General features: G+C 44.6%; 2 protein-coding genes across 2 annotated transcripts; one reads left to right on the plus strand and one right to left on the minus strand.

The window, feature by feature from the left end:
* The first annotated feature begins 26,708 nt into the window (after nucleotides 1–26,708).
* On the plus strand, nucleotides 26,709–31,997 carry LOC132474436 (F-box only protein 40). Its single transcript, XM_060075141.1, has 3 exons — nucleotides 26,709–27,100; nucleotides 27,379–29,289; nucleotides 31,269–31,997. Exons 1-3 carry the CDS (start codon nucleotides 27,065–27,067, stop codon nucleotides 31,458–31,460), a joined length of 2,139 nt encoding a protein of 712 aa, XP_059931124.1. The 5' UTR covers nucleotides 26,709–27,064; the 3' UTR covers nucleotides 31,461–31,997.
* A 926-nt stretch (nucleotides 31,998–32,923) lies between these two features.
* Nucleotides 32,924–34,729, minus strand: ttc36 (tetratricopeptide repeat domain 36). The gene is made up of 3 exons (XM_060075142.1): nucleotides 34,489–34,729; nucleotides 34,048–34,236; nucleotides 32,924–33,394 (listed from the first exon to the last, which is right to left on the minus strand). The coding sequence occupies exons 1-3, from the start codon at nucleotides 34,595–34,597 to the stop codon at nucleotides 33,129–33,131; spliced, it is 564 nt and encodes a 187-aa protein (XP_059931125.1). The 5' UTR covers nucleotides 34,598–34,729; the 3' UTR covers nucleotides 32,924–33,128.
* Between the last annotated feature and the right edge of the window lie 37,360 nt (nucleotides 34,730–72,089).

Here is a 72,089-nt window from a genome sequence, read left to right on the forward strand (position 1 = left end):
GAGACTAGCATGGAGTACCGCTAACAGCCTTTAGGGGGCTTGCAGTGGTTAGATGCAGAAGGAACAGTCATCATTCTAAGTCAGCGGTGACAAATGTAATTTAATTCTCGTAACAAAAAGCTAATACATTTTTTTCAGCGTTCAGTTAGGATCTCCGTCGCTAGTCCATCTTCTCATATCATGCATTTTCCAAGCTCCCCATGGTTGACAGTTACATTTAATTAAAAAGATATTAAGGGTTGAATATTAATGACTTTTGGCCATAGAGCGATGCGGGGGCGAGCATTCAAGTCCTGTCCTCAATGTGACAAATATGGATCAGTCCCGCAGCTGGTGGCAAAGATCCCCAAAAATGGGCACACTCCATAGAAGTCAAATCCAGAACCTCAACACTGTCACTTGTTAGCCAATGGTTGATGTCACAGATGCTACGTCCATCGTTTTTCACAGTTTGCGGTCACCAGCCAACACATTTTGTGGGCTTGTGTTTTGCGTTAGGTACCAGTTTGAGTTATTCCCTTTGTTCTGTCCTTTCCCTGGTTAGCCTGACGTTTGTTTCTGTCTCTGAGGATTAATCGGAAGATTTGTTATCGGATGTGTGTGTGTGTGTGTGTGTGTGTGTGTGTGTGTGTGTGTGTGTGTGTGTGTGTGTGTGTGTGTGTGTGTGTGTGTGTGTGTGTTTGCTGAATGCGTCGGCAGCTGGGGTATATCAAGGGGTGGTGAGAGTGGACCAGTTGGCACAGTGGCCGCCACGCCCATCTCAGCACACAAGACGCCGGTCTTGGTTTACTGCTGGGATTTGAGGTAGTTGGGTTTAATGTTAGTAAATTGATGATCCTTTCTACGCATTTTCCTTGGGGATTAAAGCACTTGACAGCTGAGGAGGTGGAAATGGACAATTTTTGTGTTGTGCATTTTTGCACCCCAAGGCAGTCCGGGGGGGGGGGTGGGGGCTGTAGTTAGCTCTCAGTAACCATCGCCCTGGTATAAATGACAGCTTCATTCTGATCATCAAGGTTTTCCTATCTCTAACATGTTTATGAATTTAAACAGCATTCCATTGATGGAAGTCAAAAAAACATTCAAATAAGATTATAAAACATGCTGATTGCCGTTTTGTCCAGGTTGGCTCCCCCCCCCCCCCCCCCCCCACTTCCCCCACGCACAACCCGTCTTCCGCGGCGCTCTGCGGCCCATCCGCGGCGTTAACACCTCCGCCGCCGCGCAGACGGGCATGTTCGAGGGTCTCAGAGGGAATTACTCAGCGCCTCCTCGGGGGTCGCTGACAAGGTCGCGGCGGCCGGCGCCCGGCGCCCGGGCCCCTCGCCGTCTGCCCTGAACAGTAATTGATTGGGTTAAGCAGCAAACGAGAGGGAAGGTCGCGCCCGCGGCGGGAGATTTCGAGCGCGCGGGCTGCAGACACATGCCCTCCGTCACCTAGGAGCTAGGAGACGCCGTGCGCGGGATGAGCTAGGAGGCAGGAGGCGGCGTGAGCGAGGAGGTAGGAGACAGCGTCAGCCTGGGAGACACGATGAGCAAGGTGAGAGGAGATGAGTGTGAGCTACGAGGCAGGATGCACTGCACTTAGGAGGCTTTGTGCTAGGATAGGTCAACAACCATTGATCTATATATATATATATATATATATATATATATATATATATATATATATATATATCTATATATATATATATATATATATCTATATATATCTATATCTATATCTATATATATATATATATATATATATATATATATATTAGTGCTGTCAAGCGATTAAAATATTTAATTGTGATTAATCGCATTAATGTCATAGTAAACTCGCATTTTCTTCTATTCTAAATATCCCTTGATTTCGTGCTGCTAGCCTTTTAGTGAGATCAGAGAGTGTTGAGAAGGACAGTAATAAAATGTATTTGGTAAGATGGATATTAGAAGAGACCCGCAGTGAATTCAACCCGGTCCACTTGACACCGGGTAGGTGCATGACAGTGGTAGGTCTACCTTAAAACTTCAATAGCCCAGGCTTTTATTTGTTTCAATCACTGAACTTTCGAACAAAACTCTTGCTCAGCAAAGATGGGAAATACTATAACATTTATTAGTATGAATATTCCTACCGTACGTAGGCCTATACACATTACCAGGCTATCGAATAACGCCCACACACACACACACACACACACACACACACACACACACACACACACACACACACACACGGTGGTGGAGTGGTAATCGGGAGAGTCGGGAGAATTCCCGGTGGGCCGTTAACGTTTCGGGGCTGTCGGGCTGATTACTGCGGGATAACAATATTGCGTTTTGAAAAGTTCATTGCAGCGCCGTCCGGCAGCCTGAGCTGTGCGCCCGCAACCTCTCAATCACTCAACAGACGCAACACTCACAAACTGTCTACGTCGCAACCAAGTCGATTTTGTCTAGAGGGGAGTAACTGAGCGGCCCCTCCCGAGGTGGTACAGCCCAGGTGGGCCTTGAACTGCGATTGGTCAGAAAGACGTAACAGCTAATGACAACATTGAACTCTCGTGCAGGCTCGAACAGAGTGACACACAAACTAATGGTGGATTCAATGATTCGTTTCCGTGACCCAGTTCGCGTGATACAGTTCGCCACAAGGAGTCGTTCGCAAATCGTTTGTTTGTTTGTTCGTTCAGTCGAGTTTCCGGTAGCACTAACTCCACTGAGTCTGACTGACTCAGCTGAGAACCGTGCAATGGGTTCCATTCCATGATGCGATTTACCGCTACCGGAAACCAGGCTGAACGAACATACGATTCGTGAACGACTCCTCCCAGTTCAGTCGAGTTTCCTGTGAATCGATTCACCGGAAACTCGACTGAACGTGGAGGAGTCGTTCGCGATTCAGCCTAGTTTCCGGTAACGGAGAATCGCATCTTGGAATGCACTCCATTGCACGGTTCTCAGTTGAGTCAGACAGACTCAGTGGAGTTAGTGCTACCGGAAACTCGTTCGTTCGTTCAGTCGAGTTTCCGGTGAATCGAATGGTGAACGAGACGACCGACCGAACGAGAGAGACGAACCGGTTCAGTTCGTTCGTCCTAAAGACTCGGTCATTCGAACCGGTTCGCGAACGAACGAGCCAACACTAACACAAACACAAACACGCTTTTAAGGAGTTTTTCACACGCTCCATATCCTTGCTTGCCCCAACAAGTTTGTGCGGTGTGCTTGTTGTTTTGTTTCCGGTGTTGCTAGATCCGGTTTGGTGTTGTCGTTTTTCTAATGTGACTTGTGGTTGCTAGACAGCAGGTGAAAAAACTACAAAGTTTGCCAAGCCAAAAAAGGCAAAATCGCACGATAAAAAAATTAACGCTGTTAAAATTTGTTTGCCTTAACGCCGTTAATAACGCGTTAAACTGAAAGCCCTAAATATATTTAAGCAATAGATCACGCCAGGCTGTGGTATGTGCTCATTATACCACTGTTAAGGGGCGTTGTCCGGCCCCGACGCGCAGCGGAGGGCCGGCGACCCCCTTCACTAATCACACACACACACACACACACACACACACACACACACACACACACACACACACACACACACACACACACACACACACACACACACACACACACACACACACACACACACACACACACACACACACCAATATATGGAATATTAAAAAAATTAATTAAAATGTGTTAATGAAGTAATAACCATTATTATTTTGCGTTTTTTAAAGGGATCTGGGAATTAAATAACGTATAAGTTAATACATTTGTTTGCATGAACAACATTACATTAAACATCATTGCAATTGTCAGCACCGTAAGTTATTAATAATAATAATAGTTCTAAATCAAACATGGAAAAACTGCATTCTTACATTTTGGTTAAAGAAGGTGAAATGGCCAATAACAATAGCTTGGATTTTACCCACATCTTTCTAATTGCCATGGCCCTTGGTAGACAAATAGTTAACAAAGAGATGACATTATTCGAGCGCTGTGGAGGCGTTCTTATAGGAGCGCTAACATACTAACACGTTCCCATGTTTCTGCATGGGCTCCCAGTGGGAGCCAGCCTGCAGACAGCAGATTAACTCACAAAGGAACCCTCAACACACGCTTTAACAAGCGTTCCACAGCGCTCCCGTACTGTAGGAGGGGAAATGGTTCAGCGCTCAACGTGTGTGAAAACCGGCTTCATTACAGAGGCTGGCTAAATTGTACATGACACACACACACACACACACACACACACACACACACACACACACACACACACACACACACACACACACACACACACACACACACACACACACACACACACACACACACACACACCAAAAGGAGAGTATGCATGCTGAGAGACAACGTGTGTGTGCGTGTGTGTGTGTGTGTGTATTTCTATGCGTGGCTGTTAAATAAAAAAAATAGAGTTAGCTTACCCTTTATATTACATGATGTAATCCAATGGGAATACATCTCACCGACAGACACACAAGCACAAACACACACACACACACACATACAAAAATATCAGCTGATAGAGCTGCACACTGCGTCCTGCTAGACAATGGGGGTGTTGCTGCCTGGGGTTTCGTTGGAGAAAGCCAGCCAACAAACGTAACAAGGTATTTCTTCTTCAGACATAGTGACGCACTCGCCGTGAAATAACACTTGCATTGTGAGTCTATGCATGTGAATAAAACCTCAGACATATATTCAATGTATATCATGTGTAGTCATCTAAATCCCTGGCTTTTATTTATTGTGAAGAACGAGACTGATGCCGGAGTTGACAGCCTGAGGTTCTGCAGTTCGAATACAATCAACCCATTTTTAACTCACTCTGACTGATTCTTCATGGGAGACCAGTGACAAGTGATCAGTGATTAGTAAATTGACACCTGCTGCAAACTCAGCTGCCTTCTAATCATGTCCCAAGAGCCACGTACCCTCCTTGCTCTTACTTCACAGACAAAGAGCTGTCTGGAAGTTGAAAGTATATTTTAAAGTATTTCCATCTAGTGTATTTCAAGCTAGTTCTCAAGATATGTCGCCCTTGGTTAGGCTAGGTTAAGTGTACCGATTGGGCTAATATTAGGGGTTATTCAGTATATACATCACATAGTAGACTTCTTAGGGCCCAGGGCTAAGACTAGCAGAACGCAGATGGGACCAGAAACCGCTCACTTGCTTGGAAGGTCAAGTCAATTCAAGTAATAATAAGTGTTTGTGACACCTGCTAACCCGAAGCCCTCTGAAGGGCACAGAAAAGTACTCACCAAAAACAAGAGGTAAGAAACCTTAAGGGAGAAACCCAGAAGAGGAATTCCTACTTACAGGCATGATAAGGAGTGAAATATGTGTTGAAGGCACTTCTAAGGCTTTAGGAAATAGGAGAGTGGGGGGTCTGAGTAGCTCACATGGGTAAACAGATTCTGGTAGTTAGGTGTGGGATTTAAGCAAGGTAGGTTGGTAGGTAAGGAAGGAAGGAAGGAAGGACGGATAGTGTAAAGAGAGAGAATCATCATCCATAGCATTCATTCACATTCCACACTCGTCTCTCGGAGGAGAAGTCAGAAAGATTAGCCATAGTGCATTTCCTTTGATAGCATTGTAATGTGAAAAAATGCTCCAGTCTCTGAAAGTCTTACTGTGTTAATATTGCTCCATGCACAACCGTGCTACAGACAGATGCAATGTTGTTCAGACAATTTTGAGAACATGAATTGTAGTTTTAACCAGACGCTTGTTTGCTTGTTAAAATGTTTGTTGCTTAATAGCATCTAAACACCCCCCCCCCCCCCTCCCATTGAAGGAACCAGGAGGTGGAAGCATTGCAGCTCCGCTATTCACTCCACTGCCAGCCTGGTGATTGCATTCTTGTGTGTGAATACACCTCGTTTTATATTCGACTTCATTTCCAACCGGATGATTGTGACTGAGCATGGAGGCCCGTGCTGTTCCACCAGAGGGACATTCAGATGAAGAGTGGGGGTCCACGTCGTCTCTATCACTCTGGTATAGCAGCAGAGACATGAGAGGCGCCTCTAAACCAAAATCACTCACTCCTATCCCCCCCCCCTTTGAATAAATTGGTGCCGGCTTTCTGCGGTGCTGGCAGGGGAGGAAGAAGCCAGGATTATCTTGCTGGTCGATGAGCACTGATAGAGCTGTTGGAGAGGAGACAGAACTTTCTGGAGGGTTACCCTGAGAGTCTGAAGGTCAGGAGACCCATGGCCCACCGATGGGGTCTTTAACAGGGGGAGGAGGGCATTGGTTGAGCGCTCCCATTCCAGCCCTGATCGATAACTCGCTTTAGGGCAATTCCACCTCAAGTACCCAGGAGCCGCCGGGGGACTACAGGCATGTATAAGATGTTACGCCACTTTTACAGCCTTGTGGTCACAATGAGGAATCGACTTTCAGTTCGAAACGAAGGAAAGAGTCTTACCCTTAAATAGGGAAGTCAAATTGTTTTAGTGACACTAAAATCAGTGCTAACTTCTTGGACACTGATTGGCGCCATAGAGCAAAGATTTGAATATTCGTAAACATGTCATCTCAGATCTCTCTGATTTCTCGTAACCAGAGTGAAAGAATAACGCAATATGTTTTTTTTTTTAATGAATGCATCAAGCAGTTAAAGCAGTATGCCTTTGGAGGAGGTTATTAGAATTTGACAGAATAACAAATCCTTTCAGAGAAATCAGCTCGCACTGTAGTGATAAAGTTGAGCAATTATATTATTGGCCACCTACAGTGTGTCTGTTGCTAATTAGCATCAAACTATTGTAGGAAGAGCCAAAACCACGCAGGTATAAGCTAATTGTCACTTCGGTTTTATGAATAATGGAGTAGCTGGTACTTATTTCAAGGACTCGATCGGCTTGTAATAAAGAAATCTGTGTGGGAAAAATGTCAACGTGTTCTTTGGAAGCGGCATTGTTCTGTTCCCCGCAGCTTCGGGCTACCCTTTCAAAATAAAAGCCAAGGCGATCGCACGATCCAATCACGTCAATCAACCTTTTTTGCTGTGCGAGCAGAAAAACACAAAAAAAATCCAGCCTTCACATTATGACAATGGTAACCATGCTAATGCGAAGTGGCCGCCATTGTGAAGCCATGTCAGCAGTTATCATCCTGGGACACCTTTTGGAGAGCACTGCGGAGGTTATTGATATCCTGTCGTGGCATGTCTCGGGCTGCGACAGCCCGCGTGCCGCGTGACTTGGTTTCGGGAGGGGCGCTGTTGTCTCGAGCCGGGGCATCCTAGCTTGTTACTCAGATGTGCGGAGCGTGTAAGGATAGCTACCCACAGAGTAAACCCATCTCTCTCTACCTACCTCTCTCTCTCTGGGGGAGGCGGCTGGACGCGCAGGGAAGGAGTGATGATAGATGAGTGCACAGAAGAGACAGCAGGCCATGAATCAATATCTCCTTCCTTCCCTTCCTACTTCTATAATGCCGGATGTGTTCGTACACACACGCCTCCCCTGTTCCCCGGCGTTACTTCAGACATGAACGAGGACCGGCCCCGCACACCCACACACCCTCACCCTGTGGGCCGGATGTTTGCTTTTCCGTCGTCTCTAAGTAGGACCCACTGTAAAAAAAATAATTAAGCTCTCCAAGAATGGCTACTAAACAAGCGAGGCGAAAGCCGCAGGGGGTCCACAGACAGAGTGCTCTCCCGCTAAATGCATCGGTCGGTCTGCATGAATGATTTATCAAATGGCGGGGAGTTGATTTCACAAGCACTTGCTCCGTCTCTCGTGGCCAGGACTTGAAAGCAGCAGACCAATCCCTCCTCCACTGTACTCCATTACGTGACAGAAGGATGAGTAAAGCGTCTGCACTGCAGTCTGACGCTGCCTTCCTGCGGCCTGCTCAACGCTATCTCGAGTCCTCTTGATTGTGTACACACGCACACACAGACGGGTGCAGCTGGCCTGACTCTCTTTATGAAGTGACACATTTATTTCTGCTTATTATACGTTGTGGTTTGAGATCCATGGATGTGGTTGAGCATATTGTGGTACGATAATGGCCAGTAGTAACCATCCAGAATTGTAATGAACAAATTTACAGCCAACCAGGTGAGTCCTCAAGACCTGGGTTATACCAGGTTAGTTCTAACCAGGTGAGTTCAAACTGGGGTTTGAGGTTTACATGGTGACTGGTCTGAGGTGGGGAATGTCAGGTGAGCTCAACCAGGTGACATTGACCAGGTGAGTTCTAAAAGGTAAGGTCTAAGAAGTGACAGATGTGATTTGAGACCAAGATGGGTTTTACCAGGTGAGTTAGGGATTTCTACAGGTGAGGTTTAATTGGTGACTGGTGGTGAGTTGGGGAACGTCAGCTGAGTTCAACCAGTGAGCTCCACCAGGTGAGTTATAACGTTGAGTTCAATTGTATTTGTATAGCCCTTAATCATAGGCGCAGTCTCAATGGGCCTAACAGGCCAAATATTGATGACACCCCCCTAGCCCTAGAAAAAACTCCCTTTATTAGCAAGGAAGAAATATTGAGAAGGAACGCAGAGTGGGGGACCCCTTCTTCCAGGGATGGTTAGGAGGCCGATGGATGCCACAATTGACATACATACAAGCAAAACATAGTTCTACAGGTAAGTTATATTACCTGTTCAGTTCTACCAACTGGTGAGTTCTACCAACAGGTGAGTTCTACCAACAGGTGAGTTCTACCAACAGGTGATTTAAACAGACGGGTGAGTTCTACCAACAGGTGAGCACCACTACCAGGTGAGTCCAAAAGACGAGTTCTACAGGTTAGATCCAACAGAAGCAGAGGGGTCTGGCGGAGAACGCTACACCTGTCTCAAATCATCTGTGACTTCCCATCTCCTTGAAAGCATCTATATGCTAACATTTGGTTTGAGATTGGCCATATGTCAAAGAGAGCCCCATGCAACAAACTCACGTCTCAGCTGGGAGCAGAATGTTGAGTCATTACATCAGAGTTTAGGTTGTCACTTAAAAAGGTGTGTTGTGTGACTTCACGGTAATAGGGCTGATTATGTTGTTTTGCCAACCCAGCTCGCACGCAATTCAAGCACCTAGGATACGACGGATAGGGGTGGCTATCTCAGAGGTAGTATATACACTGTTTACCTTAGTACATTTTTTGTGATTGAAACAAAACATGACATTGAAATGAAAAAGGATTACTTAACAACAAATGTATTGATTTGCACTATGTTGAACCACTTACGTATTAATGTTCTTCTCAGTCGCTTTGGGACATTTCTCGTATCATCCTCAACATTTGCAAAACAGTAAATGCATTTCTCAAAACAATTCTTACAAATAGCAAAACAACATGGATTACCGGCAACAGCCAGTCTCTTGCTCAAAATCCTTAGTTCATCTCTCAAAGTAAATATCTGTGACAATGAACATGTCAGTGCCATCAGAATGACAAGTCCTTGTGTTATTGTGTACGTATAAGACAGTCAAATTGCTATTCTGGAGGGATGTTCTGATGTAAACTATGGCTAAAGTTTGGAAGACAATTATGGTAAATTGTAAGTTACACCTTAGTGTATGTGGGAGATTGATTGCAAGAGACTGGACAATATTCACATTTACACTTTGACTGTTTGTACTGTAATTTGTTGACAGACCATTTCATTGCAATACAGAAAAGAAAAGACAGACCTGCATAGCACAAAGAAAAAGAAAAAATATGAACGTAGGACAATCTCCTTAGGCTAAACTGTACATGCAGTGCTGTAGGAGTTACAGTGCAGTCTTCCTACACCTCCTGACGTTCTTGTCGGTTGGGCGACAAATTGTCATCCACATTACACAAATATCTTCATGAGATGCACCTTTGAGCTAATTCATACTGGTTGATCGTTGGTTGATCTAACGCTATAGAGAAAGTCAAGATTCACCTAGGAGCAATTTACCAATTCATGACAGAATTGGAAACAATAGTCTAATGGAAATGTATAGAAATATGCTTGACTTATTATGACAAGCAATTGATAATGAAGGAAGGAGAAATGTATATAATCATTTGCATGAATGTACCAATGCATTTGCAACTTGCTCAAAGAAATGAGAAACTGCTTTTTTGATGTGAACAAGTGACCCAATGATGTGAAGATTGAACAGGTAGTTTAGAGAATTTCAATTCTGATCTGAGAAATATACCAAAGCGACTGAGAAAAACTGTAATAGAGGAACTTTATTTTCAGCTTCTAATGATAATTAACAAGTGGGTAGAAGTTGTTCGACATAATAATTGCTTGGTTCAGAAGGGAATGGGTCACGAAAGGATCAGACTGAAACTATTAACATAAATCTGCACAGAAGGTTTTTCTCAGAGCAGAGTATCATTTTGCTTTACCTCCAACCAGATTCGGCATGAGTACATGAGTACAAAAATAATGCATTACCATATCAAACTAGCAATGAACACACTGACAAGGGAGCTAAACACATCACATGGTTGATGGCAAAGGAAGGGACACACAGCTCATCGCCATGACAATCATTTCTCTACTCTGACAGAGAATGTCTCTTTATTTTTCACTTGTTGCTCTCAGCCCGGCTCTGCTTGAATATTTATGCCAAAATCACACTTTAAGAGGAGGATGGGAGAGATATAAAGAGAGCTACGAACTGAGTTAGGGAAGAGGAGAGAGAATTAGTGAGACAAAGGGAAGTGCAAGACGGAAAGACAGGGAAGGAAAAGGAGTAGGAGACAAAGGGAAAGTAGATGAGCGAAGAAGAGTGCAATAGAGGCAAAGAGTGAGAAGGAGAGAAAGGGGAAGTAGACGAGAGAGCGAAGAAGAGAGTGCCATAGAGGGGAAGAGAGAGCAGGGGAGGAAGGTAAGACAACCCAGCGGGAGAGATACTTGTGGTGCACAGCGATCGATAAATGTATCTGTACGTTGCCTCCTACTGCGGGGGGCTTCAAAGCCAGGGGCCCGCGGGGGGCCAGAGGAGCCCTGCCATGCAGATCTCACCGCGCATGAGAGCCCGGGCTGGAGAAGTGCATGAGTACCAGGGCCAAATCAAATCCCCATTATTCTAGAGATGGTATCATGTGTGCAGATGAGTGGGATGCGTGTCTGTGGTCGGGAGGGAATGTATGAGTGGTAGATGAACAGAGGGAGATAGAGAGAACACTGTTAATCCATGTGTTTCAATTCTTTTGTATTTTAGTCGAGTTTATGTCTTCTTCCCTCGCTGTGATTCGTAAGGTGTGATAATGTGGTGGGTGTTTGGCATAAATGAGATAGCGGGCCTGCTCGCTTTTAGCCACGAGGCTAATGAATCATGTTTGAAATTATGTGTTTTTTTAGCTTTGGCTCGTCTCTGATGGATCCTATAGGGCAGTGTGACGACGCTACAATTTCAGAACACATTAATGAGGCGTCCCTGTGTGGCTGAGTCAATATAACACACGGCAAAACCAACAGAGCAAAACCAACACAACTAAAAAGGAGCGTGTTTAATTATACAATAAATAAACAGCTCTAATTGAATGGACACCACAACTGAAGAGAGCTCTTATTGAACGCACAACAGAACCAAACCAAAACCTTTGTTTGAAACCCAACAGAACTACACCAAGCTCTTATTATCATAATAACCAAACTCAAATTGAATGCTGAACTGAACCAAAAATAAGTTCTTAATTGTGTTTGCATAAGAATCGGCTCTGTATTACATTGGCAAACAGCATTGAAGCACTCGCTTTCAGTCCACTGAACCAGAAAATGGAGTGTTAGCTTCTGTTGGCAGGGAGAGATAAAATGAGGAGCATCACACCACAAATGGACTGCAAATGTGACCACGCAAGGATCTTATCGTTATACTGAGTATATAACTCATATCCTAAGTATGTGAGTCATATAAGACCAAGTACCACCACTAGAATATAGTATCCTAACAGGTACAGTGTACGAATAGATATCGAGTATATTGGATAAAATACAACCACTTATCATACGACTTATCATGTTTACCACAAGCATATCATATGAAATACTACCTCTAGATTGATTCATTACTGTAAACTCAAGCCTTAAACGAGTAATTTATAAAAAATAATAAAAATAAACTTGTTTTAATGAAGGGGGGTATGATTTATTTAAGTTTCATCTCATAACCAAATAATGCTAATATTAAAGTTTAAATAAGAAAAGATCAAAGGATCCCATTTGTGGTGTAAACCCCTCTACAAACAGAAAGCGCAGCCATAAGCAATGACACGTGACCAGTCATTAAAGCCTACATGAAGAAAGAGCAGATTGGGGATCTGCCCTGCTGGTGGTGAGCGCTCTCGAACACAGCATCATTCCATGTTACAGCTTGACTTTAATGGACGTGCCTGTGTCTGTGTTGCGTTTGATTCATGGTGCAGTAAGGTCCCTGCGTACACCTTCTATTGTGTGAGGACCCCCTTATTGAAAAGAATAAATCTTTACTGTCCTCAGCCATCACACTGTAGCCATTAATAGAAGCGATGTATAAAGGGCCCGGGCGTTGCCGTCGACAGCCGATTCCGCTAATCCGTTCTACACCGTGCTCCAGAGCTTAGCACTGAGCCCCTTCGCTCCGTATCTCTTCCCTACAGCGAGCCAAGAATCGTATCTCCATCAAATTGAATGTAGTGCGATTGGGCGACTGTGTTTTAAGTTTTAAAATTTAAATGTAATTCCACGTGCCGCACGGATACGTTTTGCTTTACAAATAAGTGGTGATGAAATTTAAGTGTAAATATAATCGGGTAGGGTTGACTCCATTCTGATCGGATGAATCCTTCAATTAAGATAACCACCTCAGTCTAAAAAGCATTGATGTTAACACAAATGTGTATATGTATATCTTAATGTCAGCCATTGTTCTTGAGGATGAGGACGTAACGATGATGAATTGATTGGTTAATTGGTTGATTGATTTAATGGCTGGATGATATGGTCATTAGGGTTAGTTTCAACCCTATGGTCATTTATTGATTTATTAACGCTAAATAATCAATAAAGTGAGCAATGTTGCCTAGCTGTTACCCGAGTAAACATTCCTTACTTTAGTCCAGACGGTGGTCACCCGTTGGTCTAAAACCAAGGCCGAGCAGGTTTGCTGCTCAGTCTTCCTTCATGCTGCAGCATCACCATGGAAACACTCGGTGGCAAAAGGGTGCCCCATCTTAAAACTTGGCCCGTCGATGGACAGGTCCATCAGGCCACCGAGGCTGTGCAGAGAGAAGTCATTAAAAAAACGTCCTCCCCACCAAAACAGAGTGGCACAGGGTTTCCACGCATGGCTTTGTCATCGTCCTCGCCTAGCCTTTGTTCCCAGGCGTGCCGCTGGGAAAAAGGGGGCTGAATGTCTGTCTGAAGGAGTGTCGGCAGAAGAATGGACTTCATAATGACTCCACCTGGTCCCCCTTACCCCAGGCCCTGCCAGCTAAAATACCAATTAAACTCCCATGGATCCTGAGGACAACCTGTCGCGATACCCAGCCAATCTCCGACCATCTCTCCCTCCCTCCCTCCCATCCCTCCCTCAGACAGGCTGCTGATGCCCTTTTTCCTCCTCGCCCCTCCCGCTGACTGGGCGTCGCCCCGCTGCCTGTTGGTGGGGGAGGGGGGGGGGGTCCCAAGCGAGAGAAGTCTCGGGATCCATGAAGGGAGGGTCTGTTATTTCCACAGCGCATCCCAGGGTTCCATAGTCTTGCAAAGTATTCCTTTGCCTCCTCAAACAAGCCCCGGAACAGGGCTATACATGGCTGAGCTAATTGCGGCCGGCTTGTTGAAAACCACCAAGAGAAGTAAAAAAGGGACGAATCCGGGGGAAAGGCGAAAACCAAGGCTAATACAAATTGGTGTCACTGCAACTGGACCAACAGAACAAGGATCAGTTAAAAACAAAACTCTCCCTGTTTATGCCTCTGATAAAAATGCACCAAAACCGTATCATCGCCACGGACCGCTAGAACCGATCGACAAAACAAAATCCACTTGAAGACAATATACAGAGAGGGAATGTGCTGTTATCAGAAGGTGCACATATCAGATCCTGTATCGTGTTTGTTTGTATGTGTGTGTGTCAGTGTGTGTGTGTGTGTGTGTGTGTGTGTGCGTGTGTATGCGTGTTACTTTTGTCTGGCTGTGATATACAACTTTTTGCTGTAGACATGTTTTAAAGCCAATGTCATTGAGACAGTTCTCTGCTTATCTATTCAATCCAGCATACACACAGAGTGTGTTGAATGCTTTCTTAGCTGTTTTGCTGGAAGAAATGATTCAAAGCTGCTATTTACAGATACATTTCATGGAAGAGAAAATACATCCAGGTGGCTACCAAAAAAATAAGCCGTCTTTTTGTGATCAGGTTTCAAACACAAGTGGACATTCCAAGCAGGTCGATGGCCTATTTCAGAAACCCTTTCAAAGCCATTTGGACTCGTTACTTGTATTATAAATGCATGCTTTTTTTCAATAACAAATGCTGGTAAAAAATACTGTTTACTGTGTAGAGAAGCCGTTGAGCATCTGGGACGGGTAACACAGGTGGACCGTGTATTCACTCCTCCCTCACCTCAAGAGCGTCAGTCACAGGAACTCAATTTGTTCAAACAAATAGAAAATAAATTGAATACTCAGGGTGCTGTAGCAGCTGTATCGTTTAAGCTCCTCTCCAAACACGGCGTTTCCTCGACAAACTGTTTAAAATACATGTCCTACCTGTACATCTTTACTCTGGCTGAACACGCCAGGCTGTACTGTAACTATACAAACATCAGACAACCTGCCCCAACAGCACACGTTGGGATCATTTGCATGCATTTGCATGCATTTACATACTGGCTCATGATAGGCTTGATGTATTTGTGGTGTCGCAAATCATCATCAAGCTCCATCATGCACATGGCCATCTTCTCATGGAGGCAAACATAGAGTGTCTGTCAAGAATGTGGCAGCATTCTGTTTTTAAGTCGGCAATATGGAGAGTCCTGGTTCCAGATTCATTGCCGTTTTAACACAGCTCCTTGTTTGTTCATCGTGAAATTAGGGTTGCATTGCTTAATTTATGAAGGCTGGATAGGATAGAAAAATGTTTTCCGCAAATGGACCCATCTTTTTTTCCGTATTTATCTTCATTGCAATCCGGTAAAGTCCTTACCAAGCATTGCAGTTGTTTATATAACTATATAATATAACAGGAAAAGCAGTAGTTGTGGTAGGGGTTTGTAAGTACAGTAACATTAGTAATATATTGTAATATTGTGTAATATAAGTATGACAGCTTTGTGGGAGCTTTCACCAGCAGCACTGCTAAAGTGAACCCCTCAAAAGATAACTCCAGCAGCTGCTGAGGTCTCCGAGAGCTCATTCATTGTGCTTGGGTATGTTCCCATCAGTCTTTTACAGAGCATTTATGTATTCTCAACCCATTTGTACCACATAGCTTTATCATTCTCTCCTACAGATATTGATAAGCCAACTGATGACGTCTCCACATTGATATTCCATCTTTCTTTTATGATCCTAGCTGGCGCAATGAAGGCCAATTCTGACACCAACTTTAAAGGCAGCATATTTAATTGTTCACACTGAGCCATTTGATTGGCTCAGTGTGAACAAGATTGAGGTCTTGGAAGTTTGTCCTTGGCAGAGACCTCTGAATGGGTCAAAGACGTGGGAGCATGCATGTTAGAGCATATGCCACGAACAGCGTGTATAATGGCCGCCATCATAGCTATCAATAACTGTAATAGCCACGTTGACGTTTATGCCTCACTTCCTGGCATGAGGAACGAGCCGCCAGAAAAAGTGGACAACCTTTTTACACACAAACACACACACTTTTTTTCCCCTGGCATGTACGACCACAGACACACACACACACACACACCTATTTTTTCAGACATACACGACCACACACACACTCTTTCAACACCAAATCTATAGTTTTGTTTGAGTGTGTGTTTTTCTGTGAGTCGTCTCTGTTGAAGTTCTCACCACATGATTCAGTAATGCATTTCAATGTTTAATTTATGACAAGGCTTAAGATTGAAGGTTGTGCACTTTGTTCGCTTTTTGCATTTCATGTTTGGAGTTTGTATATACATTTCCAACAGATGTTGTCTGTAACAACGTGTCATTAGTTGCATTTTCCTCCTCCGTTGTATCTGTATTGTAAACGTATTTATGGATGTGAGTCTTTATTCTCACCCCTTGGCCTTGAACAAGACATTGTTAAACACGGTAAGACATGGTAGGAAGAAACACAATTGCCACAACTCTTTGTGTATTATGTAGTTATGATCCAACGATTATGCCTTTAATGGAAATATATTGTAAATCCCCTTGTACTTTAGTGGAAATAACATAGAAGTTTCATCAGCTCTTTTTTCACAACGCTTCGAGCGATTGCAGCACGTAAACCGAAATAGGCTTTAGATGACTCCTCCCCTTACATCACATTGTGTATTCCAGAACCTTCTCTGTGAACATTCATCTGGGCTCCCAACAATGCGGAAAGTTTTAAAGGAATTGAAATTGCGGGAAATGGATGAGTTGAGAAGGCAGTGAGAGCTTCACAATGGCTGTGATCATCCATTTGAATCCTCAAATTGTTCTTACATATCTTTAAAGCTGATAAGAGACACTTTATATGTATGAAGGTAGCAGTTCTACAACTCTGTGGTCAAATACATTACAAAACATTGTGGTTACATACAAAAACATTCAAAAATAGATAGAGTAGTATAATATCTGATATGGGTATATATAGTGTATTTAACGTTTTATACTTATATTATACTATGTAGCCTCCCTGACCTTTTTATTTTATTGTTCCCCTGCTTTGGAAATGAGTTGTAACTGGTAATTTAAAATGGCGCAACATTTTGAGGAGATAATCTGCGGGTTGGTGAGGGATGTCACATTCAACCGCCGCCTAGGCCTACACTTTGCACCTTTTTCTTTTTTGCCGATTTCGGATGACACAAAGCTAAAGCATCTCCTCTACAGATGCTATGTTTGCGATTGTCGATGCCGTTAATTTGTGACACGACAGTCACTGCCCTCTAGGATGTATTGCGTAACATCCATAACAACGCTCAAACTGGACGGAGGTATGAAGGGTAGTCCCGGAGACAACGTTTGGTACGGACGGACGAATTTTGTCTCGATCCGGAGGTATGAATCGGCCTAGGGGGTGAGATGTTCACAGTTGGACCCTCATTGGCTACCTGCCTGTTACTGAAACATACATTGTAGGAAATGTCTAACAAACCACCGAACATCCTCTGTTTAAGGCCAACAGTGAAATAAAAGGCCACCTTGAGCTGATGAGCATTATTCTACAGCAGTTTAAGCTCTCTTTTTAAGAGATCCTCCTTATAAGCTGATGAATTGATTTTGTGTCCTTTAAACCATCCCTCACACAGCTTGTCCTTATGACGTGTCAAAGGAAATCATTACATTTTCTGTTGAAAAATCTTTAAATGTCTTTGAAGTTTGCCGAAACATCGCCCACTTACAACAAAGACAATCAATATCGAAGGTGTGGGTAGGAGAGCAAGGTTCTCAATGACTTTATAAAATGATTGATTATTGATTAAAAAAAAATTCAGGTCTGAAGTGGAAAAGTATAATAATAATATCAAAAGTTAAGCAAAACATTTGTCAAACTAATTAAAGGCAAATTTCATCAACCAAGCTGATCACATCATTTTATTGGTATAGTTTGACAGTGTCATGGAGGGGTGGGGGAAGCCAGATCTTCAACAAAACCTATAATCAGTGATGTGATTGAGGGGCCAAACTCACACCACACCCATTGGTCAATAATGGCTCTTCTGAATGGCCCTGTGGGCGGGCCAATCAAACTATCACTTTAAACGTTACCACATTCAAATTTGATCAGTTTTCACATTACCAGTCAAACTTGATCACTTTATCCTTACCAGAGTCAAACTAAATTACTTTTAACATTACTAGAGTCCAACTTGATTACTTTTGACGATACCACAGTCAACCTTGCAACTATCTAGGTCCTGCTATTGCTAACCTGTGGTTCGAGGGTAATGCACCTGGCCCCACCTCTACATTTGGTTCATAAAAACAATGTTTGTGGTATTCCTTCCGATAAAATACATCAAACTCTTCAGATGTTGAAGTGGGCCTTGAGTCAGTCACCAGAATGTCTAGCTGGAGGCATCTTTTAGAAAGACACCTATCTGCTGAATAGGAAATTGATCAATACTATTTCTATAGGCATTCTCTTTGCAAGATCATACAAGAGCCTTGAAGGCATCTTTCTTCAATATATATCATATACAGTCAGGCATGGATAGGTCATACAGACAACAAGACAAAGAGATAGATAGATAAATAGATAGACAGACAAATGGATGGCAACGTAGAGGGACTGACATGAGACATTACCCTTCACATGAACAGATGTCACGGTTTTAGAAAAAAAATCGTACTTTTCGTTATCCTGGAATGTGTTGCGAAAGTTGTAAAATGATGTCCTCTCCCATTCATGTCATATTATCATGGAAGAATATGTGTATGAGTGTGTGCGTGTGGTGTGCACGCGTGAGTGCGCGTGATGCGTTAACCTTGAGTTCAACTCTTTTTAAATTCCTTACAGCACTCTTCAAGTTCTTGAAATCCGTCGGCATTAGAGAGTCTACAACCTGACCTCTCGTTCACTTTCTCTTACGACTCATAAAACTACCGTCAAGGTCACTTTTCCATCTTTTCAATTAACTGTCGAGTGTTTCGTCTTGCACTCTCCCCCCCGGGGTTGTTAATAGAGGTGCACTGTGACTCACCTGTACGCGTTCTCCATCCTGGCATAGCCTGCGCCTAAATAATCCCACGCCTCACAGCTGTACCGCTCAGCCTACACTCAGCCTCTGAATGAATGCCGGAGATGGTTCCTTCCTCTGAGCTCCTGTTCGGTAAGCAAGGGTTAGGCACCAGACCACATTTCCTCGACACCTGGGTTCCGTTTGCGTGCGGGCTGCCAGGCAGGAGGCGTCTGCCGGTCTACTTCAACATGAATGATCGCATTACGGAATTTAATTTAACCCCAATTGGCACTTGGCCTGGACTTCTGTTCAATTCATCATCATAAAGCTAGATACAGAGTGTGTGTGTGTGTGTGTGTGTGTGTGTGTGTGTGTGTGTGTGTGTGTGTGTGTGTGTGTGTGTGTGTGTGTGTGTGTTGCATGTTAACTGTATGTTGTCTGTGCGTGGGAGCGTGCTTGTTTTTGCAAATGCATGAGCATGTGCGGTGCGTGTGCTTGTGCACCTGTGTGTGTGTATGAATGCATGTTCAAGTGTGTGTTTGCGGGTTCTAAGTGTGTGTGGGTGTGAGTGTACGTTTGGGTGTTGAATCTCTGAGTGTTCCCGAGAAAAGTGTGTGTGTTTGTGTGTGTCGCATCTGTGAAAGTTCACGAGAAACTGTGTGTGTGTGTGTGTGTGTGTGTGTGTGTGTGTGTGTGTGTGTGTGTGTGTGTGTGTGTGTGTGTGTGTGTGTGTGTGTGTGTGTGTGTGTGTGTGTCGGTACTGGGGGCCTCATGCCAGCATTCACCGCAGGGGTCTTGCGAGAGTAGGAAATGAAGTTGGAAGAAGAAGACACCTGATCAAGGTGATGGATGTCTGTGCACGGTGCGCGCTCACGCACACCCCCCCCACGCGCACACCTGCTGCCTGTGCCCTACTTATTGTACCCATGAATCAATTTAATGAGCAGAGGATGGGGTCAGGACTTCAATAAACACCCCACCGGGCCTTCAGACATAATGCCTGCCAGTAAAGCGCGCTGGAGGATAAAACACTGCCAAGACCATGAGGCCCCTGCAGTACATGCATCATGTGTCGCTGCTACGCGCTTTAGACCCGTCTCGGGTGAACGTGTTTGAATTGCATGAGGAAATTAGCTTTGGAGATGTGAGCGGGTTGGCTTAGCCCAGGAGGGAGAGCAGGTTAAATTGTAACCAGAAAGAAGCTTGTTCGATCCCTTATTGCTGGATGTCGATAATGCTCCCGAAGAGCACATTGCCTTGCATGGCTACCTCCATCGTTGGTGTGTGAATACGGTATGAACCATTGTAAGTCGCTTTGGATAAAAGCGTCTGCTAAATTCCCTAAATGCAAATGTGATTAGCGCAAGGGACTGAGTTGAGATACAGACCAGTAGGGAGCAGGTAGGGATTGGGGCAATTTGCTAAAGGTTTCCTACAGGTAGGCTTCAGAGATTGGGGATCAAATTCAGTAGCTCTCCGTAGGTAATCAAGCCTGATATCCACTTCTACACCATCCAGCTCCACTATTATGCCAAGTGAAATTTGAGATTACTGCCAACTGTCAATCACAGGCCACCGTAGATCTCCCTGTGGAGCTCCAAGAGAGAGATCAGATAAGGATTGGGTCTCAATAACTACAGATGACTGAGGAAAAAGTATTTGATCATCTGGGCAATCTGGGGTTTAAGGCACGTATGCATACAAAAACATTAATGATAAAAGATTATATTCGATACATGCAGTTATGTCAGCATATTAACCAAATCGTGCTCACTTTACCTCCATCAGAGGTAGTGAAGTCTTCCAGAGGATAACTAAGTGTTTGTTAGACAGACTGTGTGCACCTGTTTCTACGTGTATGTGTGTGTGTGTGTCTCCGTGTGCACCCATATCTGTGTGTATCTACGTTTTTGTGTGTGTGTTAGCCTGCATATTTGTTTGTGTTATGTGTGTCAGTGTGCATATCTGTGTGTTTATGTGTGTGTGTGTGTGTGTGTGTGTGTCAGCGTGCATATCTATGTGTTTTTGTGTGTGCGTTAGCGTGCATATCTGTGTGTTAGCGTGTGTGTTATTTTTCATATCTGTGTGTTTGTGCGTGTGCGTGTGTGTATATCAATCCGTGTTAAAGTATATGTGCGTGCGGTGACGGATTGCGCCTCCAGAAGGGGGAATCAGACATCTCGTATTGGTAATCAATAGTGCAGCACTGACCTGATCATTTGCTCCGTGTTTCGTCCCATTGAGGAGGACACGGCTGGCCGTCCCAAGGAGACAGCTCCCTGATTTCCCCCGGGTCTCTTGGTGCTCGGTGCCATCTGCATGCTCGATGATACGCAGTGGCACAGCCTCTCCACACGGCCCCGGCCGCCCGCCTTGCATCCCGTCCTGCCACAAGCGCACCTTCTTCGTTACCGCAAACGACAAATTCAACCGCCCTCCGCAATAAATACAAAGTACTTGGTGTTGTTTTTACCTAGATGCATGTATATAAAAAAACGGCTTGCAGTGAATCACTTTTTCAGATTTGAAGACGTCATTAAGGAAGCGGTAGACTGGTAGACACACCCTTCCCTTCCCCTACACTCCCCTGCATGCAGATGTGCACAACGAACACAAACAACCCCCCTGTCAATTTTGACATGCAAAGGTAAACACAATTTTCCTCAGCTTCTTTAGTGGCGACTCAGCCATGTTCATATTTCATGTTTAAAGAGTACAGCGTTGGGGGGGGGATGTCACCCTATGATAGCGTGCTGTGTTTATAAACTGCTCTTCCCTTCCTGTCCATTTAACCGCCACGCGCTCCGTGAGCTGTGAGGTCATCGGAGGCGCGGCGGGGCCCGGCGCAGAGGACGAAGCGCTTCTGTTTAGACGCGTGGCGGCGGGGGGCCCCCCCGGAATACATTATTCTCCCTCCCGTTTGGGGACGCAGAAAGGTAATGGAGCGTGAGAGTGGCGGTTCCCCCTGGAGACGGGCAGCAAAAACCACGCCCCCCCCCCCCCCCACACACACCCTCTTTACTGCTCCCCGGCAGTGCGTGGCGAGGAGTCCCGAGGTAGTGCAGAGCGCAAAAGCAAACGCCCGGGTAGCTGGGAGAATCGGCTCCGCGAGAGCAGACTGAAAATCAGCACGGGGTAATGCCGCGTGAACTCGGGGACTCTTCAGGGGTAAACATCGGCGCCGTACCCCGGTAATTGGAGAGCCGTGCTAGGCGCCCATGTTGGATCCCCAGGGCGGCGGCCATTGAATATCGTGACTCTGCAGAGCTCGGTGTTTGAGCAAAGGGGGGCGAGGAGGGGTGCCTGTGATGTCATAGGTCAGAGTCATACATTCGGTTATGCTCATAATCTGTCCCGCGAGCGATCTTTCACGCGCATGAAAGATATAGGGCGGGGGAAGGGGGAGAGATCGAGGGGCCCTTAAAGATCAAGATTGATTTCTGTGAAGGGAATATGTAAACAGATCGGGGTGGCATGGACCCATCCACTGTTTGAACTAGATTTCTTTCTTTACGGAGTGCTATCCGTGCCTCATGGCAATGGAGAATATCAATATCATTAGTCCGTAATAAGGGCACACATCGGTTTACATTTTATAAGTTGCACTAAATGTCTAGATTTAATTATTAAATGTCACATTATTTACCTGTCTGGCTCATAGCGAGTCACCCATCGAACACACACAACAATCAGATCTGGTTGTCAGGGGATTTCTAATTAAGCTATTGTCTTTAGCATGTGATGGCAATGTATTAAAACTGTATAAACATTGTCTGCCTGCAATTCTGCTAATATTAGTCGCACTATAAAAGTGTACGAGCGCATGGACAAACGCACAGACCGACCCATAAAGACCCAGAAACATACATATGCATACATAATGACACACATATACATAAGAACGCATTTCCAGCACTTCTATGCTGGTTGGGGGAGCCGAGCCAGCTGGGCCATGGGGTCCACAGAGGAGCCTTATCTACATCTCCCCCTAATCCACTGCTCTCTGTCACACACACACACACACACACACACACACACACACACACACACACACACACACACACACACACACACACACACACACACACACACACACAGGGGTGTAGCCACGTGGGGGCCAGGGGGAGCCATGGTACCCCCTGGCCAGAAGTTGCATATTGCACTTAAAATAACCCCCCCCCCCCCCCCAAGTGCCACTCCAAAGATAAGACTGGCCTGGGCTGGCCACCACAGTAATAAAATCTTGGCTACGCCCCTGCACACACACGTATGTAAACATACACACACACAAACAAACAATTTACGCATAAACAAATGTATACAGACTCAGAGAAACGCATACCCAAAAGGAGACAATGGCAGTGACACAAAAACACAATGGCACTCAACGATACGAAGACACACACACACACACACACACACACACACACACACACACACACACACACACACACACACACACAGTGACAAACAAAAATACAAGGACTTACTGCTGCGGACCAAATCATCTCCATCATTCCCGCGTGGTGGTGGCGTTCTGCCAGCCTCCCTTTCTTCCCCCAACATCGCCGCACACAATGAAGCCACTGGGACTCTGAAAGGTAATATTATTAGAGTCCCTGGTGGGGAAAATAAACCCATCTGCATACACCCTATTGTGCCGGCTCGCTATCAGACATCCCCAGTGGCGCGGGGGCGTAATTAGCACAGGGAGATGGCGACGGGCTTCGCATACGAGAACCACTTCCTCCCCGGTGTGTCCGTCTCAGCGCCAATCTGTGCCCCGCCACGCCGAGACCTATCTGATACCGAGAGGCCCCCCGATGTCACGACACTCGCCCACGCCTAATGAAGTCTGCGGGGCCCACGCCACGACGGTCAGCCAACATCAGCGTCTGTGTCCAAACACGAGCAGCTGCAGGTACGTCTGCCGGTAAACACGGATGGACCTAGACGAATCAGGGAGCGGCTGATTGGGGCCAGGTCAAGTCATGTTATGACTAGTCGGATCAGGCCCAGAATATCAGCCAGTGTCAGCTAGCATTAATCCTTGAGAAAAATGTCTTTGCCAATGAAGTCTTCCAGAGGATAACTAAGTGATTGTTAGACAGACAGACAGACAGACACCTGGACCCATCCAAACACACACACACACACACACGAGACACCTAACACACACACACCTAGACGAACACATAACACACACACCTAGACGAACACACACAAAAAAAAAAGACATTAACATTTTCTACCACAGGAACACATGCCACATAACTCATAATGGCCGTCAACTGCACCTTTTTTCCTTTCAGCTTTACAACAAGCTCTTTTATTACTTTCATGAATTTTAAATAATCCATCGTTTACGGTGACAGCTCTGGGCCGCAAGCGACTGGCTTTTAAGGCTGTCAACTTTCCTCCCTGCCTGCATTTCTTGTGTTTTCTGCTTGTTGCTTCCTTTAAGTTTAAGGTTCAAGCAAACTTTCTCAATCTGTCTTTCCTCAGGGCCGACCGTCAAATGAGGGTGGGCCAGTGGCCGGATCCGCAGGGAGTAAGAACACGTTACGCTCAGATGCCTTACGCAAAGTCATGTGTTTCGCAAACATAGACTCACCCAAATATCAGATTCACTGTAGCGCCATAGATCTGACAGATCACTCCTGTAAATCGATACATCTGATCAATAGTCGATCAATACATTTGATCTACATTAGCTCTACAGAGCTGTCATCGCTTTATGTCTTCCTTATTGCCTTTTCTTAGCTTAATGTCATACTTCCCTTTCGACCCCTTTTGGTCTTATACATTTGGTTTTATTTGGCATTATTTTAATGTACAGCACATTGGGTTGCATTTGGGTGCATAAAATGTGATTCATAGAAACAATTGGAATGATTTGATCTATAGGCCTCGGTCTGATATATGCCGCCATTCTTGGTAAACCACAAAAACACGTTATTCGTTACAATCAGACTTTGAAACACAAATCTTGAAAGAAAACTTTGAACTCTTTGAGCTAATGATAGACTGAGATATCAAGCCTGTTGCCCGCACAAACATAAAATAAATATATGAATATAGATGTCATCGGAATTCCTGCCAGAACATCTCAACAATAGAACTTCAGAAAGAAACTTTTCCAGAGTAACTGGGAGAAGGTATGGGTTAGTCACCTTTCTCAACGATACTTTGGCATAGCGGGAGCAGGATCAAGGTTTTCAGGGAGATGAAAGATATAACACCATGAGTTTAAGGCCTTCGGTTGTTTTGTCAAAAGTTTCTTCATAAATGTCTCTTTTTTCTGATCTCTTCTATCTTCAGAGAACAAGTTGGCTTCTTGGATAAATAAAGGCGGTCCTAATGGCACACAACATAAAACAAGATGTATAAGCCTAGGTATGCTGCTATCTGAATATATATATATATATATATATATATATATATAGGCCTACATACAATGTGGGATGCAGTCTATGCCTTTATAGGGATACTATGATAAAGTGCATCATCGCAATTGGAAAACAACAAGACCATTGACATTACGTTACGGTGCACGGGAAATACATCAGCACATTTGGCAGGAGGGATATAGGATAATATTATTTCCAAGTGCTCGTTCAATAACTACACCTGCTTGTGATTGTGTTTCAAACCTAGCTGTTAGCTTTGCAAGGTAACACCACAAGAGAACTGGCATTTATTCCTCTGCTCATTTACATAAAAGAGTGTCGTCTGGAGTGTAGCATGGGCTGCAGTTGTCACGGTTAACGGGTGGCAGGCAGGCAGGTAGGACTCAATAGCAGACAGGCAAGGAACACCGAGAACGCAGGGGAGGGAGCAGTAATCACACACACACACACACACACACACACACACACACACACACACACACACACACACACACACACACACACACACACACACACTCAGGAGGGAAACTTGACAGGACATGGGAAGAAACACAGAGATACCAAAGTAAAACAGGAAACACAGGGAAACACACCAAAACAAGACAAGGAAACAGACAGACCACAGCAGTGGTCGTAAATGAAATCGTCTGGATCACAATGAAAGACCCAATCACTAGAAACACTGCGCAGATGAAAACAAGGTTACACCAACTAACTTACTTACTTACTAACTAACTAACCAACCAAGTATCCGACTAATTGAACTTCTAACTACCCAACTAACTGCCTAATTAGCTATTAACTATCTAGCTCACCGAACGACTACCAAACCAACTAATTGATCAAACGACCAACACATTCAATCCTGCAAAAATAATACATCCATAATAAGGTAAATAGAGCTAACCGCAAAGTCACTCAAAAACGACGACTGGTATTCTCCCCTAAGTAAGTCACTTACTGCCCCCTGTTGGTTAACAACGCGTTTATCGTATAAAAACTAAAATGCATCTGCTGACATCAAGTGGTGGAATATTTATTTTCGGGCTGGTGTGAACAGAAAGATGCAAAATGTATAAAAATGCCTATCAAAAACGATAAGGGGTTTAAGACATAGGCCAATATACCATGGATACACACACACACACACACACACACACACACACACACACACACACACACACACACACACACACACACACAATAGTTGGAAAAAAAACAGTCAGGTATATATTAATAGCCCTTGTGGTGTAGTCCTATTGTTACTGAGTCCTGGCGTGTGTACAGTGGTCTGGAGGAGTGTAACTCGAAGCTGTCCTCTAATGACTTGGTGACAAAAGAGGCTGACCCTCATGGCCCCGGCGGCCTGCCTCTCTGTCGCTCTATCTCTCTCCAGTTACTGTCCATTATCTCTTCCTCTCCAACCTCTCTCTCTCTCTCTCTCTCTCTCTCTCTCTCTCGCCTATTAATAAGCCCTAGACGCAGGGCAGGGGTTACTTAGAGGGTCGAGTAGGAGACGATAACAGGACCTAACTGACAAAGCCCGCACAAAGAGCCAAGGGGGAGAATTTGTAGACATCTCATCTCATGCGGCGAAAGCATAACTTGTTATCTTTTTTCGGTTGATGTTTGTTGTGGGTTATTGTTTGCTTTGATTTTTGGGATGTTTTTTTTTTGCAGCGTGACACTGGTGGTTTGGTAATTAATGTAGGCGATTGAAGTTCTATTTCAAAAACATTTTATTTGGCTTCCCTACTCAGTGTGACATATAGGTCACAGTCCACAGGTTATTAAAGTGTTAAAAGGCAAAGTAACACTGTCGTTTTAATTTAAGTTCTTTGCAGATGTTCACATCTTCCGGCTCATCTCAAGTCACGCAGGTAAGCCTTTTTATTTGTACCTATTAATTTAAACATTAGCCAAATACAATGACATGTAAGTATAACCATAGACCTTGAATGCTTTAATGTATACTTCGCAGTGTTATTTTTTATTTGTTTATAATTCTTAGACTATGATAAGAAAGAGAGGTTTATTTTTTTATACATAGACTTGTTATTCTGTTGAGACATATTCACTGTGAAGGTACATTAAGTGGAGACGTTATCATTCACTTGTGCGGCTACAATCAGTTGAGACGTTATTATTCTCCGTGAAGGTAAAGGACAGAATGTTCTCAGGGCCACCCGTCTCCGGGCACCCACACTGTGACAAATGTTTCGACCTCCACTGCCGGGTCCCCCTGGAGCCCTTCGTCTGCTGCGGCCTGCTCAGCTGCAACATGGGGTGTGGGGCCCGCATGCACGGGTGCAAGGCAGAAGAGCACACCGCCCTCTGTCCAAACCAGGAGGTTCCCTGCCTCAATGCCCATTACGGCTGCCCTGTCACCATGTCTCGCCACAGACTGGCCCCTCACCTCGAGGTCTGCCCAGCTAGTGTCGTCGCTTGTTCTCAGGAATGGAACCGCTGGCCAATCACGGACAGCGATGCACCCCTCTACAGCCAGCTATCACAGGGCCCCAAAGGCAGTGTGGATGACAAAGTGCTACCCCTGGATGTTGCTATGGCCCTCAGGGACCAGGAGCTGCTCTTCAGGTCCATCAAGATGAAGAACATTTTCCCTGAGTTAATGGAGGTGATAGAAGCAGGACGTGAAGATATTGCAGTCGCGGCGCGCAGCCTCGCGGCTGGATCAGGGGAAGTGGGGGAATTGGGTGGAATGAGAGTGAATGACGGCAGGACGGAGGACGATGAAGAACCCAGCCAGGAGGAAAGGGAGGCCTTCGCCAGGAATAGGAAATTAGATGGGATTCAGAACTACGACGCTTGGGAAAGTATGTTTAGCAAGGAGATGAAGGCCTGTGGGCAAACCGTCAAAAACCTTGAAGAACAAAGCAGTTCTGATGGCAGCAAGGTAGTCAAGGATTCCCGAAACAGCCAATCAGGAGGAGCGGAGGCGACCCGGGCGTGTGAGAGGGAGGCGGTCGCTCTGAACGCAAACGGCACCACTGGCCTTGCACCATGGCAAAATGGCGTCCTTGAGAAGTTGAGTCAGGAGTACAACATCGCGGAGTACAACATGTATATGGTTCACAACGGGGCCATGCTCATCAAGTTTGGACAGATGGCCGCCTGTACCCCTAGGGAGAAGGATTTTGTTTACGGAAAGCTAGAGCCCATCGAAGTTCAAACTGTTCGCTCCTTCAACGTGCCGACCAGCTACAGGGCCAAGCGCCACCATCTGACGGACACGTCCTGCAGGGCAAAGAGCTTCCAACAAGTGGACACCTCAGAATTAGGAGTCCCGGTGGAAGACCTCCCCAGGAGCGATGAGGTGACGTCGACGTTGTTGTGCTCATTGGAACGCGAACTCCGGGGCCACCTCATCTCTGAAAGTGCTGGGGCAGACGGCCTGTATGTGGATATCGGAACGCAGACGTACAAATTCGAATCTGCGCCATTTAAGACGGACGCATTGCTTGCAGACGTAGTTTGCGACCAGCCCAACGCCGCAGTCCACATGCACCTCCAAACAGAAGCAGTCACCAGGAGACACAACAAGTCCAACTCCACGTTCAATTTCATGTGTGGACACTTTTTCCGACGCGATGAATACCGCTCCCACTTCAGGAACGTTCACGCCGACGTGCAGTCCTGTATCAACGGATGGTTCGAACAGCGTTGCCCCCTCGCCTACCTCGGCTGCACTTTCACCCAGGAAAGGTTCCGGCCTTCTGGCCGCTGCCCCGCCAGGATCAGGTATCACCCGGACCTGGGCTCGCTCTCCCTCCAGCCCACGTGCCAGCCCTCCGTCCTGGAAGGAGGGAAGAGCAAAAGTCCCTTGAGGAAGCGAGCGCGGAACCTGGACCCCCTGAGCAGGCTCCCTTTTGAGGTCCTGGTGCGGGTGGCGGGCTCCCTGGACGGCTTCTCGTTGGCCCAGCTGTCAAGGGTGTCGCGGCTGATGAGGGGGGTATGCGAGACGATGCTCGTCCAGCGGGGGATGGTGGTCCTCAAGTGGGAGAAGAAGACCTACTCCCATGGGGGATCTTCCTGGAAGTGCCACAAGAAAGCAAGTATTCGCCAAGGGGTGGGGGTTCATCAATTAAGGTGTTAAGTAGTTAAGGGGTCCACTCTTAGGCCCCGTCCACACGGAGCCGAAACGGGCAAAATCGACCCGGTTTCATTTTATGCGGTTCAGGAATATCTCATTGCGAATCCACATCGAGCTGTAGAAACGCTGTAATAAATATTCAATGCATTGGTTCCCAGAGAACAAAGTGGAGCACATCAAGCCTGCGCGCAGCTTGCGCGCAGCCTGCGCGCTGTATACAAACATTCAGTCACGAGGAGATTCAACCTCTTAAATTGAGCAGAAATACTTTTTAATGTACAGTTAGTAATTACATTTATGAAGGGGCTTTATTTAAAGCTACAAAAATAATACAAATAAAATAATGAATAAAAAATTCATCGCAACTCTGACGTCCCCCAGCTAATGACGTCATCGTTGGCGTTTCAGGCGTCCACACGAATCCTAACACGAAACCGCATTGGTCCATAGACTTGAAACCAACTCCGAGGGTGGTTTCAGAAATCTGCGGCCTCGGGCACCGGATTCTCCGGCCCCGTCTGGACGGTCGGCCGAAACGCACAAGACTTATGCGGTTTCACCAAAAAATTGGCTTTGTGTGGACGGGGCCTTATCTTCTCCGAATATAAGCCCTAAGCATAACCTATAATCCTTTCCAATTAACCAAATCTAAACCTAACCTCATTCTTCACTACACGTTAATATCAATAACCTTAATATTAATCGTCCTTTTGCTTTAGTTACACCAAAGTGGCCATTTGTGGCACAATGTTACCTTACAAACATGACCCCAGTAACACCAGTAGATGTTTATTTCAGAACAAACAGCAACATTATCAAAGGTGTTTGTCGGACAGAGTTTACACAGTGACAGGCGTCTAGAAGACGTGCAGCCAGATACATTAAAACGACTTAGTGTATCTGGCAACAACACGAGTAGCGCTCGATGCCTGCATAGCAGTGCATCCCAGATGACAGCTGTGAAGTGTAAACAATCTCTCTCTGCAGCGCCACGCCTCTCCCACTCACAGCAGAAAGGGTGACAGACACCCTGCCATCACCAGATGGGGGCCGGGAGTGTGCCACTGCTTAGCGTTCCCTTGACACTGAATCGATCTGATGACCCCAAGGGCGACTTATTTTTATGTTATCAGGATGTTTTAAATACATTGTTTACAAATCGGAACGCGACTATTAAGTCTTTGCTGTCTGTAAAATTGTATGATTTTCCCTTTTGAAAAGACACCTTTGACTTCAACGCGACAAACCTTGATATAAATATAGCGATATACAACAACAAAGAAACAACGACCCAAGACAAATGCCGCTGCAGTAAATATCAAAGCAAAACAAGGTTAGGTGATACAACAACAGAAGAACAATAGGAGTAATGGAGAATAGAAGCGACTGTTGGTTGAATGACCCACTGTCATGTGTTGTCACGAGACAACCCTCAAGCCCATTAAACCAGAGAGGAGTAATAGCAGCGAGGTGGAACAAAGCCGGCACCAGCCAGATATGAGGTCATCCACGTCCACTCAAGATGCTTGTAGTTCCACTGGCTTTATCAGCACCCCCCCCCTCCTGTGTACTAAATACTGTGTATACCAGGGTGTATATTTAGAAAGGTTAGGACCAGAGTCAAAATTCAACAGGCTTTGTCCTGTCTTTAAGTGGTATTGTTGTCCGCAGCTAAAGATATTGACGGATTTGATACCCAGTTTGGTTGTCTGAATATAGCGTATGATAAGATTTGAGGATCAATACAAGAGAAGACTCATAAACCATTTGTATACCTGCAGGCTTTATATTTTAGATCTAATATTGTGCATATTTTATATCTTTATTTAACCTTTTTTATTCCACTTGCGTTTTCTTTCATTGCATGAATATCCTAGTAGGTGAAAACGTACCTGGCAATAAAACAATTTCTGAACGTGATTCAATTCTTTCCTCAGGCGTGGGAGTTCAGCAGCGGGTTTTCCTCCGTGGACAGATGGCGTTTCCACGGCGGGCCGCACATGTCAGAACACCTGAGATCCTGCCGCTTCTACGAGACAGAGAAGCGATCGGACCCGGTGGCTCTAGCCTGTCTGCAGGAGGCGACGCACAGAGATACGGCGGGAAAAAAATACCAGGCGAAACCTTAAAGCTTGGCGGATCAGCCTGATAAGCCCCCCGGGGCTGGCGATGTCTCACCTTGAGGTCGAAGGCGAACACAAACACTGACACTGAAATGCACGGCCTGCTAAAAATAAGATTGTTGACCGCTATCATCAGCGGTGTGTCCTCCTGAATACCTTAGTGGTGTTGGGCCGGGAGCGGCACAGAGTTTCACACGGAGAGAATCACATCACAACACGGAAGGCCTTCACTTACTGAGCGGTGCAGACAATGTATGAATCACAAAAACGTATTCTCAAGGAAATTGATTCAGAATGAACAAATATCACATCCGTCGTATCACAAATATCACAGGCCAGAATCGTTCCACAAACGAGGGTTCTTGTGATTGTAGTGTTTTTAGTCCTGAGTTATTTTTTACGTTTTGGCTGTAGAGTTTGTTTTCCAAGAGGGGGGTTAGGTAGAGGGTTATGTTTTATCATATGAAACCCTGCATTACATATATTTTGATGACTATAAGTCTTCAGCAAGGAATGTGCAGAATAAAATTATTTTGACCTTTATGTTGGCTTTTTCTAAGCTGTTTAAACGAACAATCCCACAATATGAATTACTTCTTTATGTAATATATTTTGCTAACAATCTTCATTCTATCAGAGTAGTTGAATAGGTAGCTACAGAATTGTTATTCTATTTTTGTACTTTAACCTACTTTCATTTTTTTGGTCAAGCAAAAAGGATGAAGGATGAGAGACACTTTTGACCATATTGTTTACATGTGGTACCGATATCAAACACCAGCAGCGACATCTAGTGGATAAAAGGTAGACTATTACTACATTTAAAACGTAGTGTGACGTGAATTGTTATACGCACAAACCTCCTCTTTAAAACGTAGTGTGACGAAAGATATACGCAGACACTTCCTCTCTCTTTAATGTGTTTTTAGTCTGTTGAACTTTTAACCACATTATTCAGTAATGCATTTCAATGTCTAATTCAGGAAAAGGCTTAAGATTGAAGGTGATCTCATTGTACACTTTTTGCATTTCATGTTTGGAGTTTGCATTTACGTTTCAAACAGATCATGTATAATTTCTTCTTTAGCAAAGTGTCGCACGCACACGCGCACGCGCACACGTTGTATCCGGATGATAATATGCTGAGTCATGTCTCTTCAGGTGATTTAGTGTGTTCAACTTAAAACGAAGGCTCGTGATGTTTTATTTTTAATAGAACTCACTCACAACATTTGTGTTGACAGGCTGCATGTCACTTTTAAACATTAGAGCTAAAGATTGCTGTGCATCATTAAATATCCATATCTCATGATTGACAGATGCACTACGGGAAGCCATCAGGTAACAGTTAATAATATTGTTTAAAAAAATAATTCGCGACAGGAATTTTTTATCTCTCCTTATTGACCATAATTAAAAAAAATTATAGCATAGAAAATAAACCGAGCCACACGCAAATAAAGAATTAGTGAAAATACAATCAGGTTTTTAATGAAACAAAGCGTGACAGAGTGCCACGCTGCAACGTAAACATTCACAGACGTAACGTTTGCTTATTATCTCAATTTGATTTTAGGCCCATTGTTAACGTATTCAGGCATCAGGTAAAATAACGTTGAAGTAACCAGCAGCAACCGTTTACACTTTCATTCACATCACATTAAGGAAAACAAATTATGTCTGGGACACTTCTGGGTGGCGGAGCTTGTTGATCACCTCTGTTAGCATGCGGTTGCAAAGGGCGGCGTACGGATTGAGCGCCACGGCTTGCTGTCTGGCGAACTCGCTGCCGAGAGCGGCCGCCTTCTCAAAATCTCCCCTGGCGTCCTCGTCGCGCTGCGCTAATCTGAGCAGCAGTCCCCGCTGAACTAGTGCCTGGCACGCCGTGCGTCCCACGCCTCCGCTCAGGGTGATGGCGCGGTCCAGGTCCGCCAACGCACCTGTATGAAAGAGAGTAGACACACGGTAAGTTCACACGGGAACAGGTGTGTGTGTGTGTGTGTGTGTGTGTGTGTGTGTGTGTGTGTGTGTGTGTGTGTGTGTGTGTGTGTGTGTGTGTGTGTGTGTGTGTGTGTGTGTGTGTGTGTGTGTGTGTGTGTGTGTGTGTGTGTGTGTGTGTGTGTGTGTGTGTGTGTGTGTGTGTGTGTGTGTGTGTGTGTGTGCGTGTGAGAGACAGAACAAGGCATCTAGATACTGTGGTGGGAATTTGGCCCACGTCAATCGTTTCTGTATTAAACTGAGTATTAATAAAAGTACAATAACATACAACAATCACACAACAAACATACAACCATACAATCATCCGAGATGGGAGTTCGCCCTGTACCACTAGAGTATTGGTTAACCAGATGGTTTACAATTGATGAACCTCCTCAAGATGTGGTAAAGGGGGGTAGAGAAAAGGGATGTGAAAAGGAACGCATTTCCCAATTCCTGTACCGGTGCGTCTGTGTCTGAACGTTTGTCTGGCCGGCCATCTGGTTATCTGTGACGGTATGTCTCTCCGTTCCTCTGTGATCGTCTGGTTATCTGTCTACCTGTCAGACCGTTTATCCGTCTGTCTATCCACGTATAATGGGGGAGGTTGTTTTACCTGCTGTGTCGCCCTGGAGACGCAGGGCCTGGGCTCGGTTGTTGTAGGCAGAGGGTCGTTCCGGGAGGATGAGGATGGCCCCGCTGAAGTGATGAAGAGCGGCCTGCAGGTCCCCCCCCTCGGCCGACTTGACTCCCTGCGCCTCTAGCGCCTTCACCTCAGTGAGCCGCGTCGCGTCAAAGCCCCGGTCTGCCGGAGCAAGATAAACAGGCAGACGGTAAGACGCATGAGAAAACGCACACAAAGTAAAGCCAGGCGGCAACATCTTCCCCCAGATGAACACTTTAGGATTCCTTTTTCTATATCAAAATCGAATCAGGGATGAAATTTAGAGTTGGGCCCGGTTCCAATCTGGGCCGGGACGATAACAAGGTTTTAACGGCGGCCCGGGTAACGTTTAATAGCCCAATGCGCCCCTTCCAATGGGAAGCGGTGTCTCACCGTCGTCTGTTAGTTCCTCCTCAGAGTTCAGAGCCGGGCCGCTGTCTCCGAGCGGGCTGCCCGGGTGGAAGATAGCCTGGAGGACCGCCCTGTCATGTTCTGAAGCCATCTCTCGCTAACGTCTGGGGAGCAGAGAGGAGAGGCGAATAAAAGGGAAAGGAATTCTTACAACTATGTGGAGGCTCCTCGCTTCTCACTACTCGGGCTGATTCCCTTTTTCTCCTGTTTTTCCTTTTTTTTTTGCTATATAGCCAGCCTGCCAGCCGGCCAATGGGAGCTGGGGGTGGAAACTGGAGTGAACTTTGAGATCTTTCTGCAGTAGGACATCTGTGTTTGGTTAACTCAGCAACACAGCACAGCACAGCACAGCACAACGCTAGGCTAGGCTAAAGATCTACCGAAGCACAAGGTGAGAGAGAGAGAGAGAGAGAGAGAGAGAGAGAGAGAGAGAGAGAGAGAGAGAGAGAGAGAGAGAGAGAGAGAGAGAGAGAGAGAGAGAGAGAGAGAGAGAGAGAGAGAGAGAGAGAGAGAGAGAGAGAGAGAGAGAGAGAGAGAGAGAGAGAGAGAGAGAAAAATGCCGTAATGATAAAAAAGAGAGGAAGCAAGGGAGAGGTGGATGAAGGGAGAGGGGGGTGTAGAAGGAGAGAAGGCGAGAGATAGCGAGATGAATGGGGGCGGGGTGACAGTGAAAAAGAGACCTGGGAGCAAGGGAGAGGGGGAGGAGGTCAGAGAAAAAAGAAGGGAGAGATGCAAAGTTAGAGGAGAGCTGTCACAGTGGAAAGAGAGCCAGGGAGAATTAAACAACGAAAGAGAAACATGTTGCACCTGGCAAGGGGGGGAGAGAGAGAGAGAGAGAGAGAGAGAGAGAGAGAGAGAGGGGGGAGAGAGAGAGAGAGAGAGAGAGAGAGAGAGAGAGAGAGAGGGGGGGGCTTGTCCCGCTTTGTCCCCTCATTATTTTCTATTCCCATTCTCTCCAACAATTTGCTGAATGTGGGGAATTAGGAGCGCAGAGGCCATGTTAATCTCTGTCTCATGGTAATCTCTCGCTCTATCCTTTGGAGGTGTCCTCTGTTCTGCATCTGCAGCGTGACATTACCATATACCTCTGTCATTCCGCACTGTTCACTTGCATTTGCAATTCAAGGTCGCCTCTCAATGGCACCTGCGAGAAGGCTGCTGCGTTGTCGTCTTCCTGGAGTATTTTACATACTAGGCTCTGTAATCCTATAAATAACCCTCAATGTGCTGATGTATAGCCAGGAAATCCATATCACACGGGGGGAATGATAGCAGTTTTACGTCAGGTAAAGGGCACAGAGGTTGAATGATGATAGCAGCGTTTTTTTGAAATACAGTAGGGCAGTAAGTTAATGATGTGATCGTGGTATATTCCGTGGTGCTATGGGAAATCATGGGTTAGTTAGTTTACTGTTGTGCGATACAGACAAAGGCACTGTTCAACGCTTTGTATCGCTTCCATGAGCACAGGTAAAAGGGTGAGGTGGGTTTTTATGAAAGCAGTGAGGGAAACAGACATTCGGAAGACGCCAAGCCCGACAACGCGTGACGAATTGAAAAAAACAGAAAAGAAACACTTCGGAAAGGTTTCACAAGGGTACGCAGCGGCGGTTGAGTCTATCACTTGTCTCAGGCAACAGACGTCCAACGCTGGGAAATAAATGTGCAGCGACAGTCAGGGAGATGAAAACGTTTTTCCTTGCTTTTTTGAAAAACCCTATACTTCGTCTTCGGTTCATTCCACTGGAAGTCCTGAAATCGCTATGGCCCTTTCATACAACAACAGATTAAAGCGAGAGGCAGGCTGCTGCTGGGAAGATCCATAGTTCATCAAATTGGACTATAGGCGTTTTGGGGATTCAAACCCCGCACTCAAACAGAAGGGGTCTCAGAGGCTTCACGATGACCAATGAACACAATGAGCCTCCTCTTGATGTTTAAATCACATTGTTCCCACCATTGGGCTGTGAGAAGAGGTTCTCCCACATAAAATGTGAGAGTAGCTCACACAGACATAATCCAAATGCAAGAATTGTTTATTGGACCATTGAGCAATCATGCACCAACAATCGGATCTATGACTGTAAAGTGAATCAGCACTGTCATAATGGTGTAATGGTGTAAGGAATGAAATGTCAAAGGTCTTGGAATGAAGATGGGGGGCGATAATGGTTAGATAGAAATACAGTTTAAGTTTTGTCTCCAATTCAAGCCGCAGGATGAATAATGTAAAACTAATTAACCTTTACCTTGTTAACCAAAATATTTCTTATATTCAGCCGTCCATATTCCTCCCTTATCTTGTCCATATACCGTCCCCTCATAGCAATCCTAGACAGAGCGTTAATCCAGATAGGGCAAAGTTCTACTGTTGGCCACTTGAGGGAGCTCACACCACTTCCACTCGCGTCACCGGAACATCCGTCAGCCCGGGCTCGTCTCCCACTCGCCCGGCGGCAGGGGCTCTTATTCACGTCCCACAGGGTAAGAAGAGGTAAAGAGTGGGGTCCAGTCCATCATGTCGACGGACAGCAGCCCACTGTGTCCCCGGTGGTGCCATGGCGGACTCCCCTATGGAGGGAAAAGTGGATAAGCAATTGTGTGAGGATTAGCAGCCTCCTATTGCCGCAAATGTCAGTGAATCTGCTGCAGCACTCGACCTGATTATGTCAATGGGGGAAACACATTGGCAGCGCGCGCAGGCCTGGAAATCATCGGGAAGAATGGATGGCGGGCGGTGGGGGTGTGCAGTTTGCGGCGCTGCTGACCAACAGGGAAATTAGCAGATAATCAGGCAGGTCGACCTTGGTGTTGGTGGCACTGATGTACTGGATGCTGAAACATACCGAGCAGACCCTTAATGTGTTTCTGCTAAGCGGTTACAGTGTACACAGGGTTTTCTATAGCTCTACATTAAACCTGACAGAGATTTACTGACCCCTTAATGGGTTAATGAATGGGGGTGACACACAATAGATATGGTCCCTTCGTAAAGAAGTTTGAAAGTCCTTCCTTGCGTGATGAATCAAGGTTTCTTCCAAGGCCTCCCTAGGAATATTCTTAAAACAAATACAGTACAATACCAGCGCAAAGAGAATTCCACGATTTATGATATTTCCCTTTCCATACATTTATAACCCAGAGGATGAATAAATAGTCAGGCATAGACTTTCTGGAATGCATGAATGAGTTTAATAATCCAAGATAGGAAATATAATTATTGTAATAAATATAAAATATTGCCTAGTGTGGAAGACTTTTTTGCATGATCATTTCCTGAGTACGTTTCCGTTCGGCGACCTCGCTTTCTTTTCCCTCACACTGGCTCTGTCTCCTGGGATTCTCTCTCTTTCTATTCTCCCCCATCTCCCTTCCTCCCCCCCTCTCTTTGCCGCCCCTGATCTCTCTCCCTCTCCTCCCTTGCTCCCTGGATCTTTTTTTGTCACGCCTACCTCTCTCTCTCTCTCACCCCTATCGATCTCTGTCTCTCTCTCTGGTTCTCTTCCTCTCTCTTTTCCATCCTTGCTATTGTTCTGTAGCATCTTTGTCGGGAAAATTCCTTTATGAGATATTGCGTCTAAGATAGATGAGACAAGAGGCGGAAATGTACACAATAGTTGTAGAAAAATAACCGAAATAACCCAGGTTATTAGCCCTTTAACACAGTTTCAGCGCCGCTCCCCACGATGCAATTCTCCTTACATCAAAGGGGGGAGTGTTAAGCAAAATCGATATGTTAAATTGGGATTCCACAAGGGTTCTTTGAATAACCAACCGCCATTCAAATGTAGCACGGCCACTCCAAGACATCACACACAGCCATGGCCTGACCCTGTCACATGGTCAGTCGAGGTCAGTTAACAGTGTTTAACGTTGTTCATCGTCGTATTGGACGGGGAGCGGGACAGTGCATCTTCCGTTCAGGGTTGTCTGCACACTCCAACCACCAATGTGCATAACAACCCCTCAACACTGAATGTGTTGCCCCTGAATCGACTAGGAATGTTGTCTCCTCACAGTTTACAATTTACATTTACATACATTTACATTTACATTCCAAGACATCACACAATGAGGTTTGTTTCTGGGAGCTGAGCCGGTTGTGTGAGGCAACACTCATTGGTGTGGTACTTATGTACATTTTGATGCAAAGCCTACATTTTCAAGTGTTTGAAGCGTTTTTCGTGTGTGTGTGTGTTTTGTCGCTCCTAGCCTCTCCTTGGACCAGCTCCATCGTCCCTACGGATGCCCCTATCCACCTCTGGCTCTTGGAAGATGCACCGCGGGTTCGTGTGAACTGCCAGCCGATTGTCACATTTGTCTTTCGCCTCTATTCGGCGACAACCTTTGAGCCAATCGTCCATGGCGCCTCAACGGATGCAGGCCTGTCTGCGTGCGCGACCTCTGCTCTTTGGTTGTTCCTGCCCTTTGGGTCACCTCCACGGCACATGCATTCCACTCTTGACGGACCACCTCCTCTTCGTCCCCTACGGGAGAGATTGGGCCTCTAATTGAGTGAGTAAAAGTGTCATCGATCTGCATGGCCGGCGCGACTCACAATCCAGCGGTATGCCAGCTGCCGGCGGTATGCCAACCAATGCAATGTCTCTTTACCAATCCTGACAAACCCTAATCCAGACCGTTCAGCGAGGTAACGTCTTGGTGTAGCTATTCCTGACTGAGATTGCTAGGCCCCCGTTGCAGCCCTGGGTTTGGTTTGTCTTCCTATTGGCTTTCCGGGTCTGTTTATTGGGTTGATCGATGGAGCGGTCGTCATGCGGTGGAGGTGATGGAGCGTTCGCACGCGGCCCGCCGGTGCGGTCTAGGTCCGCGTCTATATCTTGGTTTACGTTGAGATTAAAGAGCCCCGCACTCTACAATCTTTCCTCCTAACACATTCAACTTTTTCAAACCAAACCAAAGATTTTAGTAAAACCCATTTTATTCCAATATTGTAAAAACCCTCCAGTGCCTTTCCCCCCACGTTTCTCCAACATTACCATTGCAGGCCCCCTCACTTCTATTTTTCTGGAATTATTTCTTATTTTAGATCCGTACACACTATTAATCACAAAATGTATTTTCTCTCACTAATTTGTGTTCTTAATTCATCACTGCCTAATTACTTTTTGTTTTAAATTTATCACCACATTAATTTATCTAACTAAGTTCACAACTTTGACTAAATTCTTAACTTGGATTTAGCTTATGAGATTAATCTAACAAGTACAATTTATCAACTTTGTTGGCCCTAAGCGAATACTTTTCATAGGCCTTTAACAAGTACCAAACTTATACTATTACCGAAAAGTTGTTATATTCTAAAAAGAATGGTGATCTCAACCTATTCCGAGTAGTTTACCCTCAGGAAAGCGTACTGAAAAAAACTAAATCTACTGCCTGCAGGCACACTGTTCTCAGCCAGTAAGCTGGTTACAGTAACCCGCTGGTGAGGTAGAGCTCTAGGCCCCAGTCTCCAGCTGTGCACGGTTTACCTGTCTTGAAGTACGATATTGTAGAATTTCCCGAACAAGCACCCACGATTCTGGAGGGGATCCCTTTATGAGATATTGCATCTTGGACTTGCACAAAATAGTTGTAGAAAATAACTTATTTAATGTACGTATACACCAGCCTATAGCAGTGTGAGCCCTCTATACAGTTTAATAGAGCCTTTTATCATGCAAAGCAATTGTCCTTGCATAAAAGGAGAGAGGTGTTTACCTAAAGGCCAGAGGCCCCTGCATCCTTGCCAAAACTCGCAAACTTGAGTGTTTGGCAGTTAGGACCGGAGGTTTTGACTGCTATGTATTATCCAGCAGTTACTAAGCCTACCCCACTTTTATTCAGTTTACTCCAGGACATATGGGAAAACATAGAGTTGGGCTAGATGATACAACATCAGAAAGCAAACATAAAAATAGGGTGAAAATCGTACAACATTTTTTTTTAACGTACTCCTCTACAGGCGCTGGTTCCGCCGCAATCAAAGCCTAAACTCCCCTTCAAATCCCGCAGAGGTAAACACATAGTGCGTGTGTCAATACATGGGCTGTTACCATGGCATGGGACTATCGCATGCTGCGTGTGGGTTCACTCGGAGCCGGATTAGTGGACGAGGTAATCCGCTCCGGGCTGATGACAGAGAGAGAGAGAGACAGTAGCAGGGTTTCGGGGGGCCGGTCGGCCGAGGCAGCCAGAGGTTAAACAAACAAAGGAGCAGATAAACAATACGCTCTGTGAAGAAGCGCTAAATGACTGGAGCTTCATCCTGCCACGGCAGAGAGCCCGCAGAGCATAGAAATCCTATTAAAAACCTTGTAGCGTGTGCGTTGGCATACCTGCTGCCTGTACAACACAAACACACACACACACTCACACACTCATCAATCAGTCACACACTCACCAGCCCCAAAATGCATTCACCCAAAGAAATTTAACAACTTTCTTTTCAAGCTGCGGAAAATACACTATGATTGTGTCAAACGATGCACGGAGAAGAAACAAGACAGTCAGAATGACAGTTTTCACGAGGAGCGGTATGCAGTGTCCATTAAGAAGCCGTAATGTTTTCCTAAAGTCATGTAGCGGAGCGTAGCCAGAACTGTCATTATGAACCGTGGATGATTTATGGCTCACCTGAGCAAAGGAAGATGAATTAAAATGGTTTGTTCTTCAACAACCACAACACCACATCTTTAAAAGAAGAAACTGACCAGGCAACCGCAAAATGATCAACAAATGCAAGTGGCCGTTGTTTGAGGCTCAATATCTTGAGTAATTTGTTGAAAACAGGATCTAACAACCTTCGTAGCAGCACCTTACAATCAATGAATGAATATTCCAGTTAGATTGTAATTTGAAAGAGTTCCCACCAAAGGCATGCAACTTTGTGTAATCCGCTCATTGATTAGGCCTTGAATGAAGAGATGGTTGATTGAATGACGATAGTTGTTTGGAGGAATGGATAGTTGTTAGACTTTTGTATTCAAATGTTCACTCTGCTTGCTTAGATAATGCAATATTGGAATGTAGCCTACATTGCTGTTAAATGATACAGCCAAATCCTAAAATGTGTTAGTAGTATTTTATATTATGCAAAATTCAGATTCCTTAAATGGATTATGCCTCGAGTCTTGTAAATGTCTCAAGGCAAACATAAACGTTGACTGTTCTCAATATTTATTCAGTTATATTCTCATTTGAAAAACGTATTGCTGAGATAGTATGGCGCCTGACCAAGTTACAAAAGGCTTGCACTCATTTTCCATTTTTTGTAATAGTAAAGGTTTATGTTAATGCCTCGACAATTTTGGATTTTTAGCACAAAACAAAGTAACAACGTAGAACAACAACTTTATGTGTTTATGTATTTTAATGAAACTATGGGCCTGCACTAGAAGAGGCCAGTGTTTAATTTTGAGTTTACCATCTGAAGTTGGGCCCATGCATTACTGATAGTTGGTTGTATTACTACTTGCAGTAGCTAGTAGCTGAAAGTAATTTTACTGGATTATTGATAGCAGTAGCTATATAATTCGAATTCCAAGAGGAAAAGAAGGATAGCTAAGGTGTTAATCAAAGACAGCAAGTACCGGTAAGTGAGTTGGACAGATTCAGTGCTTTCTAGCTCATTTGCTAGATAGTTATTTTGCCGACAATGCGAGTTAGTCAGACAGATAATACGATGTGTGTTATTTGTGATATTTTTTAACGGAGTTAGTATTAGTTAAACAGTTTAATTGTTGAGATAGTCAGACAGCTAGCTAATTATGAAGTTAGACTAGTTAAACTCAGCAGTTCAGGTGAGCAGATTTGAAACACATCTATTCTAAAAAAATACATTTCTCCTACAGGGAACCCATCAGAATAATCAGTGATGTTGCATCAGCAAGACCACACAAGTCACCCCAGATGAATCCTCGATGAAACGGCCAATTTAAGAACGCATCTAGAACACTTCTGGGTTTTACGACAGTACTTGACTTGATGCGTACTTTGAATTGGAACAGTACTTGGGCTACGACTGATGACGTTACACAAGAACGCAAGTACACAAGTACAGAAAATAACGCATATTGAGAAACGGCCTTTGTCTAGTTTCCTGAAAGAGGTTGCCGCGGTAACTTGGGAACGGGGTTATAAATCAAGCGCTCTTCTTGAGAACCCTTATCATAAATCCACAGTGATTTAGATAGAACATGGCATGCACATGCTTACAATATATATATATAAAACGTAGAGCGACAGGCAGATAGACTCATTTAGATAGATAAATGTGTAGTGTATATAGATGGATAGACACGTATAGTATATGGCCTACTGTAGAGGGTCAGATAAATAGGATATTTCTATATAAAGGATGCACGTCACGTGTGTGAGACGGTGTGTGTATAGGCACACCTGCATTTTAAACATGAGATGGCCATTACCTGACTGACTGCGATAAGAAAACAACAATATATAAAGGACGGCTGCGCTCGCATTCATACCCAGAAGCCGAGCGTCGCTCTCCGCGTGCCGCCTCTCTCTCCACGCGTGGCCTCTCTCATGAATGTTTCAGAGTGCACTGTTCACACGCCAGGATACACTCGAGGGCGTGCTATCTGGCCTTTGAGAGAAGCCATCTGCATGTCTTTAAAACCCCCTATATTAGAAAGTTAAACGAGCACACAAGAATATCCCCCGGAGAACGGTTACCTGCATCGGATGTAAAATACAATATATTTTCTCTCTCTCTCTACGGTAGAGTGGGCATTACAATGCAGCCTGCAAAGTAGAATGGATGGCCCCTCTCCCGAGCTTATTTAACACTTGACGTCATGCGGCTACATCGTTTGTGCAGGCGGGATAACTCATTTGGAAAATGAAAAGTCCCTCGGTGTGTTGCCGGGATCTAATCACCCAATAGGCTCGCAGATTACCACCGCCGCTCGCACCGGCGGTGCAGCCCGCCGCGGTGATACTCGCCTTTAAATGTTTTCGCACACAATCTATGATGTGTCATTTTTGCATAGAGAATCGTATTTTGACGGGCGACAAACGTTCCAAATTGCTCACACGTATGACAGGGTGGGCCCTGGCGTGCACGGCATACAGGGGGGAAAATGGTGACAAATAAACGTCAAATCGAGGACTGAATGACAGTTTAGCGCCTAAACGCGGTTTCCCTCCGCCGCCCAAAACACATTGGCAGTACAAACATCAAAGCTGTCTCGTTTGTTGATGCAGTTGCCGCGCCGACCGAGGGATGGAGCTCAGAGACAGCCGAGCTTTGGTGGCAAGCGGGGCGCCACGGGCTAGTCTTCCTCGTGAGGACTAAATAAAACATGACTCTTCTCAAGCCCTGAGCACCTCAACAAACATCAACAATTTATACCTCTGCCATTGCTTGGATGTTGATTCCAATTTTTCTTTCTCTTTCCATGCTAAATCATTTGCAGCAAGGCTTCCAAATGCACGCTTTGTCCTGTTGGGTACTGAGCCAAGGTATATGGTATTAATAGTGATGTATATATCACACAAAAGCACATATATACATATACTTTATTTGAAAGGCTACACATTCTGTCTTCTGTGGCAGATGGTTTCAGTGTGGCGCTTTCTCCCTCTGGAACTGTGGCTTTCCAGATCGCTGGTCCACATGTAAATAAATATGCGTTGTTGTTTCACCAGACTCTGAGTGGAGGTCACAGGAAGCAACCTCGGGACTTCTCTAATTAATCAGCCAACGACAGGAGCCTTTAGCACGCCAGGAGAGCCCTTAATGGGCCAGGCACATATACTTTAGCTCCCAGAAATTCATATTCACTCGGAGGCAATATGATGATTTAATGAATACATAAGCAGAACCTTTTCTATTAATACTTTACATAGCATACACATCTGGTGATTATTTCTGTATCTCGGTCTCTGTCTTTCTGTGTATCATTTATTTAGATGAGCCAGGCTCATAGTTACTATGTGTGAGAATAGGTCCAGTTTCATTCCAAAAACAGCAAGAATGAATCCTGTTTATATTCAGGACGGATTCTGATTCCAGGATCAGGCGAAGGTCATTCGGTCCTTTGTTCGCCTCTGGGTGATGTATGTACAAATACTGAAGCCTCAGTATTTGTCACTGAAACTCTGCCATATCTGTGGCAGTTTGGTCTAGGATTATTCTAATGTGATTTGGGAGTATCTGCTAAATTGCTTCTGCATAACACAATTCTGTTCTTTGGAATCAATCATAGCAATGTTTGAACAAGTATCACACGTCATTGTGACACCAGATGGCAGTTCCCCCACACGGCACAAATAACCTGGATGTTGTGTCTCCATCAGTATGCAAGCGTTAATGCCAAAGTGGTTGTGACAATTAGTATTATTGTTCTCCACCTGCATGATGTATGACAATAAACTTCACTGTTGTGGCACCAGTTCATACATAATCCCAAATTAATCTCATAATACCTCATATAAAAAACATCAACACACACATGCCCATGCATGCAATAGGAACTATCAGCTCCCATCATGCCTTGCGGCACGTTGGCGTCCTCGGGAATGTGCTGGCCGATGCTCGTCCTTTCCTGCCGTGATTGGCTGATTTTAGGCCGGCTTGCCAGGTGTTAACCAATAGGGGCTAAGAAGGCACCCTGGAAATAATAAATTTTCCTCTTCAGGGAAATCCATTTCCTGTCAAAAACAAAGTGTCCCACATCTGCTGTTTGGAAATTATGGAGGAGCATCTCTTGGCTGACCAATGAGAATGCTAAAAGGCAGCGCTGGCTCTTTGCTTGTGTCAAATTTGCTTTGACAGTCTGGCAATTTAATTTAAATTGAATGAAATTCTGAAAGTGATACCTCTTAACAAAGTGTCCTAGAGTCAACCCATTCTCCTTCGCTCTATCTCTTTCTCAGTCTTTCTCTCTCTCTCTAATTCACGAAGACACGTACTACGCACACACACGCCCAAACACGCCCACACACACACATAACACACATACATCCTAGTCTCTCTCTCTCCTTCTGTCTCTCAACCACTGGGACCACTGTCTGTTGGCAAAACAAGTAAGCACGTGCATAAATGGATGTCACTTTAATAAATGCTCTCGAGTATGAAATCAATTATAATTGATCCGCCATTTATGAAAGTTGGCAGGGACATTTATTAAGCCTCAGAGGGGATTTTAGCCGAAGGTGGTGGTGCTGGGTTGGTGGGGAGGGTTGTGTGCATTTATCGGGTGGAGATGTTCTTTGTGTCAAATGAACACTCAGTTTGGTAAACTCCCATCAAACCACCCAACCCCGTATAATGTGACACAGTTACCATCCAGAGAGAGCGTTGTAAGACCGTGGCCAGGGTGGGGAGGGCGCTGGGGGGGGGGGGGGGGGGGGGGGCAGCACAACAGACAATAACGTGGCTCAGCCTCGGCGCATGCTAAACAACAACAGGGTGTCGGCAGGTGTGAGGGATGGATACCAGGGACTGGTCATTATGGCTGTATTATACTCTCTTAGGCTTTCATACTGCAGTCGCCCAGGGTTGGCATGTGATGCACGCACACACGCACGCACGCACGCACACACACACACACGTATGCATATGTACATGTGTGTACACCTGACACGCAAATTGTGAGTGATTAGTAATCGCATTCTCCCCATCCCCCATGGAGGATGTATCTTCCACTGTAAGCCGCCGTTAAACACTGGTAGTCACGGTAACAGGTTGCACAAGTCAGCCGCAATATGTCCGCACGCCACCTTGCCTAATTAAACATTGAGACAAGTTAGGAAGATGAGCTGAAGATCCCAGAGCCCTCTGAATCTACAGAAGAACTGTCCATGGAACCAGACACCAACCGGGTAGTGGAACTTTCCTTAAACCCCAAACCGACAGATTTCTACAGCAGAACTTTGAATAGAACCCAAATCAATCTATTTTGCAAATCTGCACACATGTTTTTCCAACAGATGAGGCTTAATGAGGCGGAAGACCAAGAGATTTGCTCTGACCCTCCATCACCTTTTGATACTACTCCGTATTCAACCACTGAAAGTTGTGTGTGGTGTAGCGTTCCGTAAGTTCGGAATGCTCGCACTCCCTTTCCCGAGAAGGTTTTTCTGTTGCTGTCAGGCGTAGGATTGAGGCTAACCTTTAGAAGAAGACAGCCTCTACAGCCCCTCAACCATCTCTTCTAATGGCCTTCTCTAGTGATCATTAGATCCAGCCCCGGGCACCCACGCACACACAAAAACACACACACGCTGACCACATCACTGTTTAATCTCCTTGTCTTTGCTCCATGCTAACATTGAGGTAACATAATGACTTGCTTTTATGAAGAAAACAGTGACAACAGAGATAGGTGGAGGCAGGATAGTGTTGTGGCTATGAGTTCACAAGTTTGACACGTGACCTGATGCTCCTACACTGGCCAAAGGAGACAGTTTCTAGCTGTGCAAAATGTCGCTGTCTGACTTCCATGACAATAAGAAACGTTATCCGTCAATTTAAGGATGAATGGACGAAAGAATGTCGGAACAAACCTATCTAGTGCTCTACAGCGAAGCGTCTCGCTGTCCCAAAAGAGTATAATTTGAGCCGGTACTGAGGCTTGGATCAGAGAATGTTATCCCGGGTTTTATCTTGTATAGCGATGCCATCTGAGATACAATGGGCTGTCAAAGCATATTTGAGTTGGTGATAGGTAAAAATCACAAGAATAACAGTTAATATATTCCGTAATATTGTTAGGGCCCCTGGACATATCCCTTCTGTAACTTCACCAAACATATGCCCCAACCATTTCCGAATGGTATTGCTGTGATTCTTTGCACATTTCAGCACTACAGTGCTTCCAAATGCTGAGCTGTGAGCTGTCGAACAAAGTAGAAATGCTGTGTATGTTTTGTAGTTTTTTTTTTAAATGGCAGCCCAAGCAGAACATAGTTTATTGTTGTAGATTTGTTTGTTTTGTATTGCTGCACTGATTCAATATTTTGTGTTTTCACATTCCCCTATAACAAATCAAAATGTTGGGAAATGCACAGCGACCAACCATTTTCTATTGAATGTTTTGTTCATAGACTTGTTCATATTTTATAACAGAATAACGAGGGGAAGTTGGATAATGAGCAGATTCCAGTAGAGGAAGTGAAGCTTTGATCAGACAATCTAATTGATCTCTGCTATAGCGTGTGTAGTGTACTTAGGCATAACCAAGAGAAGTGGTTGACAGTATTGCATGGAGCAGCACACATTTAATCATCCATTCATGAATATTTTAGGGAATATATTGTGCATTATTGGTTCCACTAACAATGTTCTGCATTCAATTTTCTTACATTTAGCCCTGTTTATCCGACCCAGTCCTTTGCTTTTAGGTTGAAGAGAACAAAAATTCCCCTCTTCCCCTCTTACGGTATGTGACTAGAATTGAAATGTTTTAATAGGCTTACCGAGCGCTTCTTGATAATAAGTTACAGTTTAAATTCATGACCTAAGGCCTATTGTCCAGTCGTTCTCTTCTTTAGAAACTTGCTCATGCAGCACATAAAATTGGATGTTTCGTAGTTGTTGCTCCAATATTGATTGGAAGCTTTGATTTTTTTTTCTCAGCCTCACCTGTAAATCAAGTTAGAAAATAAGTGTCTAAATAATGATTTGATGTAAATTGGAAAACTAACTCCTGGCAGGAGGTGACCATCCAACCAGAACGTGTCTACATGCAGCAGCAGTACTCTTCAGTTTAGTACCTCGGCCGGGTTAACCATTGATACATTTCCACGAGGACGCCCCCCCAGAACAGAAGAGACACTAGAATGACCAAAGACCAGACACCCAGACTTTACAAAGCGTTAAATTTAAATTGCACTACTAGGGATTGTCCGCCTATTTTATTTATATGGAAGATTTAGTAAGGTTGCACAGGGAGGGCCAATAAAAACATCTCTGGGGCCATGAGCTTCCTCTAGCCCCACTGCCGACGTGCCCCTTCGGCAGAAGCTATAGTAATGGTCCAATGAAAACGCTCCAGCTAACATCTTCCTTGGGTCTCCCAGAGTTTCCATTGACATTGCTTGACTTTCTCTATCTCTGATTAATGCAACCAGAAAGGTTATAAATAAATCCTTCCATGTAATTTCGACAGCATCTGCATCTCTTTAAGGCAAGACGGCACATTTATTTATATAGCACACTTCAAATGGAAAGACCATTCAGTGTGCTTTACATAGGCATGAATCACATTTTAAAGACGTTTAAAGGACAATCGTTATAAGACATTTAAGAGAGAGGGGGATGAGCTTACCAATGTAGTAACGCAGAACTGAAAGTGGCGGTTATTATGCAACGCCACAGTGGGGACAACAGATGAGACCCCCTGAGCGGCATCTCAGGGACAGTAAATCAAGGTCAGACCACGCCCCCGAGCAGGAGACATCATCGCCACATCGCCTTGGTAACCTCCATTTTTTCATTTTGTTTATCCTCCTGTGCTTTGGTGTTTTTGGTTAGGTAGGTGTCTTATTTTTTTCACCCCTACCCTATTTTCACCATTCCCAAAGGGTGCCACAAGAAATATAAGTCTATCTATAATATAATATACTATAATATCTCCTGAAGAGCCAGGCCGGATTAGCGTCAACATGAGGGTTTCTAACTCACTGAGTCTGTGCTCCTCAGTTCGGGCCTCTGAATAAAGCACGACATTAGCGGTCCCACGTGATCTCCTCTCATGTGCGGACTCCTGCAGGGTTATATAACCGCAGCAAGTGAGACAGAAAATGTTGTCCTCGGTTTGCTGAAGCATCCCGGGCAGTGACAGCCATTACTGTGGCTCCCATGTACGCCGAAAAGGCTTGAATACATTTTTTCCATGACTCCCACATGCATACTCCATGGCAGTGGGTGTGGGGGCGGGGGGGGCACATGTGTTGATATCTTAAACCCCTTTGCCGGCGACCTGCATCTTTTGGTGTTGGATGGTGCAGAGGCATACAAGCAAAATGCTTCAAAGCCAGGCAAATACTTTCATGTGTTGAAAAAAAGGAATAGTTAAAAATGCTTGCACATCAAATAATTATTATTTGTTGGCCTCAGGACTAGCGAGAAAAACAGTGACCCAACCCTTGCTTGCTTCATTGACTTATATATTGTAAACTATCAACTATTCAGTCATTTTGCAGGTGTTATTTATCTTAAGAGGGTTAGGCTTGAATTAAGACAGGCCATTGAGGACCAGGTAGAGGTTAGGGCAGCTTGCTCACTGGACGCCCAAGGTAGGTTGAAACCAGCACCTTTCAGCTGCCCATAAACATTTCACAGTGTTGTGTACACTCAACAGCAAATCAGCTACACTGGTGTCCATCACACCCTGAATGATGAACCAGTACTGAATACGTGGGGAGGGGTGCGTAGCCGACGAAGCTGGAGGGGTTGTGTAGAGGAAATGATCGTGTGGGAGTGAAATATTTCATATTTCTTGTTATAGCAAAGCCTTATAGCTGATCAAATCCAGCTGCTAGAAAAATTGATTACTCACCACGGATTTTCTAAAATTAGGAACCATTCTAGCCCCTTTTCAGTTCCTCAACATCACATCCCTTTTCCTTTACACAAAATCAGCTTTTTCTATGCTGTTTTACTTTATTCATATCCTACTTATTCATGGCAGCTGATTAATTCAACAATGGAAATAAAGAGAAGAGAACCGGTGCTTTCCAGAGATGCATATGGAATATACACTATAGCCGTCTATGCTAACTAGCTAGGCCTACTAAGTCCCGGACTTAGACCAAGTCCCAGACTTGGATTTAGAAGTCTACGATAACAAAGTTAAGGCCCAGGATATAACTTCTTTACTTTGCCATCCACAAAATACATTTGATTCAAGATGGCGTCTGTATCCACTGAGGCTTCTGTCATCTTCCAGGTGGTCTCATTCTCTAAAACCCGGACTATAGAAGGAGGTCGAGTACCTCTAGAGTGCTACACTCTGTTCATGCTCAGGTGACCTCGTTGCCCTCAGAACATCAGTTGATAAGGTCAGCAAACCCACCCTGGTCGCCAAATGTTTGTGAAAATTATCTCGCGGGAGGATAACATTTGACAATTATTGTTCTCGCCAGGCAATTGTGGTTGATGTAATTCAGCTGAATGAGGCAGCGCACAACACAGCCATCAGTGGCTCGCCTAAGCACGCTCTGAAGCTACTCCTCAGAGGTTGGTCTTTTAACGATCACATTTGGTCAACCTGTGAACATGGTGTCGGCATGCCATCAACATGAAAGCCTATCAATTCAAGTTCAATGCGATAACATACACTGTGACTTAGAAATGGATTCTCTTAGGGATGCTGAACAAGACAACATGTCTTGGTCAGCATCGGCCATTTACAAGTTAAGACAAGCACAGCTCACAAAAGTTAGATTTACCACCACAGTTGGTGTTGGAAGCCAATAGGGAATTGGGGGCTTGGTGGTGGTAACCAATGGGGATGCAGGTTCGATGTTGGTAACCAATAGGGAATGGAGGGGTTGGCGGTGGTAACCAATGGGGATGCGGGTTTGATGTTGGTAGCCAATAGGGAATGATGGGGTTGGCGGTGTTATCCAATGAAGATGGAGGGCTGGCGATAGCTGCCAATGAGGATGGAGGGTTGTCGTGGTAACCAATAGGAATGGAGGGCTGGTGTTAACCAATGGGAATGGAGGGCTGGTGTTAACCAATGGGATGTAAGGCTGGGGGTGATAGCTCAGGGCCGGGGGCAGAACAGTTTGCCTGCCAGTCATTGTCAAGCCACTGGGAGTTTAGAGAGGCTTCTTTATTCATGTAGAAAATTGCGAGCACAGAGAAGAGAGGTAAGCATCAGGGATGGAGAAGGGTTATTTACACTCTGAGCCAAATTTTACACTTCAAACGGTTTGACTGAGTCACAGTTTTGACAGCGAGTGATAAAGGTTATTTAGAAGTTTATATTGTCAAAAGTTTTTTTGTGTTTGTTTCCCCGGTGAAACTCTCAGTGCAAATATGTTTTTTGTTGTGTTGTGTTGTGTTGTCATCATTTCTGAATGATATATTGGAAGACATAAGGATTAACACAACTGGAATTGCAGTAGTTCTATAACGGGGAACAGGAGAAGTAACACGTTTTCAATATCTGACCACTGACTTCCATGGTTGTCCAGAAACACATTACAAAAGAGAACATATAGAGAAGTAAAGAGAGGTTCCAACTCTGTGCCGCTGCAGCACAGACTTTGTAGGAAAGCGTAGAATGGTAGGGTTCATGAGGTGAATCGATTGTGCTGAGTAAGGCAACAAACAGGGAATGTCTAAGACATTTCCAATGTAGAACAAAACGTGTAAAAGTTGTTGGCTTGGTCGCTTCATTGGGGATGTTTAAGAGAAAATACAAAGAACTCTGCCTGCCTTGTACAGGCTTGGCACCAAGTGTGAAATTGCGCTCTGTCTTTCTAGGAAAAAGAAAAATGGGTTGATATGTACTTTGTCATTTCTGCCAGTTTTGTCAAGGGTCCGTGTTGAATAGGCATGCACTGGGGTCTCAAAATTAGTGTTCTTCCCGTTGTATACAAACCTTTTGTTCACACCTCAGTGGCGTGGCCATTTGCATTGTGCCTGACTCATCAAATGAAAACTCATTTTGTCCTGTCCTTATTATTTTCTTTGATGTATAATTATTTATCATACACTTGCGAGGAGCCTCTCAAGATCAGGTTTTGAAGTTTCTATTCAGGTTAATAGGTTGTGGGGAAGCGGTGTAAGGCATAGACCGCATCAACACTCATTTTTTAGGTGAGATTAAAGTAGGATTTTTTTTTAGGATGAAAGGGCACAGTACAATTACTCATCTTCTTGTCTTTCACTCTCAGCGTTTTTGGGGCGCCATTTTGTGGAGATGTTGAAGTCAGGTATTTGCCTCACTCAGAGGTAATCAAGCAGATTAAAAATGCTGAGGTTTTGTAGCCAGAGTTAGTTTCCAAACTATATTTCTCGTTTCGCGTTGCAGCATTACAGTTTCCCTGATTCTAACCCAACAGTGACAAGCATGGTTAAACTAATCCTGCAATATTTTAGGACGAATCACACAAAAGCCAGACTCCTTTGCTGGTGTTTTTTGTGACTTGAATCAAGTCCTATTTTATAACTGAATAAGCGGGACAGAACTTGGATAACAAGAGTGTGACAGTGTCTGGTGGCTCCGTTTTCCTCTCCTACTCCTCCCATCGTCTTTTTGTCCTTGAATGGCAGTAAATTGAGGCAATATAATATCCACCTACACATAGGGATACAGAAAGAGAGAAGAAATTGCTTTGGCTCTGCTCTGTGGGCCACAGCTAGACGGGTGAGAGCAGTGTGCATGCCATCGCCTCATTTTGCACATAATTTGTGTACATTTTGCTTCATCTCCTCCTTCGCAAGCATCTCTGCTAAACTATCTTTAGTTTGGGGCTAGAATGTGGGCTGGCTTGTGCGAGACGCTCGACTGAAATCGTTTTTGTTCACGGAATATCCTCTCAGCGTGCAGCCATCTAAACGCAGCACATTAAAGTAGACTGCCACTTTTTCACCATTCGCTTACATGCAGTTACTTTTCTTCGCAGGAAATTAAAGTTGTTGGAATTCTGCAACGCGGGCCAAAGTTAGACGGCATGAGGTGTTTCTGCGGAGCCGTGTTAGTTCCTCATGATGGAGATGATGACGAAGGTGTTGATTATGAACTAAGTATGGTGATGATGATGAAGAAAGCTGATGGTGGTGTTTGTAATGATGCAAAAGATGATGCGGTGATGAAGACTGTGATGAACAATGATATGCTGATAGTGTTGGTGATGAAAGTGATGCTTTCGGGCTCTTTTTAAATGCACCAGTATGAGGGCCAGTGTGCTGGACAGGAAGACCCACAGGAAGTGAGGTGGTTTATTGCTGCAGACTTCAGGAAGATAGTGACTAGTGTGTTAGACCTGGGAGTTCAGCTGCTACAGAGAATATGAAGCACAATGAGATAAATGATTAACTTAAGTCTCAGAGTCACGGGAGAGTAAAACCAGGAGATGGTTGCCTTGCAAGGAGATGAAAGATCATTGGGAAACAGTTTTGGGAATTGAATAATTGAATCTTGTGATCCGGTCGATCTGACGAGTGACATTAAAAATGATGTGATACATTTTGCACTGCCAAAAATGTGCTGAAATACAATTACAGTGCAATCTTTTCCGTATAAAAGCGTTCTATGAAGTTCAATGATGCCCTATTCAAAAGCTTGTGAACAATGAGACAGGATGAAATATTAAATTATGTCAAACCAAGAATATTCGGAAACTGGTGGAACTTTGTTCTATCAGTTGGTATGGTGTGTCCAGTAGTCCAGTAGAAGTGAAACTATTAGTATTAGGCTAGTATTATTAACAGTAGTGATAGTGTAATAATATAATCATTATTACTATTATTATAACTGCTGGAATCATCATCATCATTATTATAACATCCTTAGAATATCATCCTCATAAAAAGCCTTTTATTATCACCATTATGAATATGTGCATTCTTTGTATCATCCTTTTCATTATAATTACCATTGGTATCATCGTCATAATTACCAGTATAATCATTATCATAAATATATCATCTCTCATTTATGTAATTTGTCATCTCTGTCATTCTCATTCTCATCATTACTTCCAGTATACAGAACAGCTGAATGCTCAGCCTTTGCTCACCGTAGTTTATCTCATCATCTCCTGCAGGCTACAATGGTTTGGTTTGAGTTCTGACAGTACTTCAGATCCAACTCATTCACCTTTCTGTTCATTTGAATATCCCATGCCATTCCTAACTTTGTGAGTGAAGGCAATTTGAAAAGTGGGCTCGCAAGAGCACCCGGTTGGATGCCTTGTACACGTTGACGCACGTTAGTGCATGTTAGTGCTTAAACGCCAGGATAGACATGTCTGCATGGCGATGCTTGACTTCTGCAAACGACTTGATGTGTACGTTTGGGCTGTAACCACTCGCTGGATTTATCTGGGTAATGGAGATCGAGAAAGTAACTTTGGAGAGGAATTCCTCAACATCTTCTCCCACGCTTTTCTCTAAATAAATTCAATTTTATTCGCTCTCTAGCAGGATCATCTGCTGGATTGTCTCTGATAGGATGAGAGCAAGATTATGTATTGTATGTGTTTGAGATTCATCCAGGACTATTATCTTTATCATAGTGCTTAATATTCCTTTATTTTCTCTTTACCCTGTACTGACAACACTAAGATAACACTTACTTATCATATCTTCATTTATTTGTAATTAGCCCATTTAATTAATTCCACATTCATTGCAATTAGCAGTGGTCATAAACTATACAATGGTTATTTTCAGCACATGGCTATGTGGATCAATGTGCCCAATTGTGGCTCTGATAGTGGATGGAATACCTCAGGTATGCACTGACCTACATTCTCTCTTCCGACACTGTCTAGGTGCAGTCACCTTTAAAAAGTAAGTTACTATTCTAATTGAAAAAGGACGCATTGAAAAGGTAAGACTTATTTCGTCTGACGACTACATATCGTAAATATGGGTTGTACATTAGAGCCCATTATGGGATATTTTGTTTGCGATTCCATATGGGGATACCACCATATTGAGGGGACTCAAGAGAGTTGTAGTATGGTCAAATTCTAAATCAATACAAATATACCCTAACTTAGGCTAAAAAAAGCTTTCTCTCAAAGGAATAAAGCTTTGGCAGTTTCAAACCTAATTATGTCTCCCCATAATGGCAATAATATCATGATTGAATACTAAACAATGACCATGAAGCATTACTACAGACATAACTTTCACTACAATGCTACAATGCTCCCAAAGTGGTGAAGGTCAAAGCAATTTACAACCCCTGGGGTTTATACATCTTACATTGATAAATAGATAAAGGGGATCTTTTGGGAAATGAACTGGCAGTACACACCTCCAATACTGCATCTTGGTTGCTAGTAAAGGCTTCATCAAAGCAATATGTTGTTTTACCTGCTAGCTAGGCTAGGCTACATCCGTTGTATATGCAGTGTTTGATTTCTCAATGTCTAATGAGAGGACCTGTGATATTGTGAATACTTCAGAGGAGCAACAGGATATCCTCCTCTGATATAAAGACATGCTATGAAATCAACCGAGTGAGAACAAAGAGGGAGACACTTGACAGTGGGGTTGTTTTAAAGGTATTATAAGACTAACAAAATAATGTGTTCTGAACTACTGAAAACTGGGTTTGGGGAGAGAATGGGTCTGTCCAAAGGGTAGAGTTTGTCTCTACTCCGAACATGAGAGAGCTTGTGTTATGGCTGTGATGCTGCCCCAGCCAGTGATTCCCCACTGGAGGAGTTGAAAAGCAGAGCCCTCCGAACTAAATCGGAGGCCCACAGCTTTTCAAACGCTTTCAAAACACCCTTTTAGTCCAAATGGATGTATTGATTCACAGGAAAACACAGATCCAAAAATACACAAGGTAGGAACAGAAAGGAAGAGATCCTGAGGGTATTAGTGGCTAATATAAACAAGTAATATCGTAATATGTACAGGCCTTATTACTTTCATCTTTCTTGTATGTAATCCCTGCATGTGCATGGATTGCATCACATATCATTTTTCCAACGTGTATCAATTTCGAATATATTTTACAAGATTAAAGGGACTCTTACCTTTGTTGCATTTTTACACTTTTTTTGGATAAGGTTAAATTGGTATTAATAAGGTAATAACACTCTAATATGCAAGACAGACCCACCAGGAGTAAAAACAAACAATTATTTTACTCTTATAATATTTAGTGAAAACTTCAACCAATAAAATTCTTCGGACCGAATGACCTTATTGGCCGACAGACCTGTCTGTTTGCTGCATGGATATATAAGGTTTTCCGTCTGCTTCTTGTGGCGCATTCGGGCCCGCGTCATCAAGGCGCGTCCTCAACTAGAGGGTTTGTTTTGATTCCACGGCAGACAGTAGCGAGTAGCAACCGTAGCGACTGACGATGGCAGACCAAAGTGGTCCACGGCATACTGAAACTGCACCATTCAGTCCGATTAGGGGACCCGTTTCGGACTCAGACGCGAAGTTGTCCCGCTACTCTGGAGCTCCAGGAAGACCTCCAGACCGTTGGCAACCAACCGCACCACTCAGTCCGATTACGGGACCCATTTCGGACTCAGACGCGACGTTGTCCCGCTAATCTGGAGCTCCAGGATGGTAGATATTATGACCCCTGGGAGTCTAAACATAACCCATGGGAGTCTAAACATAACCCATGGGAGTCTAGAACTTTTGTACTGTAGCGACCCTGGGACAGTTGAATACTTTGTGTGTTATGTGTTACATTATATTTCGTTGTCCGTTATGCCAGTTGTTCAGTGTGCATGTATTGTAATGTTCTTCTTGTCAATCAGCGTGGGGGCGAATCATTAGGTCAGCTGGGGGAGGGCCTTGGAAGAACAGGAGGGTGGGGGCCTGCACGCGAGTGAGACCGTGATGGGGGTTGCCGGGGTTTGTTTTGTGTAGGTTTTCTGCCGTTGGTTATAATGTTACGGGTTTCAGTGACCTGGTTTTGGTTCATTAAAACTACCTTCAACTACTAATGACTCGACATCATTATGTCACCGGCGAGGTCGTTACAGTACTCTAAAAAATAACGCTTAGTTTTGTACTCTAAAAAATAACGCTTAGGGGGTGGGGCATTGGAGGAAGGCGGGATGATTTGAATGTGCTGTAATTCTCAAATGCAACAAAGGTGAGAGTCCCTTTAACAAGATGAATGTTTAGAAAGCAACTTCAAAGTGGTCTTCGGACTAGCATTCATAACATCCAGGGAGCAGTATAGACTAGTATGCTGAATGGAGAGGGTTCCTGATGAGCCCACCTCTTCCTCTATCTCCTTCACACATTTCCCAACTCTCACTCTCTCCATGTTCGCATTACCTTCGTTGAACTTTGAATAGCTAATCTGTTTTAAGTCTTTGTGTAACTTTAATCGATGGCAACCTGAGTACATTTTCTTACCAGCCCCATTTTGTTCAAAGGTACACCTGCAATTAAGCTGTGAGAGAACTGAAAAAAATGCCCCTCTCGTTTTCAGCCGTGATTGAATCTGCTGAGGCTAGGAAACGACAAACAATAGCTTAAATAGCATCGCAAACTGTCCCCGCGGCAGGTAATTGGAATGCTTTTACTGCGTCAGCCTTTGGTGTACTTTTTTATATATATTTCCTCTTTGTTTGGTTCCAGCTCGTCGGGCTCATTGTGGAAGGGGTTGGGAGGGAACCAGACGGAGGGAACTACTTTGATGTCAGCCTCAGCGGCGGCTGCGCCAGTGGCACCTCGCAGGTAAAGCTTTACATAGAATTACAAATGAGGCCGAGCTGCCGGTGACAGGCTCGCGGTGGGGCCGGCCATGCGCGGCCAGGTGTGACAAAGCGCAGCGAGGCGAGAGATATTGAGGATTTCAGCGAGGCTCAGGGCGACGCCGGTGTAGCCCCTTCGCTAGTTGTCGCCGCGGTGGCTGGTGGGATGCCGTGTGGCGGTGTGCCTGCGCGTACCGACACCAGGATTCGGGTGGATGTGATGAATGGTGGGAGGGCCCAAGCAGTATCTGAGAACATCCAGTGTTACGGAGCTAACAGGCAGCCGATCCGTCAGAGCCACGCGAGCCAAGGCCGGCAGTTTTGCGCCGGGATTTTTCTGCTCACGTGCAGACGTGCGCACGCACAAACACACGCTTACACGCACACCCACATACGCACACTCAGACACAATACAATATGCGTGTATTTCAAAGAAAACTATGCATGTGATTACATCATGATGTGTCTTTAAAACAATGCAAAAAGGAAGACTCTTGGGTGCTTTTTGTCCTAATTGAATTCACATATGGTAGTCTAATATTATAAATATAATGTAGGTACAACTAATCAACACAAAAAGTACAATGCACCAAATTGCCTTCTTTGAAACTGATTTTACTTTACATTTGGCCTAATCATATGATTTGTCTACCTTGTATCGAAAAAACGGTATAACCCATCCGACCCCTATAAGGCTAACGAAGAGAGGAACAGTCTCTTACCCTTCGTTTTCTATGGAAAGGCCCAACATGTGGAAGGTTAGTGAAACAAGTGTTACAGTGTGTGTTGGTTGCCGGGAGAGAGTGCATCCCTGTTGAAATGAAACAGAAAAGTTAAGAAGTACATTTTGCAGGGGCTGTCACTGGGGCTTAGAGAGTATGGGAACATGATGCGTAAATATGACAAGGCCCTGATAACGGTGACAGAACGGAATTGGAAATGCTGTACCCTGAATAGAGGATTCACCTTCTTTTTTTTCTACGTCTACCCACATTGCCGTCAAAGTGATATTTTCAGTAACTTTTTAGATTTTGCTCCGGGATATTTGAGAGAAAAAAAAAAGAAAGAACGTGGTATAGAAGCTAAAATTCTCTGTGGGAAATAAATAATTGTTGTAATTTTTTGACTTTACCCCACTTGAATCGGAGTACAACTGTAGCAAACACTTGGCTTGAACCCAATCTCCAAAAGGACGTTTAGGATTGAGCTGTGTATAAATTGATTGATTGCGAGGGCAACAGCGACCGGCTGCGCGGTTGACTATCGATGTATTATGTGTTCACTGTGTTGCGTTGTGTGTTCTGCCTGTGTTTTAATTTGTGTTTTCTGTGTTGAGTTGCTCAATCAGAACTCACAAGTAACTCAAGTACACGGTTGGGAGATGGGTGTACTGTGCAGTAGGGGTTTGGGAAAAGGATTGTCAATCGTGTTCAAATTGACATTCTGAGCTCAGAACCAAATCATATTGTTTTTTTCTGATGCAGTGGGGGAAGGCTAGGTGGAATTGTTCGTCGTAATAGTAAAATTCCAGCCAACAAATAAATAGCTTTTTTGTTGTTGATTCAATTCTGATTGTCAAACAAAGTGAACTTGACTAAATAGAACTTGTTTCAGCTATAATATACAATGTATATCTTGAATTTATAGAAGTGTGATATGAATGTGAAAGCTTTTGATGTGCGTTCCAGATGAGGTGACATAAATCCATACACCAGGAGATCATCAACACAGTCCAAAACAAATTCAATCCAAGTATAGCCCTTCATCAAAGTGACAGTCTCAGAGAGCTCGACAGACCATCTATATTTATACAAAGGCAAAGAAAAAAACTCCCTTCATTATCAAGAAAGAAATCTTGAGAAGGAACACAGATCTTTCCAGGGTTGGGTAGGAGTGCGGTGGGTGCCATCATTTACATACAGCAGCGAAAATTGACACATACCTCACCTCAAGCCCCCCATCTACCCCTTTCCTGCCCCCTTTTCCCACCCCCTTAGAAGCTCTAAGGGGGCAGCTAGTTGCTTCCAAGACTAGCGGTCCTTATTTACCCACACAAACACATACAAATTTGAATACAAACGCGCACGCACGCACACACGCATGCACACACGCACTCGCACACACGCACGTCACACACACATGCTAGCGCTTAAATGCACATGCACACATTATGAATGCATACACATAGAATCACGCACGCACACGTTATGAATACTTACAGATGCAAACTTTATGAATACATACGCAAACACATTCACGCAGACATTAAGAATAAATACACATAGACACCTTATGCATACATACACAAAAACACACACGCACCCATTATGAATACATACACATCGACACATTATGAATACACACACACACACACATTACGCACACACATATATTATGAATACGTACACATTTATGAATACATACACAGCAACACACAAACACGCACGCACACACATTATGAATTCATATACACACACAGGCATTTTGAATACATTTTTATATTATTCTGCATAATTGCACACTTGATGGAAATCCATTGATAATCAAGCCCAAGAGAGTTTAATAATTCTTCCTTGAAGGGCTCACCTCATCCCTCCATCCCAGGCTCCAACCCTGTGGCTTATGACTCATCGCAGTAGAGAGACTCTGGAAATAACAGAAAACAATTACAGAGCAGAGGATGGAAGCAAACAGCAGCGCAACTATTTATATTCATTTTACTGAAGGAGGAGGAGATGGGAGGGTAATTCACGTCTGTGCGATGTGAATTACCCCCGCGTTCATCTAGGTCAGCATGGGTTCCCCTGGTTAGAAGGGAGAACAGGTAAATTACATGGTGAGGGGGATGCCTGCCGGCTTTGTTTAATGGGCTGTTCTCTGGGCAGGAAAGTGCCGCGCGTGTTTAAGGCCGGTTGCGGCGGGGTCCTCACTCACCTTGTTTCCATCCAGGCAACGCCGCGCCACGCAGAATACAATAAATAAAAAGCAAAGCGCTCGCTGTATTTTGCCACTGAAGCTACCTCCGCCGTTTCCTTTAGAAATGGCAAACTGATTGAATTTCTAAATGCAGTAGTTATTTACAGCTAAACAACATACAATTTACATTCACCAGACCAATCAGCTGCCTTTATTACTATTCCTACAAATATACAAGTGACTGTAGCACTTACTATTTACCAAAAGCGACTGAAGAGAATTGTTATGAGATGCATGTAATTAAGGAGCAGGTAGGGGCTAGGGCATTTTGCTCAAGCATGTCTACAGGTAGTAGATTGCAGACATCGGGGTTCGAACACACAACCTTTCGGCCTGGGAATCCAATTCCCTAGCAGCTTGGCTATCCTTCCACCGTACGAATAGGCTAACCTGTTCCAGGGCTGTGGGCCAGCTAATGGCTTTTCTCCATTTTGCTCCGTCCGCCTCAGATTCACGGGGAAATTGTATTATCCACCATTGTAATGTTCTAGCATTAACGCCACAGCTCCCTGAGCATACGTGTGTGTACGCGCACGCGCGCGCGTGTGTGTGTGTGTGTGTGTGTGTGTGTCGACGCTCCTAACTTATCCTGTGGCATATCATGTAGCGTGCTGCCGGCCTGTTTAAACCATGACTCAGCACCCAGCGCCTGCTTCCCGACGGAGCGGCGCTGCTGGTGGAGTCGTCACGACGACATCATGAATCCCAAATGCATTTAGCGTTCGTTGGGAATGACCGCCGTGTGGGGCTCCCTCCCGACCACGGACCATGGAATGATTCATGGTTGTGTTGCGCCAGCCGGAAGGAGAAGTGTCAGGAGAAGGGAGAGAGGCGGTGGAGATTGAGAGAGGGAGAGGGAAGTCGGGGGTGGAGGTGGAAAGGGAGGAGGAGAAGGGGAGGAGGGAAGGCAGGAGGGATGGATGGATGGATGGAGAGACGGAGGAGAAGGGAATGGGAGGGAGGTATGTAGGAGAAGGAGAGGTAAGGAAATGAGTCAGAGGATAAAGAGGATGGAGGAGAGGAGAGAAGGAGAAAGGAGGTGAAGGTAAAGGGAGGGGAGAAGGATAATTGAGGAGTGAAGAGAAGGAGGAGAAGGGAAGGAAAGGAGGAGAGTAGGGAGGGGAAGGAGAAGGGTAGGATGAGAGAAGGGGTTTGAGAGCGGATGCCGAGTTTCGCTCCCCTCATGGAATTACCTGCAGAAATGATTCCCTTTTCAAGGTCTCCCCACTTGCAAATGCATGTCTTCATGCTTGCAGGATATTCCACATTCCAGAAAAAGCCCAGAGCTCCATTGTGCACCGTTCTCCAAGGACTTTCTCAGAGGAGCGCGTTGTTCTCTTATGGCCTGAAAATACCTTTTCTACAAGGAATGCGTCATCCCAGTCGGCACGCACACAAACGCAAATCACAATAATGGATGGGGATTCCTTCCCCCATTTGGAATTGTGGCCAACAAGTGTTTTCCTTTGCCGTATAAAAGACCTCTCGCTAGGATATCCTCTATTGATCAGTATCGTTTCAACACAAGCTCCTCTTTTGATCATTATCGTTTCAACACAAGACTTCTTAGCAGATCCCTCATGCTTTCTTTACATGTGTTAATGCACACTTGCGTGGAGGCGTATAGTACAACAGAGAACTTGTCGCCAGCTGTCCCCGGAGGTGTCGCTGAGGCACTACTGCTCATTACGGAGCTTCCAGTCTGAAGCTATTCCCGGGGAACCCCGGTTGTCGCGCGCCAACACCCGTGATACACGTCTTGTCGCCCCCTGATCAAACCTTGGCCGCCAGTGTGCCTCAATGCCAATATTAACGGAAAAACCAACTCTGTCCGCCGGATCACAGGGTCCGGCCGACGGCGTAAAGGTCAAGATCTGCACTGGCCTTTCTTGAGAAGTTCTGATTGGCTTACGGACGGGAGATAGAATAAGAGAAATGATTGTGGTGATTTTTCTCCCTTTCTGGTTGAGTGCACTCTCCCACCGGGAGGCTGATTATGACTGACATGCCATGTCCAGACTGAGGGAGAGGGGGGAGGGTTGGGGAGGGAGATTGAGAGAGAGAGAGATGGTGACAAGGGAGAGGGATGGAGAGAGAGAGAGAGAGGTGAGGGAGGTGAGAGAGGGAGGGAGAGAGAGAAGGGAGGCAAAATGGGGTGGGACAGAGAGATAGGGTTGGAGGGAGAGATGCGGAGAGAGGAGGGTGGTAGGTTGAGAAGGATGAAGGAGGAATTGATAAAGAGACAGCGAGAGAGATGGGGATACAGGGTGGAGTAGGAGTGGGAGGCGAAGAGAGAGAGGTCGCGCAGGGTCAGGGGGAGAGAGAAAGGTTATGTGGTGTGTGAGAGGCTGAGGGAAAGAGAGATAGTGGGGGAGATAAGAGACAAAGAAAGAAAGGGAGGGAGGGAGATGAGCAAAAGTAAAAAAATAAAAAAAGATGCTGATGAGAGAGTTGAGAGGGAGAGAAAATACAGATTGAGGGGGCAGAGAAAAACCATTCAAACGGGATCCGTGCCCATGTGTGCGTCTATATTTATTTATGTGTGTGTGAACAAGGCTGTAATCTTCCATCTAAAATCAATATCCAGCGGCAAATCCCAGAGGATACGGGCAAGACGGGGTGTTGACTTGTCACAACAGATGCAAAATTCCAGATTGAAACATTCCAGGAGCCACCAAAACACCGTCGTCGGAACACCGGGCCTGGGTCTGACGCTGCGTGGAGCAGCGGCGGGAACACAAGGAGAACGCGCCGCCACGTATGTTATGCAAATCCGAGGTTTAAACAAGCACTGATTGCCAAAGCGCTCCGCTCAAGTGGATTTGTGTAATTAAAAGCCCGATACGGCGCTGAATTATTGAGAGGCCGTTTTAATGAGAGGCCACACGCGCCTGGATTTGTGGTGCGGTATAAACTCGAACCAACTAAAGTGTCGATCGAAGCGGTCGTGTGCGGCTGGCGGCGGGAAAGTATAGTGCTCATAGGAAGTAGTTAGGCTGATTAAGCTTTTTTTACTTCTTCGTCGCAAGTACCTCTTCCTCTTGACCTAAGCTGGGATGACGTTGTCCCTGTACCTATTTCTGGATGAGCGTAACGTGCTGTGACATTGCTGCCGCCAGCGCTTCCTTCCTGTTAGTCAAAATACAAAACCACCCTAATACTTCCTGGCTGCTATTTATCATACACACACACACACACACACACATATACACATACACACCCAAACACACACACACACACACACACACACACACACACACACATGAGACACACACACGCACACACACACACACACACACACACACACACACACACACACACACACACACACACACACACACACACACACACACACACACACACATTAGCATTTATTAGGCTGAAAAATGGAAGGAAGGAAGGAGGGATCTGGAGTAATTTGTAAGCAAGGTATTAAAAACAAAATGCCTAGGTTGTTTATTTTCCATACCTCCAAGAGGAAACCCTGTTCAATTGATTTCCACAGGAGACCATCTGGTGGAATTAAAGCATTTCTAGGTATGAATAATTCTAAAGGCATAAATATTCACGTTCACAAACCATTGAACAAAAGTGCTTTGCCTTTCTTGTTTTTTATTATTTATTCGTGTTTTACAGAAATAATTAACATTAAGCTTTCCCATGTTGCATCTGGGGATATGAGCATGATTGACGAGGATGACCTTAATGAACGGGAGAATAACACAAACACCTGGTGTTATCTTGGAATAATGAACCACTGCTGCCCTCGAGGTGAGGGGTCAATGGAATGGAATGGCTTCTTTGTGGGCACGCACATTACTGAGAGAAAACACAGGCTCCCTTCTCACTGGGGTCCGTGAATAGTGAACAAAAAGCTCTCAGGGTCCTTGAGCCAGTGAGCTTGTCTCGCTCGCTCTGTGCTTCTCCGGTTTAATTTATGAGCCATCAAGCCATTTGACATTTCATATCTTAAAGCTTCCATTTCACCAATTACCTGGATTCCAACATTGCTTCGTTTTACTTGGAGTTATGGTGACTGAGAGGAGGAAAGAAATCTCATTAAAAACCAAGAAATGTGCCTCTCAGGGATATTCACTGAGGTGGGCTACCGGGCCGTTTTAAAATAAAAGTCATCTGAAAATCAATATACATTATTTTCATGGATCACAAGGTCCCGCAGGCATATCAAACATGTTCTGTTGAATCGATCAAGATGTATGCGTATCAATCATTCGGATTTTAAGCAGGTTCTAAATTAACACACTGAAATAGGATTTTCATAAGCCTGAGAGCATCTTCGGTACATGTTGGGGATATTAAAGACTACTAATGAAACAACGCCCTATCTTAAGCATAATAGGCTGCTATCTGATCATTAAGGGACAATAAACTGCAAAGCAGCAATAAACTCGGGAAGGCTGAAGCTCATTTCTAAAGTTCAATTTGTATTAACTTGCACTCTGTTTGATTCTGAATCCAAAGATTAAAACCAAATTCACACCTCAATCGACCCGGGTATAACTTCTCTCAAAATCAATTTGGTATATGGGGATAAAAGGTGTGAAAGTCACAAAGTTATGCTGTGCACCTTTACACCTAAAACTAACGGCGGTGAAGCGATGATTGAAGTTACTAAGAATTAAATTGGGCGTGTTTATTACCTAGCCAGTATAATATAGCTACTTAGCTAACTAATTAGTTAGCTATTAATCTCGCATAACAGTACCTCCAGAAGTTGAAGTGCATGATGATCAAGCTTACCCTAATCTATAGGTCAGAATATTTGTTGTGGACACAGTGTGTCATTTATATGAACACATCTGTCTACCTCGGGACAGTAAGTGTCCGATACAGTGTGAGCCTCACAGTGTATAAGAGGTTTACTGTACCAATATGGATGTGTTAATATCAACCTATATTGGAGCAGTGAACCTCTACTAGAGTGTTTCATTTATATAGTCTATATCTACAGCAAGCCTGTAGCCAGTCAGTGTGTCAGTGCGTGAAACCCTCTGAAGATGGTGTCAGAAGCTGACCCTGGAGAGAGATGGCGTTCTTTATATATTATGACACAGGGCACTCAACCATCCCCATTTATAAAGCCTATTGGTAGGATCCCTACTCCCTCCCCTGGGAAGGGTCCGGCATCTGAACCTCCATCTTCCAGAAGCAGAATGGAGCTACAAGGTGTAGCTGCTCCAAAGGAACATTGCTGATATAAAGGTAATATACGCTACATAGCGTCATGCTGGTAGTACGTGTCAGAGTGAGGCTCGACTCTTGCAGGCCAGACATGTTTTCTCTAGTTTGATGGAGAATGTAATATTGTTTCAGGCTTCAAGGTCCTTCTTCACCCCCCTGAGCGCACACTGTGTTGTTTTCATTCTGTCTGCAAGCCATAGCTTTCAAACCTTTGCCATTCTCCTAGATTTAATATTAGCTGATAGGTTCTGAGTTTGAATCAACACTTTCCAAAGGCGTACCTGACCAGTTGGCATCCTTGAGCAAGATGGCCAACTCCTAATTGCTCCTTAATGACATGCACTGTATCTAAAGTATAAATAAATAAATGCATCTGCTAAATGACTAAGTAGTTAAGTATAACAATGAAAGCAGCCAAGCAGCAAACAGACTTTGTGCTAACTGACTGGTGGAAGAAAATCGGAAAACCTCTAATTTTGTCTACGAATGTTTTGTGTAAGAAAGACCTGCTTAAACAGCAGGTTCTCATGGCAACAGTGAAGCCCCAGCAGAGCATCCCTCTCTCTTCTGCCTGTGGGAGATCAGGACGTAGCCGATGGAAGTGCTGCAAACCACAATATCAATCCAAAACCTGTGTGCCAAGGATCACTGAAAGTACACTGCCAATCAAATGACGTTGAACACAAAGTCAACGGGCCTTCTTGCCTTGTGTTATCAATCGCGTGCTAGATCATCCTTCGTTTGCTGAATTGTCAGGGTCAGCGGGGTGGGGCAGTCGAGGGAGTTACTGGGTTCGATCCCGGGCTCGTCATAGTGAATAGATGTTTAGTGCATGTCAGCCAACCTCTGACTTATCCTCGTTCCTTGGAGTTCTCATCTCACCTGGAAAATGACTGCTGGTGGCTTTGAATGTTCTGAGAGAGAGAGAGAGCTCTTGCTTGCATGTGTAATTTTCTTTCAACACGGACGGTTAACTGACGTCCGCACATGAAAGAGGTCGGAAATGCAGTTTTTGATGTAGAAGGGACAAGAGCTGACCGGATCCCAGCTGATAATACTCAGCCCCCTCTCCTAGACTCTTGCAATCTCTACTCATTTCAATCAGACTTGGGGGGGATGAGGCCAGAATGTCTGATGGATGTTACCTAGTAATCCAAAGCTGCCAGTATTGATTAACACCTACAATTGCATGTGTTTTTAGCATGTAGCATGTAGTGCCTGTTTCAGTCCAAATTTACATCTTATCTTTTTAAAACTTTGTGCATTGATGTTGAGATTTTGACCACGATCAATCCTTATCACTGCTATATAACCCACTGCATCACCTTCTATCTGAAATAAGTAGTTTTAGACATTGGTTTTCGGTTGTCGTCTGGGTTGCCGGTACAAACCCGGGGTCTTCCCAGTTAAGTATTCTCGAGGAAGGCAGCATCTCTGACCTGTGTCTTTGCAGAGCTAGTCCCGAGCGCTCATGGCTAACAGCAGTCCTGGTGTGATTGTATGTGTGTGTGTGTGCGTCTGGATGTGTGGGTGGATGTGATGCACTACCTGTGAAGCACTTTCAGGAGCTGAAGTGTGTAGGAAAAACAACACTGAACACAAATGGACTCCATAATGTCCCATTCACTCTCTCTATGGTGGAAAACGGTACAACAGGAGCATATGAGGAGATGCAGTGAGTCAGGCTTCGATTACACTGCATTAACGACTCAGCACAATGAGCACATTCGTGGCGCGGGCGGCTTTCCTAGCGCCTAACCTTATCGGCTCCGGGGGGTTGGCCCCCCTATTCATGTCGAAATCCCCTGGGCTTTAAACCCGACTCAAGACCTGTGGCTGTCGGAGAGCTGTGTGGTCGTCGTTCCATTGATCTCACTGTGCAACCAAACAGGAGTAACGATCGTCACAGCATACAGTCGTGGGTGTCAGCCATAAGGAAACAACAGGCTCGTGCACACGCTCATGCACGGCAAATTGATTGACGCAGATGCGCTGCGGTTTAAGGTAAAGACAGGAACAAAAGAATAACCTCCGACATACTCCCGTCTGAATTGTAATCATGTTGTCCATCCCCTCCCTGCCCCCCCTCTGTCTATATTTAACACTGTTAGAGAAACAACTTTAATGCACTTTTTAATTCCCTGCTTTCCATCAACGGGGGCGGGGGCGGGTGGCCGGGGGCCGAAACTGAAGCAGGCGGTGTAAACAACTATCTGTGTATTGTGTAATTTCCAAGTACACAGACGGGGGGAGGGTGCATAAATAAGTGGGACAGGAACCAGGCCTATCTGCATCTCACTCCTGGACCCAACAGACACATGTGTACACGCACGCACACGCACGCACACACAGACACACAAAAAAAAACACACACACACACACACACATACACATACACATACACACACACATACACATACACACACACACACACACACACACACACACACACACACACACACCTACCTCCTGGGTGGCAGCGGCGGTCCGGGCATTGCCGGCTTCAGACGGGAAAATAAAAACAAGACAACCTGAAGGCGGGGCTCATGCATGCAATTTACCCACGCCGTCGAGGTACAACACCAGAGGAAACAGGGACAGATGACACCGATGTGACAGGAATTAATAGACCTCCCATCCCCCTCGTCCCCCAGTCCCCCCACCCCTACAACGTGCTGCTTGTTATGCAAGATAAAGGTGTCGGATGTCCAGCGCTGAAATCCAGGCACATCTTATCGTAAATCATGATATGATGATATGAGACGGCGACAACAATGCCAAAGCAACACATCGGATATTGTGTTAGGGATAATTACAAAGTATTATGTACGTTGAAGCCTACAGGACGATTAGCGCGCGCTGCAGCGAGGAGCAACACATTGTGTGTTCGAGGAGAGAGGCCTGTCCGGCAAACGAGTGGCTCCTTGATGATGTTTGTAATGAGGTAATGTGTTATAATGATGTACCCTGTCTGTCTCTGTGATTCAGATACATGCACGTACAAATATACAATCATGCGCAGCGCAATACACACATACACAGATTAATACACGCAAACAAGATATTTCATCGTGGGAAGTTGAGCAGACTTGAGGTGAGTTGCTCGGGCATCTTCAACAGGTCTGTCCATGTTTCGGAAGATGTAATGATGAAACACTCATTTTGGTTTCAGCTATTGGTAATTCTTTTACATTTTGCCGCTGGCATGACAAAATTGAGGTGGATATTTTGTAAATTATATTCTCATCACACACAAACTTTAAATCTAATGTGAGAGCTAATTATTTTTCATATCCAGGCAAAAAGCCTTTTTTCTTCAACGCTATTTCTTCAGCGGTGTGTACTTGTTATGTATTTGTGAACTTTTGTTAATTTTTTCCTTTGGTTAGCTACATACTTTATTGCATTAACTTTTTTGGTAGATATTACATTAACTACCATTCTGTATGTAATCAAATGATATATTATGAAACCATATCTTGAAATAGTACAATACTTATAAACATTAGGCAGTAGGCATCAGGCTCAACTGTGTTGGCCTTTAACATTTAAACCGTGATAACACGAAACATTGTTAAGAGCACATGACATAATAGAAGGTTCGTTAAGTTTGGATGTCACAAATCACGCGACCTCTGGAAATATCCTCGCCTTGTTAATATTTCATGCCTTCTGCTTAATTTAAAGGAAGGAATTAGAGCATAAAATTCCTTGGGCTCATCTGTGTGTGTGGGGGAGGAGGGTTGGCCACTGCCATCGTGCTAAGCTATCGGCCAAAACAACACAAACGTCCCTGTTATCAGAGAATGGGGAAAACCTTTGATTTTTTTAAGCCAATTTTTTACGGTCCTAAGGGAGAAATATTTATTTTCTTTAGTATTTTCTCAGGAAAGCGGAAGTGAAAGTAGGAACAGATGCGATGCAATGCAGGGAGAGAAAGTAAGCACAGATTAGATGGAAGGAAAGTCAGTCACAAGCAGGCTGTGTGCCAGCGTAGGATTTTGAATTACATGCAGCAGGATTATAATAATCTAATAGGCAACAATGATAACTGTAATCTGTAGCAGTAACTGAATTTGACTGAGCCTGTTAAACCATAAGGATGCACACTACATTATCTTAACATATTCAAATGGTAGTTTCTTTGAATCCTAAATATAACAAAAATATGGTTAGTTTACTTGTCTTAAAGTGATGTAGTGTGAGTTTTACTTTAAATGATATGTATTGGCTTAGTAATATGTGGGCTATTTTTAGAGCTTTACTCAGCCATATGATATGGATGTGGAATCCATTGTAATTTAGAATATTTATTAAATTCATGTACAATCTGTGAACAATTGTGAAATATAAATATAACTATTATGTGTACTCCTTAGGCCAAATATCATCATGTTTTTGAGTTTAGGTACGATAGATTACACGTGTTTACAGCAGGAGGAGTCACCTAGCGTAGCGGGCTAACCCTGGCGCGGCGGAACATTCCGGCGGGATGTTAGCCATGGATGTGTAGCTCTGAGCACCTTAAAGGAGCATTAGCTAACTCAGCCCTGACGCCTCTCTTATATAACTGCTAGTAGGGAACGCTCAGCTCCAGCTCTCATATAAAACACAGCCTTCATCTGGTTTACTCCGTAGCCTTGGGCGTAACTTTTGTTTGAGTATCGTGGGGGGCGGGGCGGGGGGGGGTTAGCCCGAGTTGAAAGGCTTAAACCCAGAGAGCGTCAAACCCTCTGGGGAAGCCCGGAGGCATAAAAGAAGCGCTCCCATCCTCCTATCCCCACCGTCAACCAACTGACTCTTTCTTACTATATTGCCTTAAGATTACAAATCGTTTGATTATGTTTAATTATCTTCCCTACCATCTTGTCAGATGGTAGGGAAGGACAGTTTTGGGGTATCAGTTTTTGGGCAGGAGAAAGGCCGGTTGGATGAGGCTCAATGCGGTTTGAACTATGTCTGCGACTCGAAGCAGAATTACTCAAATGGAAATAACGATCGGCATGAGACGTTTCTTGTATTTGTTTACCCTCATCTCGCCGAGATTCATTCATCATTGGTCTTTCCACAAATGGTAACCAGGACCTGCACCCCTAATATCTTGCACAAAAATCCCATATCATCAGTATCCAGGATCTTAAAAAAAAAAGAAATAGTATGTATAATAATAAATAGCAATAGCATCCAACTAAATTAGTTTGCATTGATATTTACAACTTATCCTCCTCTTTGGAGGTGGACTTGGATCAAAGCCGACATTTGGACCAGGAGCAATCTATAGCACTGCTATGTCACCCATTAAATCACTTTGCATCAATGATTTGGTTTGTTCTTTTGTTTTAATAAAAAATGCATTATCAAATATGTAGATGATGGATGTCCCGCAACCCCAAGTGGGGTCTCAGCCCACAGGCTTGGTTTGTCCACATTGTCGGACCGTGGCCAGGCTCATGGCTGGCCAGCGGCACAACACCCTACAACCTTGATATGGTTAAGGAAAGGAACCTGTCTCAACTCTATCCGGATCTGCTCTGTCAAATAAATAGATTCGATTCAGTGTTTCCCTGCTACCTTCACAGGGGGCTACAGTATCATGAATGAAAAGGGTGAGCCAACAGTACGCCTCTGTTCTCCAGCAGTGAACGACTGAAAGCATGATGTGGATATATTGTGCTGGAACACAAAAGAAGAAGACTATGTTGAACTATACACAAGTTGTATGCTGAACTATACACTTGTTTTATATATTAAAACACATGTTATCTGTGGAACTGTACAAACAACTATCCAAACAAAATGTACTAAATGTACTGGAAATCTGAAATGTGTTACTTTACAGACACGTTATACGTTTAGTTATACATGTTGGCTAAATAAAGGCTCATGAGGGTGATGCTTACGACGAAGCTGAAGTATTCATGGCTGGGAAGCATGGGCCTGTGTAGCTAGCTAGCAGCCCTTTATGCGAATCCGAATAATACTTGACTACTATTGCCGCTTTT

This window comes from Gadus macrocephalus, chromosome 16 (assembly GCF_031168955.1).
Source record: "Gadus macrocephalus chromosome 16, ASM3116895v1".
NCBI classification, from domain to species: domain Eukaryota; kingdom Metazoa; phylum Chordata; class Actinopteri; order Gadiformes; family Gadidae; genus Gadus; species Gadus macrocephalus.

What these genes read in the sequence shown, in the direction of transcription:
- ttc36 (XM_060075142.1), bottom strand. Translation starts at nt 34,597, where the DNA reads ATGGCTTCAGAACATGACAGGGCGGTCCTCCAGGCTATCTTCCACCCG. An exon ending in GGAGGAACTAACAGACGACG is followed by an intron (nt 34,237 to 34,488) that starts GTGAGACACCGC and finishes TTGCTCCGGCAG; the next exon opens with ACCGGGGCTTTGACGCGACG. An exon ending in TCTCCAGGGCGACACAGCAG is followed by an intron (nt 33,395 to 34,047) that starts GTAAAACAACCT and finishes TCTTTCATACAG; the next exon opens with GTGCGTTGGCGGACCTGGAC.
- LOC132474436 (XM_060075141.1), top strand. Translation starts at nt 27,065, where the DNA reads ATGTTCACATCTTCCGGCTCATCTCAAGTCACGCAG. An exon ending in GCTCATCTCAAGTCACGCAG is followed by an intron (nt 27,101 to 27,378) that starts GTAAGCCTTTTT and finishes TTCTCCGTGAAG; the next exon opens with GTAAAGGACAGAATGTTCTC. An exon ending in CCTGGAAGTGCCACAAGAAA is followed by an intron (nt 29,290 to 31,268) that starts GCAAGTATTCGC and finishes TTCTTTCCTCAG; the next exon opens with GCGTGGGAGTTCAGCAGCGG.